This window comes from Spea bombifrons, chromosome 9, assembly GCF_027358695.1.
Source record: "Spea bombifrons isolate aSpeBom1 chromosome 9, aSpeBom1.2.pri, whole genome shotgun sequence".
In the NCBI taxonomy this organism is placed as follows: Eukaryota; Metazoa; Chordata; class Amphibia; order Anura; family Pelobatidae; genus Spea; species Spea bombifrons.
This window is the reverse complement of record NC_071095.1, coordinates 10,167,320-10,234,900: the sequence shown is the minus strand read 5'-3', so window position 1 is coordinate 10,234,900 and position 67,581 is coordinate 10,167,320. Positions and strand designations below refer to the sequence as shown.

At 42.3% G+C, this 67,581-nt stretch overlaps 1 protein-coding gene across 1 annotated transcript; it reads right to left on the bottom strand.

Annotated features, from left to right (window-relative positions):
* Positions 1-13,610: 13,610 nt before the first annotated feature.
* Positions 13,611-57,751, bottom strand: PRKCH (protein kinase C eta). Its single transcript, XM_053474881.1, has 14 exons — positions 56,799-57,751; positions 45,146-45,209; positions 44,775-44,925; positions 43,686-43,720; positions 42,686-42,774; positions 41,634-41,763; positions 39,940-40,067; positions 39,176-39,304; positions 37,623-37,796; positions 32,640-32,794; positions 18,876-19,014; positions 18,226-18,414; positions 14,934-15,077; positions 13,611-14,355 (listed from the first exon to the last, which is right to left on the bottom strand). The coding sequence occupies exons 1-14, from the start codon at positions 57,294-57,296 to the stop codon at positions 14,182-14,184; spliced, it is 2,199 nt and encodes a 732-aa protein (XP_053330856.1). The 5' UTR covers positions 57,297-57,751; the 3' UTR covers positions 13,611-14,181.
* Between the last annotated feature and the right edge of the window lie 9,830 nt (positions 57,752-67,581).

Here is a 67,581-nt window from a genome sequence, read left to right as displayed (position 1 = left end):
AGAGGGTAATACAGTGAGGTATTAAACATGCATGGGATAGGCATACGGCTCCTGAATCTAAGACGAGACCAATGACTGATTAAGGTTTGAGTCTTTACAGCAGGAGAAACGGGCGACTAGACGGGGGCCGGATGGGGCCGATCTGCCGGCAGCGTCTAGGTTTCAATGTCACAGGTGCTGTTGCGCCCTATTTTCTGTAGACTTGCCCCAGACATACAAGCGATTTGGTGGTTTTAGCGTTGAATCTGTAACATGATGTCTAATAGATGGTCTCCTTCCTACTGCTCAATCCCCAAACCCGTCCCAGAAACAATTATTCCGTTGTGTAAAAGTATGCCTTGTTCCGAACTTTTGCTGGGAACACTTATTTGTCATGTGACACAAAAACGGGTACTGAGGGGTTGTGGCCACAGATACTGAAAAAGCTGTGAACTGCCTCTTCCTCCATAGTCCTACAATTCTTCTCTCCGATTGGGTACTTGAAGCCGCCAATCAGTGGCAGGAAAGTGCCGCCATTGAAATCAACTCGAGCACTTTCTGCACATCCCAAGAGGGGTCGGCTGGCAGTGGGAAGGGGGTGGTAAGGGGCAAATGCATATTGGGGGACTTGGCAGAATCCCCCCATCTTTTTTTTTTAAATGGACACCATGAAAATGTAAAAGGTCCACGCGGCTATCATATGCATTAAAGCGAGTATGATAGCTGGAGAGTCCCTTTAAGCCGTGATTTGTGATTAAATAAATTCTGTTCACCCCCTTTGACCTCCAGACGAATAATCCGTTGGTCAGTAAAGCATCTGCTTCCAGGGATCTGCTGACCTTTTAAAGCTTATGATCCCAGCTGACGAGATGAAGCAGCTGTCCTTTTCGCAAAGGTGTCGAGAGGCCGGCCCCGAGAAAGAAAACACAACTACTAGGATTCCGACTTGGTCTGCTATACATTCCGAGTAAACCCGTCACAGCGTGATGTCTCTGATCCAAGAACATGAGATCGGATCACAAACGCTGCTGATAATATAAGTGCATGGAAAGTGTTAAAATAACCCATCTAAAATACCCTGGGGTGTCTTTTTTCCAAAAATATATGGTTCGATGGGAGTAAACTGAATTAGCCGGCTTCAAGGATGTCCCAAATGGGACATAGGTGCAGGATGGCCACATGTCAAAATTCCAAGTTGAAAAACTGAAATGCGCGCCTGAAATTAATTATTAAGTTTGTTTAAATAAAAATGTTATAATTTAATAAAATGTAATAATTTTTTTAACAAAATTTTAATTTAGTTTAATTAATATAAATTAATAATTTAATTGATTAAATAATTAAAAATAAATCACAGAAAAAATAAACACCTAATATGCTCCTGTTTTAAGAAAATATAGCTCCATCATATTCTACAGTGTTGTAATGCCACGGAAGGAAGTTTTACTTTGCTGAAAGGGTGGTAGTTTAGTGGAACATCTTCCCAGCGGACGTGGTAGAGGGTAATACAGTGAGGGTATTAAACATGCATGGGATAGACATATGCCCCCAGACTCTAAGGCGAGACCAACGACTGATTAAGGTTTCTCGTTATTCATTGTTTCCCCATTAATGATATCCATGAAACAGAGTAACGTTAGTACGTTTGCTTCTACTTGTTTTAATTACATCGAAGGCATTTTTATTGCCTGGGAAACTAATAATGAGGCAGGATTATCATTCCAGACATTTGAAATTACAGTTTATATGGAGATGTAGGAGCTGCTAAAACAGCCACAGAATAAAAAATCTATAATAAAAGCCAGAAACTGTGATTTCAGTGTTCCAAAGTCATAGGGCCACAGGGGGTACCGAGCCTTTGATGCCGGGCAATTTAAATTTAAGTGTTGGGTGAAACAATGCACAAAATGAAGGGTGGTAGGTGCGAATGGTGAGCTTACCAGTCCGTGCTCGTGAAGTTGAAAGGTGTACCCCCGCATGTCGAGGGCCAGGGGGGCCCATTGCATCCCTCTGTCTTCATAATGCCCACTGGACCTCGAGGACGGAGCTTTCCTTCTCAGGTACGCACTCGATCTTGGCCAAAATTGTGACGGTTACATTATATACATCATCGTTGTACCGTTACTCATACTAACTCCTGCAAGCTGAAAGGAAACAGAAGAAGCTTCCTGAAACAAATATAAATTTCATTTCATGTTTAGTAAAAGCCCAGTTTAATTTAGCTGAGCTGGATTTACATTCCTGATACACCCACGTTCTAGCAAATAAAAGTCTTTTATAGCTGAGGCTTAACTTTTCAAATATCCTTCAAAACCATACAAAACCCACAGGGTGGGTCAAGCTGCTTCCCCACCTAGAACCTGTCGGGACAGGGGTAGAGCTCGGGGGGCAGCGGAATTCAGAAACACGACCCTGCGGCCCCGACTTCATACTGCGCATGTCAGTCTGAGTGACACTCTACCTTCCTAGCTCCGCCCCCCGCCATCCCAAATCGCAGCGGGTATCTTGGCATGTATTATAACCACTATATATATATATATATATATATATATATATAATGAAGTCCCTTCCTCCATAGATTTTCATTAGTCAGGAAGTCTGGCTGAGTGATTAAGACTGAGCCATTCTATTATTCCCCACAGGCAGTATGAAAGGGATTCAGGGGTGTTTGTCTAGTAGATTGGGGATCAGATAACAGAGCGCGAACTCATACAAATGGCTGAAATGCAGCTGCTTGAAAACATTATATTACGGGGCAAAAAAATACAACTGGGGTAAGAATAAGTTTTCAAAAATATCATAATAATGCAAAAATAGGCTGAAACTTCTCTCTGACTTTTAAATAAGTAGCAACGAGCTGTCCTGGTTTTTTTAGCTAAAGGGCTGTAAGGGTCAGAAGTGCAGGAGCTCGAGGCGATCAGCTTTGGGAAGTTCCCGAGTCGAAGCCTACGCGGCCGTGTCCAGCAGCCTGGATTGCCGTCCCTGGTTTTAAGTTTCTCACCAAACTTGTTTTTAGCAACAAACATCTTAATAACGTTGCATGTCGTCCTCCGGTCAAAATCGGTGCAATTAAGATCCAGTAAAACCTTAATACTGTATTTCAGGGATGTGTGACAAAGTTCACCGCCTGCAAAGGTATCATTTACAGTCACGGAATAAGAACATATACAAGCAAGGCGGCAGTCAAGATGCTATATATATATATATATATATATATATATATATATATAAATTAGTATTATATATATATATATATATATACATTAGTATTATGTATTATATATATATATATATATATATAAATTAGTATTATGTATTATATATATATATATATATATATATAAATTAGTATTATGTATTATATATATATATATATATATATAAATTAGTATTATGTATTATATATATATATATATATAAATCAGTATTATGTATTATATATATATTTTAGTATATATTTTAGTATATATATTATATATATACATTAGTATTATGAATGTCCTGTCAATATTCATTCAGATATCTTCATTTTGAAACATAGAACGTGCTGGCAGATCCCCCATCTAGTCGCCCGTATCTCTGGACTTTATTGCAGGCCAACTTTTAAACTTCTCAGTTTATTCTTCAATCTTAATTCTAATTTTGAACCAGACCTAATTAGTATGACGGATTTGCTATAAAATTATAGCAGATCTGTCCTATTTTTTCCTATATTTTTACGATTTTGCACAATATCTGTGATTGTCTTTAATAAACTAAGTTATGTATATGTATTAAAAATCCAGCTTAATCGAATACCATTTCATACCGCCCAGGTGTCCCGTTTTTGTAGGGGACAGTCCTGCCAAGTGCTGTCCTGCTTTTGTATGGGTTTAATAATAATAAATGTATTATTATTATTATTAATTTATGTATTATTTATTTTTTATTATTTTTATTATTTTTTTATTTATTTATTATTATTTTTTTATTACTTTGGAAAAGACTTTGAGGTTAATCCAGACGAGGACGTGAAGCTGCCAGTAACATCTCGTGAAATATCGGCTGGCTTCTTGTATCTTGAACTCGTTTGCCTTTAATGGCGATCCTTCTGTTCTTTGTTTGAAGGGTTATAAATGTATCACTTGTTGCTCCGACGGGCTTTATACGGCAGGTAACTCCTGTAAACCCGACAGCCATTGTGCAATGTCCCGTTTGCTCAGCGGTTTACACGCAGACTAATTGCTTCTTCTATAGAGCCCACCACTTCCTGCTGTGTAATACCCCGGCTGCTAGAAACCCCTGATTCTAGGTGGAATTCTCTGGCCACTGGCCAGTGCCCTACACCTTAAATTACCCCGCACCAAATCCTCTTTGATCCTCTTATTTTATTTAAACAATATCATATTCCAGATTATGCCAAGCAGCCAGAATTGCCTTTCTTTTTTAAGGGGCACTCTGGCCATCGTATGCACTTTAATACATATTATAGCTACGGGGTCTTATAGGATTCTCTACATACACACATACAGCCTATTCTACACGTTTGTCCCCATGCATACATACAGGAACACAGGACAGTATATATACATGTATATACTTGCACTCACATGCTTTCATTCACACACTTTTACTCATTCAGGCGATGCATACACTCATGCATACACATCATGCTAACCACAGTCATCAAAACATGAAATCCTTCTATTAAGGGATAATATTTCCAAAGGTCTAGGTTCCTAATATACCCGGGTTAGACGGTTTATTCATCAATAAAATACAAATTAAAAAAAAAAAACAATTTTCTTTTAGATAAGTTTATTTTGCAAAGATTTATCCTGGAATCCTGCCAAGTTCAATGTTACTCGATGTTTTATTGCAACGTTACAATGTATTCAAGACAAAGAACAGAAAGGTGACTCAACGTGTGATATGTAAACTATCGTGTGTGCCCATCACGTAAAGCTTTAAACCTAACGTGTTCAAACATATACGTGTTGAAGATAAAGTTACAGTCTAGCCCCTGAACTATATTTTCAATTAATGACCATTTTGCATTGAAGTCAGAGCATTCATTCTTTAGTTACTAGAGGTAGAAAAGATCTCATTCCTCCCCTCCTTGTGTCGACTTCTACTGAAAGCGAGGCAGCATACTTAAGTACACTTCCTGCAAATGAGTTGGAGTACTCCATCTGACATCAATGGGCAAAGCAACAGCCAGTGACATGTATAGTTTACATACGTATATAAGGGGAATGCACCTTTTAGACTTAGTCCCCCTATCGTAGTCTCTTCATCTTTAAATGGAAACACAATTCGGATCATGTTGGGATTTAGACGGGGGGGGGCCTCCGAGAACCAGTGGACCTCCGACAGTCGCCCTGGAAACTGCCCCAATGTGTAGAAGCTGGTCTGGTACCGGGCAGGGGTATATAATAAAAGCGTGTACTGGCGCGTCGTGCCGTGGATGATATTCTGTCTAGGACCGGCCTTGGATTAGACAGACAAATGGCTCTGCTGACGTGTGGCGCTTGGAGGAGTTTCAGCCTAAGTGACCCGTGGTTTCAGGCTGACATTAAACCTTTGACTTGCGAGTGACTTAAAAGCTTGTTTGTTTTTTAAGATGAAACCGAGACTATTCACAATGAGCCCTGCCGGGGGACCCTGTATTTTAACTTCCTCAAGCCTTTTTCCTTTATTAGACCACAGCAGGGATCCTTCCCAGCTGAGTCAAATTAAGCTACTTGGACCACATTGGTCCAGCTACTTGGACAGCTACTTGGAGGACTGTCAGTAGCCTTCACATTCCCAGCCTATGTATTCAAGGCACAAACATCTCCATGTTATCTGCACGATTATTCCTCCCCATTATGTTATCTCTCCGCTTGTGTTAAGTTTGTGATGGCTGCATTAGATAATGCAACTTCTGCCACAGGCTGCCATCAATCTCAGCTTCAATCAGATTTCACAGACAACGAAGGCAGGGATTCTTTACAGTGAGGGCAATAAAGGTAGGGAATTCACTGCTATCAGATACAACGAATGCTTTCAAAAAAGGGCAAAAGCAGAACATTTGGGGCTATAACAGGAATATTTTAGAGAAATCTGATTGGTTTTGAAGCCAAGAAGGATTTTTTTTACCCCCTAAGTGGCAAAATTAGAAAAGAAATTGGATTAAAAGCAGGAAGGATCGCTAAAAGTGTTTTCAACCTAAATTACTATGTAACATACGGGAGACTTTTTATAGACAAACATACAACGGATACTTAAAAAACAAACACTTTTTTATTTATTATGCTAATTGTTTTTTTTTAAGAATGCATAAAGAAAAAAACCTTCAGGACCTCAAGCATTTTATGTTCATCTTCAAAGGACGGTAGACGGCAATATTCGCCAAGAACGCAGGAGAAAGCACCCGCCGGGACTGAAGTCAGGCAGACCACAGCGGCTACACGATGGAAATATCTTCATGTCTCCGCTCGCTCGCCTCCAGGGTTTGAGTCCTTCGGTTCGTGCGGACACTGGAACATGAATGTCATTCACGTGAATGAACAGGAGCTGAGTTATCAGTAGGAATACTGTTAAAAGGGACACAAAGGAGGCAAGGAATGAGCTCAGATAGAGGGTAATCGTCCTTAGAAAACGATGGGGTTTATTCAGTTAAGGGGCAGTTGTTTGCAGGAGAGTAATGCTCCAACTTCTTGACTTCACATGGTGGATCACCATATCTGGGAACACCCCGGACTTCACCTGAAGGGACTGATTAACAGGCCTCAGGTCAGTTTATATATCCTCCTTTGGTTCTGCCCAGTGCCTGCCAAGGGCTACCAACTTTTTTGCCACATCGGACCCTGATCCCAAACCCTCTGAGCCCCTTTCAATTCATTTTGGGGGGATAGCCCTGCTTCTACACATGTCTACATTGGTGTCGTCTGGCCTAGGTCGACAGGTCTACCGCAAAACAGGGAGCCCATCAGGCACCCTGTAGCCCAACTGTTTGAGTCGACATAGTCCTCCATAGTTGACTTCCTGGATATGACATCATATCCCGCCGCTCAGCGGTAAGGAAGGCAGCGCAGATGGGGAGGCTGATGGCCACCTCCCTGCCTCCTATAAAGAGCAGTAGCATGAGACTGGTCTGGGGGCAGCCGCGAGAAAATCCCCAGGTACGTGGATCTCAGAGATGGGTGCAAGCCCCACACGCTCAGTCCCTGGGGCATCTTTACTATTTGCCCCATTGCTAATCCACCCTTAGTTCTCCTAGACCCTTTGACAGCCTGGCCCAGCTGCATCCTCTCATTCAGGCTCTGCTAACGTCCCTGCCGCTGAAGCCCCGTGTAATCTGACTCTCCGCTCCATGTCCAAGCAGTCGGGCTGCTCTCTCACATGATTTCTGCGGAGAAGACTTTATTTCCTGTTTGTATCATTTTTTCATTGTTGCAAAAAAAAGAAACTTGAAACATAAGATCTCCAGACGGCGCGTCAGCCGGGAATTCTTATTTTGCCCAACGGATACAATAAAGACATGGATTTCCACACAACCAGTACCAGGGCAAACAAATCACACACGTGCCGCCAGTCCACAATGTTGCACATTTTATTTTCTCTTTCACCTAATGAGTGAAACATGAAATGATAACAATGTTACCTTCAAGCATCATCAGACGATAAGGGCAGCGGGGTCTGAGCCGGAGTCCTTACAGTCCCGCAATGAGATGGCACCATGGCCTTGAGGCCACCCAAATGGCAAACATGGAGGACACGAGGACATCATAATGACGCCCACACTGAAGGCTGCTTCCTGCCCCATCTCTTACCCCCGTCCCACGGATAATGGAAGTAAACGCTGTGTCTCAGTATGAATAGTAAATTGTTTGCTTTTTAATGGAATTAACCCTTTTGACAATTTTGGGCAGTATATCGGTAGGGCATAAGAGGGTTAATAGCGTGTATATATATATCTGGACAGAAACACAGTTAACTTCTGCATCTGACTGCACAATCTCAGGTCCCCAAACCTCTTGGACTACAACTCCCGGCAATCTCACACACTCAAGAGGTTTGAGCATTCCTGCCAATACAACACTTTAAGGATCCAGATGTCGCAGCTCCCAAACTTGGACCCACACCCTGGTAACGTACGCAAGAAGACTGCCGAGAAACACGAACGGCAGGAGTCTGCGATGTGTCGCAATGCAAGTTTTATGAATTTTTAAAGTTTGTTATTTCGGCAAAATGACTTTTATTGCTTCTGGAGCCCCCAAAAAATGAAGAAGTGAAGAAATCAGGATATGATACAACTGTTTGTGATATCTGCGGAACCCAAATAAACCTATTAACCCCTTTCCAAAGAAATTATTTGAAATTTAGCGGATGCCGCCCCTCTACCATGTTTCATATCGGTAGAACAGAACCTTTAATTGGTTAATGTTACAAATGATAAACATTTGTACCGAACAGATGGTAACAATGTAAAAATAATAACAATATTTCAACTTATTGTTGCCTTTCATTATAAATGAAAGCCGATATCAACGTCGGTACCCCTTTAATTTTAAAGCTGAAGTCCCACTGATATTTTTCTCCTTGACCATAAACCCCAAGACCGAGAACTGATTAAGGTTTGAGCCTTTACAGCAGGAAAAACGGGCAGACAAGACGGGGGCCGAACGGGGCCGATCCTGGGGCAGATTCTAAGTTTCTATCTTTAACATACGTCTGAAAACGATTTCAAGTGTTGTATCTAAAGCTGTTCTCATGCTGCTAATTTGGACCCGAGAAGATCCCCAAGAGACCCCGTCATGTTCTTGTCCAACCTTTACAGGAAACAACTCAAGAGCCTAAATTTTCCACTTCGTGCTGACCAAGGAATAATACGTTAGAAGAGACAATGGGCAAACGGCATCACGGAAAGTCTTCGTATTATAGAATTAAATGCGGGCGGCTGCCTATAAAAACATCTGCAGCTTTAATTAAAAGGTTTCGCGGAAATGCCCTTTTGTCGCAGACAGCTTATACTTATTTCGTTAGACAATGGGGTTTATTTCGAGTAGATAGGAGCATTAAAAAAATAGCAGATCCCGTTTCAGAAAACACATTATGCCCATCAGTGTGCCCAGCATATAATTTAATTTTTTTATTTTTATTTTTTTTAATGAAAATAAATACAATCTCTGCTTACTTTCTACGGTCGGCTGGAATAAAATAGGGAATTTCTATCAATGCAAAATAATATAAAAATTAATATTAATAAAAAATAATATTCACGCTGCTGCATTTTAAATGAATCAGGAATGTAATGGGCTTGGGGGGGCAGAAAGCCTTCAAATTTATTTTAAGCAGGTTTGAGAATACTTTATTCGACCGACGTGTCTTTTTTTTTTGAGATTATAGGTTTATGTTAAACGAGAGAGAAAAATTAAACAGAATTTATCAATTGCATTTTAACGTTGATAAATGTAAGGTAACGCAGTTGAAACGGAGACATCCAAAGGCTATGTATTATTTTTAAGGTGCAGCACTGACGATAATAATGTAGAAGTAGCCAAGCGATGCAGCAAATCAATGGAAGACACATGGAAGCCATACTAGGCAACTAAGTCTAAGTTTCTAGCCCCAATCTCAGGCTGAATAGTCAGGGTCACACAGTCCTTCATATTCTACTGGGATTTCGCAATATCGGAGAATCCCAAATGGGGCTTTTCTCCCTTTTTTGCATCACGGCTGCAATCCCTGCTTGAGTGCAGGTGACTTTATTCAGAATATCCTAAAAGGTCATGGTTTTCACGGTTGCCACCATTGGCGAGTCGCTGTAATAGTGATGGACTAGCAAAAAGAGTCCCAAGCTCTTGGAATGATCCAAACCCTTATTTTTAGGCAGGAAGCCAGCGGTCTTGTAACAAAATTGCCTATTCCTGCTTTGAATTTCACGTATTTTGTTTCCATGGCGACTACTGCAATTATCGCGCTTTTATAATGTTATCTGCATTAATAAACGCATGCCTCTGAACTTTCAAAACCATCCCAGAACCGTCTGAATACAAACTTTTTATATGTCTGGGCTTAAAGAAATCCGTAACTGAGTCACCTGTATTAACCGATGAGAAATAATGGAAAGACGCTAATTAAAGAGATTAAGTTTTAGCGAGTCCGTGTTCCATGCGATGGAGTCCGGTGCAAACCGCGAGACCCTCCACGGCTGTTAAATAAAACGTTTCACATGCGTTGTATCCGATAAAAGATTTGGTGGGGGCAAAGAAAAGTGATCCTGCGGATCGAACGATCCCATTGGCTGATATGGCGTCAAGATCACTTTTAAAACTTTGGAAAATAACTTTTTTTTTTTGCACCCCTGTGCCACGTTTAGGGGATAAATCCCAGCCATTTTGGGGAAAATAGAAATATGTTTTCCATACTTGGATTGCAAGCTCTTTGGGACAGGGACCGCTAATGTGTTCCCACCAGCTGTATACCGAACACATAATACCCCAAGATGTCTCTTCCTCAATCCTTTTTACTTCCTGATAGATTGCAAGCTCACAGGAGCAGGGCCCTCCTCGCCTTCTGTCCCATTCATGAGAACCAATGCAGCAAACCCAAAGAAGGACCTAGAACTTCCAGGCTCGATGACCAATGCTGGGTGCTTCCTTGGGCTGGTGGGCACTGAACAACGTCGTATGTATTCATGCGATCGTAGGACGGACAAACGTCTGGGGCAATAGAGGGCAACAAGGAAGATTCCCCAGCTCCTTTTATTGGCCGGCGTCCAAATTTACCTCCGAGCCCATCTAGAACGAGACACATTGTATATAACCCGATCTAGCGTTCTACCAAAAACATAGTATTTTTCTGACATTAAAAATGGAACGAGCCCCCGTATTCTTCATCGTGTTCCCGAGACCTTATTACTGTTTGTGTAACGGTTCATTCCGAAATACCCCCCCCCCCAGTCTTCTAGCCTCCTCCACCAACTCAACTCCTCTTTTAAACTCAATTATCCCTAAATTGACTTTAGGAATAAAATATAAAATCCTCCCATCCTATGTATCAACGTCGCACTTTGACAAAGTTCTGAAAGGAACAGGAAATTCCAGAGAAGGACAAAAAATGCGAGAGGCCCTTGGGAGAGGTCATGGAGAGAGAGGTCATGGAGCTGATCAGTCACTAAGACCAGGACAACATGGAGCGGCTATAGCCGGAGGATAGGAGGGTGGAACGAAGCCGGCTTGGACCGGTCATCTCCGGGCAAATGCCACAACGCTCCATATTCACCCAATCGGCCTCAACAAGTCTGGCTCTAGAACGGAATGTCCTGAACCTAGAACAGATACATTGTATATATTTCTATAATCAGTTTATACTAAGAGGTTCCTCAGATATATAGCGATTTTTGATAAAATTTTGATTTTTTTTTTAAAATACATAAGATATAAAATAGTTGTTGTTTTTTTGCCAGGCCTTTGGACCGTTAGGAGAAAAACACTGGCACGGAAATAACACGCAGAAGAGATAAGCAGATAAAGCCTGCTCAGGAAGCGTGGTCAGCTGCAGACAATCCGACGACGTCTTCCCTTTTCACATCTGAAACAATATACGAAAAAGTAATATTTTTGGGGGGCGAAGGAAACTGGTAAATACGGAATAAATGCACTTTTTTAACATTCTCAAACAATATTTCAATCAGAAACGGTTATATATCCTATATTATGCAATATGGCAGTTATAACGCTGGATTACATTTGTTTTTTAAATTTAAATTCTAGATAAAATGAATTCTTCCTCTTTATCACATAAAAAGTCTTGCCGAAGCCACGCCCCTAGCCACACCCCTAACCACACCCCCTAACAGGTTTATTATAAATGTTGGGAGGTATGTATTAGGCAGCTGGCTTCGGACCGTCCCGACAGCGTAGCTTATTAGAGCGCGGTACTAAACGTGAACGTATTTACTCCTGAAATGCCCTTGAACTTTGGTGTAATGTTTTACGGTGTTATTTAAAGCCGTAGTGCCACGTGTAACTCTATCACACGCAGAATGAGGTCTGGAATCTGGATAGTACACTTGCCCTGTGCAGGGTGTAACTAATGAGGATACATTGAATATTTTTTCTGCAGTGTTTCATACATTTTTTTGTACAATTAATGTGTTTTTTCACTTTCATTAGTCAGGGAGTCCAGCTAGGTGATTAAGACTGAGCCATTCTCTTGTTCCCCACAGGCAGTATGATAAGGAGTCGGGGTGTTTGTCTAGTAGATTGGGGCTCAGATAACAGAGCGAGAACTCATACAAACGGCTAATATACAGGTGCCTGAAAACATTATATTATGGCCTGAAAAGTCGAATTTGTTTAAAAAAAGAAAACAGCGCAATATTTTGTAAACATTTTTTAATAATTCATACTGAAGAATATATGGGGGAGGGGGACACAGATCTTCATTTCACTTGTCAGGTTAATATTACAGGGCATCCCAGATACAAAAATCTATGGTTACATTAGCTGAAACCGGACAAAATCTACCGAGATCACACATCCGAGATCACACATCTCGTGCTATTCTTTGATCGTCGATGATCTTCTGACTGCGGCTGCTGAAAAATGTTTTATTGCTTATCTAGAAAACAGCAATTATCAATAAATAAAAAAAAAATGTAAAACTGTCTGTACATCATTAACTATTATTATTATTACTCCATGTATAAAAAACAAAGGTATATCCGCTAGGCTACAGCTTGTTGGGAGTTGGTATCGGGTAATTCACTTATCAGCAAGTTTTGTCCATTTTTATTAATTTACTGAAATTATGTACAATTTTTGTTACATTTAACTCACTGTGATTATGAGTAACCTCAAAAAGCCGCCCACCAAATTTGTCCCGAATTCTGTTCCGAGTTCACTACTTTTCACGGGACAGTAAAAGAAAAATAATTAAATGATAAATCCTTTATTGTGAAATATTTTCCCCTTCATCCCACCTACATATGACATTTCTTAGAGAAAAGTCTTGTAGCCCCTTGGGTCCACCTCTTGGTCAGGATGTGGCAGGTCAACCATGGTCAACAATGTCCACCAGGATTTTTGACACCGTGACACTGCCATCGGAGCAGAGAGAGGGGACCGTGGGGACCTTCCTCTCAATTTATATGTTTTTTATAGCTTCATCCAGGACCGGACTGGCCATCTCTCATCTCTCTCAGCAAGCTAAGGCCCTGAGGATCACAAGAGTTACAGTAACTTGCCGTTCCAAGTGGTGATGTATGGCAGATACGATCCCGGTGAAGAAAATGCATGTTGAGGAACACGATTATCGGTCATTCTGAATCATTAAGCGAGGGATTGTATCAACTTCCTTTGTATGTGTCATTCTTGATATTGTTACTGTAGGGCTTATTTAACACCTTGAGTAAAAACATATCTAAGCGTGTTTTGCTACTAGTACTGCAAGCAAGATGGAAAACGCTGAAAATAGTCCATTGGCACCATGTTTGTGACATCACTGTGCAGCCCCATATGCAAATAAGGTTCTCCAATGCGAAATCAGTTGCATAGTAAATGGAAGAAAGAGAAACCGTAAACTGAAAAACTTTTCTCTCGTATATTTGCATGCGATTCTGCAAGCAAGCCTAGAGTAAACACAGTTATATAATGTTATGATTTTCATTCATTCGCTTTATTCCAAAAATAACCTGTTATGCGTTTCCAGAAGGTCCCATAAACATCTAATACATTTGGGATGGTGCCAGAAGGACACATTAACACCCAAAAGGTCATACTTTGCACTGCTGTAAATATCAACCATCAGAGGCACTTTGAATGAACGTTTTGCGAAGGTTCCCTTATTGATAAAATGTATCAAAGTTCCAGAATGCGGCATAACTGTGGTCAACAGCCACGTCCCTTCTGGGCTTGTCCTGGCTCATCTTCTAGAGAAGAATGAAGTTTATGCTGGAGAAAGCAAGGCCGTGTCGGATATAATCTGGCAAAAATCCCATCCATTCTTCAAACGAGCCTTTCACGCGTCTCAAGCAGAAAAGTTTATTCTTCCAAGATCATCCGAGGCTTACTCTCAAGACACGGAGATAGTGCCAGGGTTATAAATAATTAACCTCCTTGGCGTAGGAATGCACTAAGTCAACAAGACACACTAGCTAATGTTTTCTTCATTCTGTCCTCCGCTGTCGTGGTCTTTTGCTTAAATAGGAAGTCACGAGAGATGCGCGCTTGCTTACACCCTGGCATTGTCATGGTGGGAAAGGCTGGAATGCTCGGGGGCAGTGTACGAAAAGTTTCTGAACTCGCCCTGGTTAATCATGGGGACCAGCCTATCGTCGATGGGGGTTAATACTGCATCCTCCTTGATGAATTCTGGGTCGAAGTTGCTAACGTCTTCCTTAGTTTTCTATGAATAAAAAGAAAAACGTTAGGTTTTAAGAGGGGCATTGGAGCCATTCCTGAACTAAACAGAACATAGAATTTTATGGCGATTAGGAACCATTTTGGCCAATTTCCAACATGGTCAGCTGGTGTGTCAATGGTTAGCCACCTCCGGCCAATAGTTTTATAGCTGCTGAGGGGCAGCCATTGGCTTATAATTGGTTGGAAATAATTTATTTTCTAGCTGTCTTCTCATTGGCTCAAAAAGCACAAATAAACCAATCAGAGTTCAGCACCGATTGAAGACGCGTTGAGTTTCTTCCGTGCCGCTACGACACTCACACTACCTGCTTTCTCGAATGTGCAGGGCTTCTTGGACTCATTATCTGTCTGATATCTGGATATTGTTACCGAATACTAAAGTTCTAATGGTACATAGAACTAAAACGATAAACACCCAGCGCTTGGCTGGAAAAAGTTGGTACCATACAAGGTGTAACAACCACCAGCGTTCCATTCACCCGTTCTGAGGTCTTCATAACACGTGAAATGACTTATTTTTCATTGTGAAGGCGGAATAACATGTGCCGGGGTCATACTTACAATGCGGGGTCTGAACGGCGGTTCAATTTCTTTCCTGTTGAGTTGATCCCAGTTGATTTGTTTAAAGAACGGATGCATTTGAATCTCCCTCTCTCCACCCTGAGCCATACTTCCCAAACGCTTGTTGGGATTCTTCTTCATGAACTGTAAGTAGAGAAGAATCGATCAGCCGATAGATTAAATAACGCATCACTATCCTGAATAATTAAAAACAGAATATAATAATAACAACAATAATCATTATTATTATTATCATTATTTATAATTATTTTTAAAAATAAAATAATAATAATAATAATAAATAATAATATGTTCTACACATTCTATAATGCAGTACCCTCTTTTGGTTGCTGGAATAGGTTAACTGTTAATTTCCATCATTAGAAAAAGCAAAACTAATGGAGGAAGAAAGCATGCGCATAAACAGCCCTGGGACGCTACTTTTATTCGGTCTTCTAAAATAGACAAAAAAAGACATTTTTTCACTTTATAGGCAGTTGCCCATAGACATTCTTGTTTGGTTGGTTGACTTACAGAAACAACAAGGTGAGGAGGACCCTGCTCCAAAGAGCTTACAATCTAGATCAATAAACAGAACGTTAGGATTCAGGATAATAACGCTACAGTTTGTTCTCTTCTTTTGTAGAATTGTCTTTAGATAAAAGTCTGCTCACAACAGGCTCTTGGCTTTTTTGCCTAACACACCCCCCCCCTTTAAAAAAAAGAAATAAATATCGGTTCAGTAAAGCGATGCCTTAAATAAATTCTATTTATTTTCGGGAACTGCTTGTAAATGTGTCTTTTACCCCCCCCCCCACCTGCTGCGGCTGTAACAGAGCGCGTATTCATGGATTTTAGGAGGAATTCCGAATTCCGTAGCTTTTCCAAGAGAAACATTAAGGCCGTGAAGCAGACACGGAGCAGATGAATGAACAGGGTACTTGGGTTTCATGTGATTGTGAGGACACAAAAAACCTGCTTTTAATCCACGATGATCAGCAGACCCTGAGCTGAGTGTCTGTGGGACACCTAACTACCCCATCATTCAAAAGGTACCATCAATGATACTTTGTAACCTACGAGGCTGCCCAGAAGACATCTGCTAAGGGGTCCAGAACCTTCCTAACTGGCTCCTTTCATTAAAAAAAAACCCTAGTTTTTAGACAGTCCACTGAAGAACCAATGAGAAAAGAAACTTGATACTTGAACACAGGTGACATCAGAAGACATCAACTGTGGACTTTTCTTCACTGGCTTCATGGAGAAGAAAAGGTCACAGGAATACTTAAGTTTTCTGGCCAACTATGTAAATTACTGCATTTCTTCACTTGCATAAATGTTTTACAAGCAATAAACCAGCTGGAATAGGAAAAGTATTTTTCATTCATGTACCTTTTCGATAAAACCCACTAAAACGGCTTAAAAAAAGCCTGCGCCATTTCCGAAAAGGACCTTCTCATCTAAGGAAACTTAGTAAATCTTGTAAGTGTCTAAAACATTGCGGTATGTAGTCAGTTTTAAGACCTGGTACCGCTTTCCGGAGACCGGGTTAAGCTCGGATTCTGGATTTTTACAGCGCAAGAACTAGGGTCCAAAATTAGCCTGCGGGAGCCGTGGCATCTCCCGCAGGAAATCCTCGAGACTAAGTAACAGGATGGAACGTTACATACTTAGCACTGGAGGCTCGGGAGGAGTCCCAAAAACACCACGCTCAGAATTTCCGTTTTAAGTGGCAAATCATTTTTTTTTTTTTTTAAATATATATATATTTTTTTTAAGTCAAAAAAGGTAGAGAAGAAAAATTACAGGATATCAGGAAAAAAAAAAAAAAAAAAAAGATAAGGTGGGATCAATACCTTCGATCAAGCAACAATAATTCCCTGTAGAACACTCTTCCCTTTTTTTCATTAAAAAAAAAAAAAAATTAAGGAAACTTTAACTTTTAGGGAGGGTCCTCAATGTCCCCGTATATTTTTTTTAAAATTTAAAGTCAAACTTTTCAAGATCTGCGTCCAAGAACTGCTCATGGATTAAAAGAATAACGAGAGGATGGATTTCCTCGAAGTACAGATGACAACAATGTATCGCTGGTCTGAGCAGGTCGATTTCTTGTATCGTAGAGTAATTTAACCCCTTAAGGACAATGGGCGGTCCCTAAAGCCATTGAAAACAATGCATTTTGAGCTCGTACATGTACGGGCTTTGTCATTAAGGGGTTAAGTATCCAGTTACAGCCGGCACGCACCTAATTTTCCTAACAAGGTCTCTGAATGCAGCCAGCACGCTAGGTATGAAGACAAATATATGCTCTGATGCAAATCACGCGCGCGCCGGCAGGTGAGGAACCCCGTCCAAAGCATCTCCTAGGACACAACATCGACACAATGGCTGCAGCCAAATGCCTTGTCTACTCAATGCTTAGAAAAGGGGACAAGGTGTTCCAGCCTTGGCGTGCTCTCCTACCAAACCGGATAAGAAAATTTTAATAAACAGCATATAAGAGAGTCCTCCCTCCGACCTGTAATAATGAAGTGTAATATTAACCCTTTTTGCGACGGCAGCTTTCATGACGTGTTGGAGGATAAACGTTCACAGATATATCACGCGTCTTAAAATATCTCTAAGAGAATAAGCTTTCTGATGTATATGAAACAATAGGTAGCAATTTCTTCTATGACCACCTTATATTTATATAAATTAGACTTGTGGAAGAGGGACCCCAACAAAACGAAGCAATAAGCTCTGAATTTTCGTTTGAATTATGTTTTTTTTCACTAAATCTCACACTCTCTCTCTGTCTCCTTGCCTTGTCTGCCAATCACTTCGGAGTCCCTGTCTCCTTGCAGCACAGTTCTGCTTCTTCTCTTGCATCTTCTTGTTCTTCTGTCTTCTTTCTTCATCCGCTGCTCTTTGTGTCTTCTTTCTTCGTCCACCTCTCCATTGGATATGGCCTCCGGATGAACTTCACCAGAAGGGTGGAGCATCAGAGCTTACAATCTCCCCTTGGGGTGGCTGGAGATTGTGGCGTTTTGCGGAAGTTCACCAGGAGGCAATGTTTATGGAGAAGAGGACGAAAAAGAAGACACAAAGCGCAGCGGACGAAGACAGAAGAACAAGACCACGGATGTGGTTGGCAGAAAAGGTAGGGAGATATTGAAAGTGTGAGAGAGTGAATGAGAGAGTAAAAGAGGGTGAACATGAATGAGAGCGTGAAAAATTGGTCTGAATCGTTCTTGTGTGATATAAACACGCATTTCTTGGTACAAAGTACAACTCTGCAACTGAGACTTACAGCCTGCAGGATCGCGACGGCATCTTGTGAGAGCCAAGCGGGGTAGTTAACCTCATCGTTCAATATGGCTTCAAAAAGGTCGTCTTCATTTTCCGCCTCGAACGGTGCATGGCCGCAAAGCATCTCGTACAGGAGAACGCCCATGGCCCACCAGTCCACAAGAGGGCCGTACTGCATCTCCTGCAGAATCTACACCAAGACAAAACAGAACATTGACATGAGAGCTTGAGGACAGGTAGGGTGTAAGGCACCAAGTGATATTTGCCCCTGGGTTGTGTAACGTCAGGAATTGTGTATCTGTTGCCCCCCAAAGACTTATCAGCAATCGATCGTCTACGTGAAGGAAACCTATGCAACAGTCAGGATGGAATCTTTATCGATCGTCTTGGAACCAGATCATGTTTTGGATAAATTAACCCAGTATCCCTTTGCTTACAAACAGGACACAAGGAAAAAGAGGTATTTTGGGGATTTACTAGTCTCCTTTTCTACTGTTTTGTATCCTGTTCCTATTTTTTTCCTGAATTTAAGAATTTGGACAGATGCTATATCCCCAGAATGGAATGGGCGTAGTAGACCCAATTGTTAATTCATTGTTTCCATTCATTTCTGAGAGCGAGATGCATGAATGAGGCCGGTTGCCGCGCTACCTCCGGTGCGATGTAATCGGGGGTCCCGCAGAAGGTCGACGTCGTGCAGCCTTCCCGGATCCCCTCTTTGCACATCCCGAAGTCGGCCAGCTTACAGTGCCCCTCGTGGTCCAACAACACATTGTCCAGCTTCAGATCTCTGCATTGAGACAGACACAGAGACAATGACATTGCAGCCAAAGACGGGCAGGGGGTCAAACTCCTGCGGCTCTCTGGATTCTTTGAAGCTGCAGATAGACTTAGTTCCTCTCGTTCCATAAGTGCCTCGTAATCTATGCTATAAGGAGGATGTCAGCATCGGGTTGACCTCAGAGAGCAAGAGCAGACCCCGTCACTTTAAAGGGACATTATGGTCACAATTTCCGACCTGTCTGTGGAAGATGATACATTGTAGCACACACAGTATACAAACACTATCAACAAAGCATACAGTTATAATGTATACATAATTAAATATATTATGTGTAGTGCATTACTGCTGGCTCTATCCATACCATATATTTTTGTTCTACATATATCATATATATATATCTCACCGGGATGTACTGGGCAAACAATGGAAGTCATGAAACCAGTAGATAAGAGGTCAAAGAGATTATCTTAGATGCATAGATGTTGTAGCATGGGCAACGTTATTGCTAGTCCTGCCAACTGCCAAAAACACTTCCCGAAAAAAATAAACAGTCTAGTCCCCCAAAATTGTATTTCTTATTCTTATTCTATTTAATGTTACTTTATGTCTACGCACACACACACGCTATTATTCATGATAAACTCCAATCTCTCATTTAATTTTAGGCTCAAACTCGTGTAAAAGTTTTCATATTTCTTATTCTTCTATGCCGTGATTATTTTTTCCATATTTATTTTATTTCATTAGAAAAATTCCGATTTTTGCCATGCCGTTTGCAGGAAAAGGGTTAATAATCATTATTTCTGGGAAACTGGCGCTCAAGGAGTACATCTCCACTTTCCATTCTTCTGGATAAATGGGTCACAGTAGGCTTTTAGTTTTCGGTCCTGTGGTCACTGATATATTGGGCATCATTCCCAGACGTTAACCCGGGGCTCAGACTCCCAGACTGTAATTGGTCCGCTGGCCGGAGCTCGTCCCACGTACACTCCGTGGCACAAAGGATCCTTTTTCCCCAACTTGAGCTGCGTTCCAGGAAAAAATCTCTTTCACACCTCACCAGTTTCATCATTCCTTCCTTCAGTTCCATTAATCCCCCCTCTTTCAAACATACATATTTTAAGAAGAAAAAAAAAAAAAAAACTTAATAAAATTGCTGTTTCATGCACTGGAACTTCATTCCCATCAGCGGAAAAAAAAAAAAGTGCCAGTCATTAGAAAAGCAGTGCGTTTTAGAAATGAGAGTGAATCTTCATGGCATAAGGTATGTCCAGCTGCTGCGGATTACAATTCCCATTATCCATAGTCAGATATGGGAGTTGTAGTCCATTGGAGGCACACATGGGAGCTGTTAGGCTTTGGCTCCACATCTCTTGGTTGTTACCCCAATCTCTGGCTCTCGGGTGAATGGGCAGATTGTCAGGGTCGCCCAGCTGACTCATATATGAGCACCCCAATTGGTGCTAATTCACAGCTGAAATCCCTGCTTGAACACAGGTGACTGCTTTCAGAGTGTCTTTACCTCCTGGGTTTCATTAGGATCATTATTTGAATCATACAGTTGCCACGGTGAATAACTATGATGGAATCTTTGTGACATCTCAGGATCTTTTAACAAATTCTTATTATTAGTCTACATTCCATCTGCCATCCATTCATATAACTCAGATGTCTCCCTCGGCAGAGTAAGTCGTGTTGGACGCCATCACGTTTCTTCTCATGGATGTCAGACTTCCCTCTGGAACTCGAGTTCCATTATTAGAAGTCTCAATGCCTTAAAACTCTCATCTCAACTCCCACCCTAGGTCTTGTAGACAATGCATCTCATATACAACCATGACGGATTCCATTATCGATGGCCATGCAGTTCATTGAAGATGGAGGCTTCTCTCTCTCAATGAACACGGAAGGATTGGGAGGTGTGTAATAAAACAAGGTGCTCCCTTCCTGCAACCCAACAGCCAATCTCCAAGTTGAGAAGAAGAGTGACGCCGATGAGAGAGAGAATTACATTACTATGAGAACGATAATGATGCGTCCTCGTTTCTTCAATGATGGTGTGGTCTTAAAGAGGTTCTACAAACATAGGCAATAGATTGGGTAACAGCTACAGCTTTATCTTATTCTCACCACTACCTTGGAACAAGGCAGGTGTCACATTTAATTTACACACAGACTCGGTTTGTCTTCTGAGGAACCTACCACTAGATTGCAAACACGGATCCTAAATAGAGTGAGCGACACGTCCTCCGAGGTGAGAAAGCTGGAGTCATGTGGTTGGCTCTCCTATCTCTGGACACAAACTATCTATCCTTCCTGTGGTTAAACCATCTCACGGTGTGAACATCTCAGGTCACCGGCACGGTAATTCAAGAAGACCTGATCATTTTTAGGTGATAATTATAGTTACAGTTCACCTGGACCTGACTCGCCAACTGAGCACTCGGTTGAAGAGAACCTGAACCTGTGGTGACCTGGTATTGACCATTAGAGCATAAAAATCCTAGACTATGTTAACATTTTTCAAAACTGACCTGTGGTTTCTGGTATAATTTTATTTAGATAGTTCAGTAAAAGCTCACAAAGCCCCTTTATTTTTTTGTGTTAAAATTGTCATATATATATATATATATATATATATTATTATTATTATTATCATTATTAAATGTTATATATATATATATATATCTATATATATATATATAATCATTATTATTATCATTATTATATGTTATATATATATATATATATATCTCATTATTATTATTATTATTATTATTATATGTTATATATATATATATATATCTCATTATTATTATTATTATTATTATATGTTATATATATATATATATTTCTGATTATTGTAGGCATCATTCTGAGAAAATAACTTAAATTGCTTACATTTGGAATTATCTCATCGGAATTTTCAATGTTTATTGTGGACAAAAATGCAGATGATGTTAAAATTACGAATTACACTGAAACCACATTTTCCTAAACCGATTTTTTTTTTTTTTTTTACGGATTTCTTGATGAATCGTTCTAAAAATTCTCCCCCCCCCTGTTCCCTACAATAATCACTTAGAAAGCAATATATATATAACGTTTTGGATTTCTAGCTTGTTAAATATCCAAAATCAGAAATAGATCAGGACCCCAGACAGGACATCAATACAGGGACCCCCCTTACCTACACCCTGAGAATGAATTCCGGTGCTATAATAAATGCCAAGGGACTCCAGCTGTGATATAGCAGAGGGAAGAGTACCCCGGGACCCTGATCCTGGGGTAAATTCTGTGAGATTCAGGGCAAACCCTGCTTATGTATAGTATATAATAATAGACACAAAAGTGTTACATATCAAAAAATAAGGCAGAAAAAGAAATAATAAATGAAAGCCTGTACTGTCAGCGAGATGAAGTTTATGGCCTTTGCCTGCATCTGAACTCGCGTTACTCGTTAATTACCTTATATGGTCATAAAGTTATACTTTTATTTGACTTATCTGCTTATTGTCATTGCCGTGACATAAGGTTGGGCTCCCGTAACCTGTTTTGAAACAGCCGATTAAATATTTACTCAGACCTGTACGGCTGTAAGTGTTTTCTAAAATATATAAATATATATCAATTAAATTTGAAATAATAATAATTGTAACGGAGCTGGCTAGTCCGACCGACTACCTCCGCTGTCTTGTGCTCCCTTAGCCTGGGACAACACACTTTCCCCGGTTCCCCAGTCACTCGCCGAGACTCAGTGTAGGGTAAAACCAAACGAAGACTGATTTATTTCTCACACACAGAGCTGGATATATCCAGCAAAACACACATTTACATAAAACAAGATATTGGGACACAAACAACCCCCTTAATCTGCCTCCCAGAGACAACAGGGGCAGTAACGGGATTAACAATACAATAGGGGGGGGAGACGGATTTATACATTAGACTAAAACAATGGCGGTCACTCCCTGGTGGCAGACCCTGGCTGTCTGCTGGAGATAATCCCCTCAGCTAGTGATGAGATGATACTGCTGGGGGTAGCCACAGAAGTCTCTACAAACCCAGGGCCCATAGTCAATAGGGAGGAGGCTGGCAGTCAGGCTTCTCCAATGGCCCCAGTGATGGAGGCTTCCGTCACAATTCTTCCCCCTTCGAATTGGACTGACATAGGATGAGACCCCAAACGGGTTGACTCCGTAGTCAGTCAGTTTATTTGGCCCATTAATGCCCTCCCAAAATTGGTGCTCCTGCTGCTGCTGGGGAGATGGGCCGGCTGCGCCATCTCCCGTGTACCGCTGGGGAGGGATAACTCCTGCATCCCCTCCCGGGTGCTCCTGCTGCCGTTGAGGAGGGAGTTCAGGTTGATCCGGTAGCGGAATTAGGTTCTGCCGCTGGGGAGATGGACCGGCTATTCCACCTCCCTGCTTCAGCTGGGGATGCGGGTCGGCTGCTGGATCTCCCTGAATTCCTGCAGCTTTGGTAGGTGCTGGGCAGAGGCCAGTGATGCTTTGCCCTATTGCCAGCACTTCAGCTGGGGTTAGGGAATCTTCTGGGTCGGCCTGCCGCTGGGGAGGGAGAACCGGTTCCTCCGCTCCCGGACATGTGATCTGCCGCTGGGGAGAAGGGCCGGCTGCCGCATCTCCCTGGATCCCTGTAGCCATTGCAGGTGGGGGGCAGAAGCCAGCAGCGCTCTGCCCTGTTGCCAGCTCTTCAGCTGGGGCTAAGGGATCTGGGCAGACTGCCCAGCATTCTGAGGACTCAGGTGTGGAGACCGTAGTGTTATCCACCCCTCTTGGGTTAACATCCTCAGACAATAAATCAAATAAATCCCCAGTCTCTGGATCCGGTTGTGGAGCACAGTCGCACAGCTCCAGTATTGGATCTGGATTAGCTGCCCAGTATCCCTCTGACTCAGGGGTGGAGACCGCAGTCCCATCCACCCCGCCTGGGTCAACATCCTCAGCTGACCACTCAATCACATCCACAAAATCCACACAATCCCTGGACACTGGGGCATTCTGTTGAACGCATTCGAACAGTTTTTTATATGCCTTCTCCAGTTCCCACTCCTGTGTAATTAAAAAGTCTAAATCACCTTTAAGTCCTAGTGCATCTGGGAGGTCCCACTCCCTGAAATCCCGGATGTCCTCAATCCGCCACTCCGCTGTGCTGCCGAAGTCCGGATCCTCCTGAAGACTATCCCATAATAATCCCAGGCCACCGAAATCATAGCCCTCTGGAGAACAATCTTTCGCAGTTCCCCAATATGCTTGCTCTGAATACCACTGCAGAGCTCTATAGTGATCTTCCAGCTCCACCTCCTGTTGGACCAGCTTGTCCAATTCGGATACCCATTGCTCCTGGGGTTGCTGTCCCAGGAATGACATCCGTAGTTCCCGCTGGTCTCTAATCTTTTGTTCGGAGCTTGGAAGACACCGACCCCGGCATATAACAGCCCTCTGCCAAACTGACCGTCGAACCACTTGCCTCAGGTTCTGGTGTTGTTCTGTAGGCAGAGTAGTGGTGTAGCAGGAGAGGATGACCCGCAGCAGCCCCTGGAATTCTGATACCACATCCATGTCCTCGTCAAGGCGACCGAAGTCTGCCGTCCTGTCGGTCAATCCCGGTAGAAAGTAAGTGTCCCTCAGACTAAGAAGCAATCCCGCCGCTTGCCACCAATGTGACGGAGCTGGCTAGTCCGACCGACTACCTCCGCTGTCTTGTGCTCCCTTAGCCCGGGACACCACACTTTCCCCGGTCCCCCAGTCACTCGCCGAGACTCAGTGTAGGGTAAAACCAAACGAAGACTGATTTATTTCTCACACACAGAGCTGGATATATCCAGCAAAACACACATTTACATAAAACAAGATATTGGGACACAAACAACCCCCTTAATCTGCCTCCCAGAGACAACAGGGGCAGTAACGGGATTAACAATACAATAGGGGGGGAAGACGGATTTATACATTAGACTAAAACAATGGCGGTCACTCCCTGGTGGCAGACCCTGGCTGTCTGCTGGAGATAATCCCCTCAGCCAGTGATGAGATGATACTGCTGGGGGTAGCCACAGAAGTCTCTACAAACCCAGGGCCCATAGTCAATAGGGAGGAGGCTGGCAGTCAGGCTTCTCCAATGGCCCCAGTGATGGAGGCTTCCGTCACAATAATAATAATAATAATAATAATAATAATATAAGACTTGTCAGTATCGCATCGCTTTTTAATTTACGATTAATTTATGATAGAATTGGCATCCTCCATGAATAAAACTACATAAATATACTAATATGAAATAGAAAAAAACAAAACATCTGTATCCTGAGTGTGCCAGATACTAAATAATGTACAGCGCTACGGAATATGATGGCGCTATATAAAACAATAAATAATAAAAGTATATTTAAATAAAACGACTGGATCGTTAAAACCGTGCAATCCCATTGTAATACACAATAAAGAGGTTTTCCAAGCGTTACGGACGGACTGTGGATAGCGTCAGGCTGTACAGTAACAATTATTTAAATAGCTTTGCTGCTTTCCCCGGAATTCATTTACCGAGAAAAGCCACCGTGATAGAGTAATGGCGGGCTTCATAAAGAGCCGGGGAAAGGGACTATTTATACCAGTGTTGGTTGTAGGTGTCCCAGGAAACCGAGGATAAAATAGTACCCAGGTCTGGGGGGCTGTGCCATTTATCCACTACCCTCTCAGTAAAGCAAAAACGTCCATGCCTCTGACCCCGTGGTCCAACGTTATGACCTCTCGTTCCGTCCGACTCATGGACCGAGGGCTGACTTCATGACGCCGATAAGGAGGTGACCCGGAATTTGGAACATCTGTGAAGTTGGGCGCTTGTTACTTTTTATATTCATACTGTAGTCGTCCTTAGCGCTGTAATCACTACCTGAGGATTCCGTGGACTTTGGTGCAGAGCTCCGATGTACTAACAACAGAGTCTCCAAGGAGCTCCTTCCGAAGGGGCAAAGGTGGAAAGCGTCGGGGCGGACTTTGTACAGAATGCGTAGAATTTTCCCGTTTGTGTCAAAACAAGTTTTATTTTTTATTTTTTATTTTTTTTTCTGCTTCCCCTAATTTCTGGCAAAGACTTCATAACAAAGTCTGATTTCCAATAAGTGTTGCAAATGGTGTTTATCTTCGCAGCACAATAAACTTTACGAAACTTCCTTACCCTTTGTCAAACATCTCGGTGCCAACTCGATCTCGATGACGCAACTCGTCACCGCGCCAGGACTACTCACAAGACAGGGGAAGGGGGTGAATAAACTAGTAATGGTGCGCAGTCACCGCGTATCACTGCACGTTCTTACAAATACAGTTTATTGCATCAAAAGAATAATTAGCGCATTCACACTTTGTATCACACTGCCTGTGGGAAACACTGGAAAGCCTCGGTTTAAATTACCTAGTCGGACTCTCTGCAAAAAGGAAGCCTATGGAGGAACGGATTTCATTAGCGTTGCCATAAAGCATCAGCTCAGCGTGGTGCTTGAGACGAAAAAGTCACCCAAATTATCACATGACTGACAACAATGGCGGCCTCCAGGTCTGCAGATAAAGGGGGTTTATTGGAACGAAATGAGATAAAAACCAGGTTTTTACTGTATATTGGGGGGGGGGTTATATTACTGTATACAGTGTTGGGGGTTATATTACTGTATACAGCGCTGGGGGATTATATTACTGTATACAGCGCTGGGGGGTTATATTACTGTATACAGCGCTGGGGGTTATATTACTGTATACAGCGCTGGGGGTTATATTACTGTATACAGCGCTGGGGGTTATATTACTGTATACAGCGCTGGGGGGTTATATTACTGTATACAGCGCTGGGGGGTTATATTACTGTATACAGCACTGGGGGTTATATTACTGTATACAGCGCTGGGGGTATATTACTGTATACAGCGCTGGGGGGTTATATTACTGTATACAGCGCTGGGGGGTTATATTACTGTATACAGCGCTGGGGGGTTATATTACTGTATACAGCGCTGGGGGTTATATTACTGTATACAGTGCTGGGGGGTTATGTTACTGTATACAGCGCTGGGGGTTATATTACTGTATACAGCGCTGGGGGTTATATTACTGTATACAGCGCTGGGGTTATATTACTGTATACATTGCTGGGGGTTATATTACTGTATACAGCGCTGGGGGGTTATATTACTGTATACAGCGCTGGGGGGTTATATTACTGTATACAGCGCTGGGAGTTATATTACTGTATACAGCGCTGGGGGTTATATTACTGTATACAGCGCTGGGGTTATATTACTGTATACATTGCTGGGGGGTTATATTACTGTATACAGCGCTGGGGGGTTATATTACTGTATACAGCGCTGGGGGGTTATTTTTTTCACTTTATTAAGCAATGCGTTGAACATGTGAAGAATCGCGTTTGATTATAACATCATGATTCACAATTAACTATTTGTGCACCAAGAAACATTTCCATTGCATTTGCAGGGCATGATTCACTAAGCAGTGAAAATATTCTGAGTTCTCCTACAAGAAGGGGAAAGTTGTTCTTGGGTAATTTATGAAACATTTCTATCTCATCAGCAAATTACCGCTTAGTGACTGAAGCACAGAATTATGATTATATCTTTACACCGATGCATCTCATGGAGCGGAGGTGAATCCTATGTATCTGGTTTTCAAGCCGTGTCGGCACCTATGTCGATAGTTTATCAGGACAGTCAGAAGATAAGGAACCAGTGCCTTTTTGAAATGCCTCCCACGTTACCGGACGGCCGTCTGCGCTGCCTAAAACTGCTATAGGCACCCGGATGCACCGACGGCGAGGGAGCTGTGAGGCAGCGAAAGTGATTCACGCTGTCTAGACAGAGATCAAACAAACCATACGGTTGCTTTATTGACCTTAAAACAAACTCGTACATAATCGCTGACCTCTTCTATAACGTGCGAGGACATGAGAAGTCACAAAATTACAAAGAAAATTAAAAAAATAATAATAATTATTAAAAACGTATCCGTTTTTATCTCATTTTTCACTTCTGCCCCCTCTGCCCCTCTCATGTCCTTTTTTTGCCATTAAATAATGCAGAGCATCTGATCTCAGTATCCCCCCCACCTGTATTTGCAAGGGGGGGACACCGCAAACATTTAAAGGGACCTCTCAGATATTAAAGCGTAGGACGGCTGCAGCGCCCCTCCTAATTTATTTTTGCTGATTTTAGCTCAGTCTGTATTTTGTGATAATTCCGCGGGATGGGCGGAATGTCCCTTAGTCCGGTTCTTCCACCGATATACCGGAGAAACCAGCCCCACGCCCTATTCAAATACACATTGTCCAGGGCGTCCATTATCAACGCAGAAGCCCTGCCTAGAATTTTACCAGCCAAGTGACAGCGCCCTTTGCACCCCTCGCCAGATGCCCCTCGCACCCCTCGCACCCCTCGCCAGACGCCCCTCGCACCCCTAGCCAGATGCCCCTTTCACCCCTCGCCAGACACCCCTCGCACCCCTCGCCAGACACCCCTCGCACCCCTCACCAGGCGCCCCTCGCCAGACGCCCCTTTCACCCCTCGCCAGGGGCCCCTCGCACCCCTCGCCAGACGCCTCTCGCACCCCTCGCCAGACGCCCCTCGCACCCCTCGCCAGGCACCCCTCGCCAGGCACCCTTTGGCTTAATGGGCAAGTCACACAAAACTATTGGAATCCTTGGGGTCTTCATGTTTTTTTTTTTTTAATTCACAACCTAAATAGATTTAAATCTCACTCTACAAATGAAGTGATGGGCCAAACTCCTGTGCCGCTCACCCCGTCGATGCCCCTCTCTCCTCCCCCGATGCCCCTCTTTTCTACGAGGTCAGAATGTTTGCTGGGTATGAGGGGATCGCAGGGTTCTACAGCCCTAAACCCCCCGATAATGTGTATAGAAACAGCGGGAAACTCTGTATAAATGAAACGGGGTAAATAAACCCCATTATTATTCTTCTAAATGCCCCGCTCAGTAACACAAATACCCCGCAATACGGCACAAAGCCACAAAAGAAGTCTGGGCTTTCCACCGCTCTACCCACATCTTCTGAAAGTTATTGGGGTGAGATCTACTAAGCTATAATAACGACAAACGCCAAAAAAGAAAAGTCTGTTCCACCTTCAGAGATTCATTTTGATTCCGAGAAAGACATTGTAGCGCTTTTATCTTTTTCTCGTTACTTTGTTTTAAGCAGTAAGATTCCAGGGGGGTTATTGGGGTCAGTTGAGGTTATGAGAAGGTGGTCACATCAAAATATTCCATGACAACCTTCAAAAAAGCAAATCCGCAAGACATTTTTTTCCTTCCTCCAACTTTTTTTTTTTTACAAAAATGGCAAAAATAACCATTACTAGAAGAAAAAAAAAAGACACAATTATTTGGAAACTTTTCTTCTGTTAAACGCACGACCGCTCAATCTACCCCCCCCATAGAAAGTGGGGATCCAGTTCGGATAACAGGAGCCCCCGGAAAGACCTCCTATATGGACCGCCGGACCCGGATAGAGGTTGAAATATTAGTAAAAAATCTTAGAATGTTCTAAAGGGTCTTAAGTCGTCACACGGACCTTCCGGATCCCAGTTTAATATTAAGGTCTCTTTTATCACACGCGTAATAAAGCAAACGCACACAATGAGGACGCTGTGTTATAGCTGGACGCGTTTTACGATATCGATCACCATCTTTCACTTTATCGACAATCTTTCTCGTTAGGAAATTAGTCATTTCAGGTACGGCTCGTTTCCTTGGAAAATATCAGACTGGGCATGAAACGTAAATTCTCCATAAATTCCATTTCCTTATTCTCCATAAGTGGGCATTAGATATCGGGAAGGGTGGACCGATTGAGTTAATAAAGACTGTAATAGAGAGGGGGGATAGGAGAGAGACATTTAAATACAGAAAGTAAAGGAGAGAAGTTTATTCCAGAGGAGGAGAGAAGTTAGAACAGAGGGTCAGAGGCTTAAGTAGAATGTAAGGAAGGTTTACTTTATTGAGAGGTTGGTAGATACGTGGAACAGCCTCCCAGCAGAAGTGGTAGAGGGTGACACAGCGAGGGTATTAAACACGCATGGGATAGACATACGGCTCCTGAATCTAAGACGAGACCAACGGCTGATTAAGGTTTGAGCCTTTACAGCAGAAGAAACGGGCAGACTAGACGGGGGCCGGATGGGGCCGATCTGCCGGCGGGTTCTATGTTTCACGTGGCCATTCTAGGAAATCACAGCAGGGGATACTGTATTTAGAACCAATGACTTTATGAGTTTTGGACAGGGAGAAACAGATACAGAGAGGCCGATTGGGTTGACGGAACCTTCAAAGGTTCTTAAAGACCCCCCCCTTACCTGCGAAACAAATGCGCTCTACACCAATATGTAACCGTTTTTAATTCAACTTCTGTCCTTCAGACTTGACGCTTCTGAATGATATGCATCCCGTACATTAAAAAAAACCCTCCGGGGAACAGTTATATAAACCTTTAATTAAAAAAGCTGTTTGAGCGTGCAGTGCCGCCGAGCCTCGAATGCGTATTAAACGACGGCTGAGATCCTGGAAAAAAAAAAATGTGATTTTATACTCGGCGTCGGGATTAAAAATGTAATATTAAAGCGTTCTGGAGAGTTTCGCAAAGCAAAGCGATGATAGTCACGTTAACGTTTGAACTTTCGTGAACCATCATGCCAGGAAGCCCAGACAAAAGGAGAAGAATTATGGAACAAGCCACGGCAAAGTAGTATTAAGAACTCGGTCGCTTCTTAAACAACGAAGCTTAAGATGTAATGCCAGGTCCTGTCCTACAGAAGCTCAGCGGGGACTGAAGTCAAAAGCTCCTCGAAGGAGTATGAGAAGGTGGGGCAGATGGCTAACGCTCTGGTTGCATTCGTAGCTAGCTGCCTCCTGGCCAACCTCGGAGGTCTTCTTCTCGATGCCAGAATGACCTACCATGAAACCAAAAGACTTCTTCTGCGTGGAGTATCTGTTGCTCAATGGCATAGGTTTTGGGGTCAAAAGTGGTTGAGACTGAGGGTGGGAATAGACATTGACCTTTTTTCCTTAAAGTGGTGGAAAATGGCACTTTTCACCCCAAGGATACGTTAGTGGGGGACTTTGGTGGAAAGACCGTGTCCTCATGGCCAGTTCCATCCCGCGTGTCGTAACATCACGTCAAGACGTTTCAAGATCACGAAGTTCCGATGTGACGTTTTTATTAAACGGAATTCCGCAAGGGGAATTCACAGGACTCTACAGTCCCAAAGGGGGGGGGGCGTGCTATTCACTGCCGCTCTCAGGGGATATACAAGGGGGCAAAATCTTGCCCAACCATAGGTTGGATTCCATACGGAGAGTTAATTTCATTGTAAATCTCTAGATTGTAAGGGTCCTCCATGACTGTTGTTTCTGTAACTCAAATTGCTATGTTATATACTACTTGTTATATCCATTGTACAGCGCTACGGTATATGATGCCGCTATATAAACACAATAAATAATATTAATAAACGATTAACGCCACGTAGAAGACTTTCATGTGAACGTGAACCGCTCCACGAACGGATAGGACGCCCCAGACTGAATAAACACCCTCAAGGACAGGTCCGACGGTCAGGATTTAAGAGACTTATTCACCGAAAACCCTCCTTAAATAATTAAATTCAATTAAATCAGACATTTGGTTCTCCACTTGTAAAAAATATTAAAAATCCCAAGTCTAGCGTTAGTCAGCAGCTTTGAAGGAATGCATTGTCTGCCACCACAGCAGCTTGCGTATCGTTCTCAAGTGATGGGACCGTCATTAAAAAAAAAAAAAGCCGAGTTGTGAACCGGGATAACGAGACTCGCCCAACTCGTTTGCTCAGCTAATCCTTTTGAACTTTAGTGCAATTAAGTTTCTTTGCAAACTGTACACAGATTGTCACGAAACGCATCGGGTACCCCGCGGCACTAAAACATTTAAAAGAAAAAAAAAAAACCTGGAAAAATACAATCCACCAAAATTCCACACTCTTTAACAGCATTTACGGAAATATTCCACAAATTAAAAAAATAATAATAATAATAAAAATAATAAGGAATAAATAAAATTGTGTTTTGGGTGTGACAGCAGCACCTACGATGTGGGGGTTAATTTTTTTATTTTTTTTTTATTTAAATTATTATGTATGGGAATGCCCCACTTTCCATGATCCGCTTAGATCTACATTTTATTTTTTATTTTATTTTTTTTAATTTTTTTTATTTTTGGGTCATTGCAAAAAATACAATAAATTAACAAATAAAAAAGCAAGACTATGCTGTGATGTCATTTCAACGCGTCTTATGCTTCTCAACATTAAAAGTATTTTTTTTGGGCAAAGACCTAATTATTTAAAATACAGGGTACGGTAGATACCCGAGAACCCGAGTAATTATTACATATTACAAGAAATCTATTTTTTTTTTTTTTATTTATTTACTTTAAATGTTTGAAATATTCATACGCATCGCTGTTCCCCCTCAAATTTTAAGCTAAATTAATTTTGCCCTCAATAAATGCTCCGGAATGACGTATTATACGGTATTCTGCCCTGAGGCGCTTTAGAGCGTACCTGTAGATGACTCCGTTATCATGGAGGAACATGAGGGCCAGCGTGATTTCCGCGCTGTAGAAGCAGGCTCGGCTTTCGTCAAATCGCCGGGATTTCTGAATGTGGAACATCAGGTCGCCTCCGTTCACAAACTCCATGACGAAAAAAAGTCTGTCCTTTAAGGAGAAAAAGGTGTGGGGGAGGGGAGAGTTAAAAATATCAAATTCAACATAAGATCACAGTAACGGTAATATAACAGTGTATATTCCTCATATTATTTATTATATACTGTCCAGCCTGTATTTAAATGTATCAATGAAGCCTCTGTGGGGAGCGGATTCACCATCTTTACAGCTCTTACTGTAAAGAACCCTTTTCGCTGCTTTAAGTGAAAAATATTTTTTTTTGTTTATGTCTGAAGGACAGGCGCTTGTTCTTTACACAGTCCTATTAATAAAGAGGTCATCAGGGGGCAGCTGGTCTCATAAGGGGGGTTTGGGATTCTGTGTTATACAGGGTAGAAATCTAACAATGTGTGTTTTGGACGCCAAGGCTGAACCCCGGAAAACACGCGTTGCCTCCGTGAACACAGTAAGTTACATGTATAGTATAAGAGTTCACACAAGTTCATGCCAAACACCATCTGACTCAACATATAACATTTCAATCACCACCTTGCATTCCGAAGGTGTAAAAATACCCCCTCCTTCTGCCCCTGACCGGCCCAGGGAAACCCAGGAGTATTTATACATCAATATACTATGCAAACAATTGGGACAGAGCGCTAATAAAGCTATAAAACATGCAAAACAATATAAACGGAATGACTTCCCTATGTGTTCGCAGAGGAGGTTAGAAGGTGGCGTTCTTTACACTTGCAGGAATATTGGCACATGTATAGATTTCATTTTATTCCTTTAAAAGAAGAATTTGCCGTTTTTGCCCCAAAATGTTTTCAGGCAGCTGCATATCAGCCATTTGTATGAGTTTTCGTTCTGTGATTTTGGAATGTTTCACTTACGTTAAAGGCTTTTGATACAATGTGGCATAGCGAGAGATACAATATATATACCGTATTGGCTCGGATATAGGCCGCCCCCGTATATAGGCCGCACCCTAAAAGTTTGGTGCTTTTTTAAAGAAATTTTTTTTTTCTTTAAAAAAGCACCAAAAACATGCTGCCACTCTGTCCCCCCCCCGAGATCTGCTGCCACTCTGTCCCCCCCCCGAGATCTGCTGCCACTCTGTCCCCCCCCCGAGATCTGCTGCCACTCTGTCCTCTCCCCCTCCCCGAGATACGCTGCCACTCTGTCCTCCCCCCCCTCGAGATACGCTGCCACTCTGTCCTCCCCCCCCTCGAGATACGCTGCCACTCTGTCCTCCCCCCCCTCGAGATACGCTGCCACTCTGTCCCCCCCCCTCGAGATATGCTGCCACTCTGTCCCCCCCCCTCGAGATATGCTGCCACTCTGTCCCCCCCCCCCCGACTTACCAGAGCAGACTCCCGGGTGTCTTACGGGGCCGGAGGGGGACATCTATGCACATCGTGTATACAACTCCCGGTGCCGGCACTCAGCGGAAGTGCCGGTACCGGAAGTTGTATACGCGTATTGCGTAGATGTCTTCCGCCGGCCCTGCAAGACCCGGGAGTCTGCCCTGGTAAGTCGGGGGGGTTAGAATGCATCGTGCGCACGTTCACCGGCAACAGCGCATCGCCGCTGCCGGTGAACGTCCGTGCGATGCGCTTAGACAACCTCCCGTGCCGGTACTCCCCCCCGTGGGAAGTGCTGGCAGGGGAGGCTGTCTGAGCGTATCGGACAGTAGGATACAGGTCCCCTGCACCGCTGCGGGGGATCTGTATCCTGACCCCGCTGCCTGCCCGGCGCCCGGGACTGCATGTCCCGAGCGTCGGGCGCTAGACCCCGAATATAGGCCGCACCCCCACTTTAAAGACTTAAAGTGGGGGAAAAAAGTGCGGCCTATATTCGGGCCAATACGGTATATATATATATATACACGCATTTATACACACACACATTTATACACACACACACACGCATTTATACACACACACACACATTTATACACACACATACATTTATACACACACACACGCATTTATACACACATTTATACACACACACACATTTATACACACACATTTATACATACACACATTTATACATACACACATTCATTTTAGGTTGGAAAAATACAGCAACCGTCATATAAATGAATTGAAGCTTCTATCTGATGAAGTTTTACGTCGTTGTGTTATTGAAGCCCGGAAATACGTATTTTTTTTCACTTTCTCGGCTGTGCAGACAGGAATCGGATGAATCAACAGGAAATCTGATTTCACGAGACGTTTCACAGAAAGCCCCACATGCGTAATTCCTTTTCTGTAATCTACGGAGCCCCAAACCACCGAGCCAACATCTTCACAAGTAACCCGAGAAATGACTAAAGCTATTATAGGGTTAAACCAGTGCAGGTGGCCGTCCATTGGCTTCTGGGTAAATGTATGCCCAAATACTTATACATCATACATTTAAAATCCTGGAGAGTTAATTACTAAGAGGAAGAAAAAGAACGTCAAAGGGGCAACGTACTCCGCTCTCCATTTTCAGGCATGAGGGTAAAAATTCCAGATTAAAAATAAGTAAAAAAAAGAAGTTGTAGTATACAGCGCTGGAGGGGGGTGGGTTATATTACTGTATACAGCGCTGGAGGGGGGGGGTTATATTACTGTATACAGCGCTGGAGGGGGGGGTTATATTACTGTATACAGCGCTGGAGGGGGGGGTAATATTACTGTATACAGCGCTGGAGGGGGGGTTATATTACTGTATACAGCGCTGGAGGGGGGGGTTATATTACTGTATACAGCGCTGGAGGGGGGGTTATATTACTGTATACAGCGCTGGAGGGGGGGGGTAATATTACTGTATACAGCGCTGGGGGTTATATTACTGTATACAGCGCTGGGGGTTATATTACTGTATACAGCGCTGGGGGTTATATTACTGTATACAGCGCTGGAGGGGGGGTTATATTACTGTATACAGCGCTGGAGGGGGGTTATATTACTGTATACAGCGCTGGGGGGTTATATTACTGTATACAGCGCTGGAAGGGGGTTATATTACTGTATACAGCGCTGGGGGTTATATTACTGTATACAGCGCTGGGGGGGTTATATTACTGTATACAGCGCTGGAGGGGGGGTTATATTACTGTATACAGCGCTGGGGGGTTATATTACTGTATACAGCGCTGGAAGGGGGTTATATTACTGTATACAGCGCTGGGGGTTATTACTGTATACAGCGCTGGGGGGTTATATTACTGTATACAGTGCTGGGGGTTATATTACTGTATACAGCGCTGGGGGGTTATATTACTGTATACAGCGCTGGGGGGTTATATTACTGTATACAGCGCTGGGGGGTTATATTACTGTATACAGCACTGGGGGTTATATTACTGTATACAGTGCTGGGGGTATATTACTGTATACAGCGCTGGGGGGTTATATTACTGTATACAGCGCTGGGGGGTTATATTACTGTATACAGCACTGGGGGTTATATTACTGTATACAGTGCTGGGAGTTATATTACTGTATACAGTGCTGGGGGTATATTACTGTATACAGCGCTGGGGGGTTATATTACTGTATACAGCGCTGGGGGTTATATTACTGTATACAGTGCTGGGGGTTATATTACTGTATACAGCGCTGGGGGGTTATATTACTGTATACAGCACTGGAGGTTATATTACTGTATACAGCGCTGGGGTTATATTACTGTATACAGCACTGGGGTTCGCACGCGGTTTGTCTTTTTAACATATTACGCCAGACAAAGATCGCGCCTTTAAAATACGTCATCGCTAAACAGGGCTGACATGAAACCAGTTTAGGAGCCGAGAAGAGCTCTCGGTTTCACACAACGCTAAATATATTCCATAACCATGTTAAGGGGTGGCCTTAGATGACCTTTTGTAGGGATCGATGCACGTTCTGGGTCCGAGGTCAATGTGTTTAATGTCAAAAGGTACCAAGGAGGTCAACGTTTGAAATCCGAAGCACGGCAAACATTACTGGCAGGGCTCCGGCTCGCATGTGGCTCCCGGCCCCGTATGATACATTGTAATCACACGCCGAGCGCAGAACACAGAGAACTCTCCTGCGGAGGCAAAGAATGCGTCGGGAAAGCGGAGAGAGGTCACTCGTGGAAAGGGCGCACCGGTCGTGGTATATAATTACTCCGTAAAGACTCCGCAACAAGCGAGGGAGCGGGGGGGTGAAACGCTACGCGCTAAATCTGGCACTCGAGGGTGTTTTGTAGAGCAGAGTTCAGATCGCAGAATGCGCATCTAGTCTTTCACTGGCTGAGGGTGGTGAGAGCTGTAGTTAAAGGGACACGCCAGCCATCACATGCACTTAAAATGTTGGCGGTGCCCCCCCTTGCGAACTTCGCAGAATCTGCCCCTGCCAGATGCATTTGCCCCTTTCCCTGCCCCAAGCCATTTTGCAGCGCAGTAGATGTGGTCTCCCTGCACACAATGAAAGGGCCGGCTCGACAAACGTCCCCGCCGGTGGAGACCCTTTAAAGACCTCAGGTTTGGTTAGTGGGGTCCCAATTAGGAGATCAGACATTCTGCATGGGGTTCCTTTTATACATTTTTAATCATACTTGAGTTTGTTTAAACTTTACTTGCGGTTTCCTGACATTCAAAATCATCTTACTGCCCCCTGCTGGACAATCACAAGAATGCACTCCTATCAATGATCTCATTGTTACAGAAACCAGTGACATCATCAAGGCCATTGAGGTCATGTGTATATTTCCCTCTCTGACTCTGTTTTAACAGCTGTTGTGCTCAGTAAAGCGGAAAGGAACCGTTTTTCACGAGCTTTGCCCCAAACCATGGATTTGTACGACCATAAAGTGTGTAAAAAATTCAGTCTCTATCAACGATTCTCCTCGGCCTCACCTGAGTTTGGAAGCAGCAGAACAGCTGGGTGAGGAACGGATGGTTACAAGCCAAGGAGAGGATGCGCTTCTCGGTCATCGTACACTCAACATCGTCGTCCTGGAGAATCACGTCCTTCTTGAGCACTTTCACGGCGTACAGATTGTCCGTGTCCCTCGATCTGGCCAGCAAGACCTAAAAAAACAAACAAAACACAAAAAAAATCGTCAGGTCTGTAAGAGCGAGAAGAGACTCTGTAGTGAGGCAGACTTTGCCGACTTTCCGTGTTTTAAGCCTTTCTACGCAAGGAACAGGGGAAATGCCCGGCCGTCTCCAACCTGGCCCACGCTGACCTCACTGGTGTTGAGCAGACAACTTAATGAGAACGTTGTATCTACCTGTTGGTTTATGAAATGAATGCTAGTTTATATCCCCTTGGTCTGAGCTCTTCCAGATAAAATAAGGCAACTCAAATGATGGAAGGGTATGATGTCATGGACAAAAAGGTGACCCAAGATGTCCAGCAAGGACTCCGCGATGAGAATTATGAAAGCTGGAGCAGAGAATAGGATTTATCATCCAAAAGAAGACCAGCAAGAACCGTCGAAAAAACCAATGCACCTGTAAGAGTCCTATAACTACGCAGATGGCTGTCTGCTTTTGAAACATTAGTAACGTAAAGCCGGGGTTTCGCTATTCTGCGTTCTCAGTTTTGTTTAATTCAAAGCGTTCCTCCGACATCTGCTACGCTCAGTGGAGATCCTGAAGAAGAGCCTCGCGTTTGGAATGGACCTCATGAGCCTTCTGGGCTTTGGCAGCTCGTGGTCGCATATGTAACAGACGAGCTTCCAAAAGACGAGCAGCGTTACAAGAAGAGGACTCCGCATTCCGGGCGCGAGGTCTCCGCTTATTCTAACATCTAATTCAGACTAAAGCTTTGTGCGTTAACCTCTCAATATTACCCAACAGGAACTGAAACGGGGTCAATTAATGCTAATTACCTGCAAAATATATATAATATTTTGTTTGGCACCAAACACTCCGAAGCTATTATACTTTATACTTGCGGTTCGGAAAATTTCATGGTAAACGGACAATTTTTTTTCAATTTCTTAACCCCTTAAGGACAATGGGCGGCCCCAAAACCCATTGAAAACCATGCATTTTGAGCCCGCAATGTACGGGCTTTGCCATTAAGGGGTTAAAAGGCGACGCTGGTTCCTTGGCATTTCATGAACGATAAGATGAAATCGAGGACGTGAAAATACACAAAAGAAACAAGAAATCAGATAACTTAAAGAACTGAATTATTACGCGGTGGGTTAATGAAATAAAAATGATAAATAAACTGCTTGACTAGCTTCCGATTGGCCAATCTCTGTTGGAGGATTATGGGAATTGTAGTTCCACAATAAAAGGAAGAGCGATCTGTTGGCTTACAAGGTATATGCCTCTGTTAAACATATAGAAATATAAATAAGGAGACTATATATTAATATATAGTTTTACCCCCCCCCGGTTCCAAACACCTATTGAATGTTTTGTTTAAAGAAAAAAAATAGGAATATACAAACTTTTCCAAAGCTGCCTTTCCCCAGAACACGAAGAAACGTGAAGTCATCAAATCCAAATTTAAAATGGGACGACAAGTTTGATTGAGTGTCGCTGTCGCAGTCCGATCTCGTCGAGGTGGAGTCCGAATGCTTTGAAGAAGAAATTAGAAATGTTAATGCACAACTTTGTGTTAACTAGAAAAAGAAACAGGCGCTCTCTTTCCAGGTCTTACGGTTGGATATAATCATATAGGGCTAGAGGGGGACATATCCGAACATGCGCTTGCACCTGCCAATTATTCTAAAACCGATACGTAGGCGATTCGGAAGCGTGAAAGAGAGCGCCATCTGGTGGGGAAACAAGGGAACTACACTTACGCTACATGAGCCAAAGTGTCCCAAAAACAAGCTCGGGAGCTTCAAAAACTAACAATATTAACACACTATATAAAAATGATAAGGTATTTGGGATAAAAGTATATTATTATGTTCATATTGATATGTTTGGGTGTTTAGCTAAAACCCCCATATCGCCCAACATGTATGTTGTTGCATTATTGGGTCTTTTAGGGATGTTCAATCCTGTGATACCCTCAAAAGCCAGCAAGGGCCGCATCAGGCGACAAAAGAGGAGCATCGGGGGGGATTAAGAGCCAAAAATAGGGACGCTCGGCAGGTGGACTATCCGGTAGTCATGTACCGGAGTCACGATAGATCGACTGTTGGCTACTATATGGGCAAAAGAGCTTTAATCTGGGCAAGGAGATCTGTGCTGGACGTCGTACCGGATTAAAGGCGAAATTCGCAGGCTGAAGGCCCATCCCGGCCAAGGCGTTTGCCAGTTCCACGGAATTCACGCCACAGTTGTGGGCCACGCTTGCTTTACATCGCTTATGCACATTCATTTTGCACACTAAAAAAAAAACATAAACAACAAAATAATAAATTTACTTAAACTCAACAATTTCAATTTTGTTATATATATTTATTATTATTATTATTATTTTAGTAAGTTGAATATTGTTTTCATTGTCAGACATTTAATATTTAACAACAACATTGTGTCTACCACAATCTGGCTTCGAATCTTTAAATTCGCCCACCACTTCGCCCCTTCCTTCCTGCGTGAATTTCCACCCACGACGGTAAAGCGTTAGCGAAAGCTGGATTTAAAGTGACACCAGCCAGCACGCCGTCCAATCAGATGTCTGCAAACTTTTAGGATCGTCGAGCCCTCCCAAGAGCAGGGATCTTTTCTTCTCCGGCCCCGGTGTGTCTGACACGTTCTCACAATATTGGTAACTTTGGATATTTCTAACGTTATCGGTAACTTTGTATCTTCCCAGATCGTAATCGTTCTACAAAACTACTGCGCCGATATTGGCAAAGTCATTATTTTAATTCATTTATATAAAATAATACTTTTTCCTCAAACATGACCAAGATGGCGTCGCGATAAATTGTGTATGAATGAACGTTCAATGGATTGAACCGAATGATAAAATGGTTTGTATTAAAAACAAAACAAAAACAAAAAAATTTGCATCGTAGGCTAGGATTACATAACTAATCATGACTCAGGTCTGTAAAACATTTTAAAAACATACACTAAGCGGACAGCTATGTAAACGGCTCAATATTATGCGTTTTAAAGAGAATAATCACTTTAAAGGAATTTTATAATTGCAAAAATAAAGAAATCAATGCTCAGTTGAGCATACTGACTATAAATAATAATACTTAAAAATGTGTTTTTCATAGAGCGCTTAAATCACGTAACCCGCCTCTTCGTTTAGATCATCGTATAATCCCATCATCCACTTAAACGCCTCTTTATTATTTACTGTATTTTATAGCGCCATCATATTCCGCAGCGCTGTACAATGGGTAACCAGGACATGACGTGCAGTGTATAACATAACAATCTGACTTACAGGAACAAGGTTTCTTTTTTAGATTTTTGGCCCAAAAAAACAAAAAAGAGAAATGCACACTTTAGAAAACTGCCTATAACAGGATGTAATATGTGAGAAAAGGTGGCTTTTAGGTATGGAAACCACCGAAGCTAAATCAGTTTTAACTTAAAAAGACGATGTGAAAGAGGAAGGATCACCCTAGCTCGACTTTTAAATTATTTATTTTTTGCAGCGTTCCCTCCCGCTGGTTCTGGCGGGACTCCTCTGCTGCTGCGTCCTTCTGGACTCTGGAACACAATAAAATTCTCCCGCAGGCTGGCTGGCCCCTGGGGGCCGGGGGGGGGATTGCTACCCCCGGCTGCTCCTGCTTTCATAAAAAAGGTCAGATCCGACCTGGATCGTCTCACCCACAAAAGGCAGAAATGCAGCGGGGGGGTCACGCAATGCAACGTTACCTGACCCCACGGTGACCGAGCCGCCGCTCATAGACAATGAAATACCGGAAACTAACAAAAAAAAAATACTTTGGCCCGAGAGCATTCGCCTGTTCAGCAGAATCTTACTTTTACACTGCAGTCCCTGCTTCACCAGCCCCCACAGCAAAGACCCGCAGTGATCGCAGAACGTCGGGACCTTGTAATTGTGATCACGGAATTTGTGCGGTAAGTTGATCCCGAACCTCTGTTCGTATATCTGAAAGATAAAAAAAAACAAAAAACACATACGATGAATACAGAAGCCTAAACATAATACCTGGTCTGCACGCAAGAAAGCCTCCCATTGGTGGGTTTTGGGTACGCTTAGTATAGCACAACCTCATTGGCTGCTGAGCTTCCAGTTATCTATCAGGCAGTATAATTAATGACAGTAAAATGTGGTTTTAGGTTTAATTTAACCCCTTAAGGACAATGGGCGGTCCCTAAACCCATTGAAAACAATGCATTTTGAGCCCGTACATGTACGGGCATTGTCATTAAGGGGTTAACGTTTCTTTCTTAAATATGATTCTTTTCATCGCAGGGTCACCAAGATACGATCCACCACTTATTCCATGTCTTCCTGTCGCCTCTCCGTCATCCCAAGACGTTATTTGTTAGTTAGTTCCCCATTGGTCTGCATGAGGGAGCCGCCATCTTGCTGCCCCATCGCCCTGAGTTACAGAGGGACCTGGAAACAATCTCTAACGCTAAAGGCTCATGCGCCGTCCGTTAAAACAACGCGGGGAGAGAACAGAAAGTGGCTTCCAACTTCCTGCTTGGGCCGACCAATGGGATTCCGATGCCGTCTGCACCGAGGGATCATGGGAAATGGAGGCAAATTTGCATGATGCCTTTTGTCGATATCAGGGCTGGGAATATACGATCTAATAGCGATGATTTTGAGTGCTGGCCGGATTAAGTTATGGTTTATAGTAACACCGCGAGGGGGACAGATTCTGTTAAAGAGAGCGGATGTACGATAACGGATCCAGTGCTGAGAACTGGGCTTCTGTGAACGCCGCTCGTATTTTAAGCCAGCGCCAGGATGTGGTATTGGGGGCGAAATTTTCCCCGACAAACAAAGCTAACACAGAAAAAGACCACAAGACGCTGAAACACAAACCGTCGTACGTCACCTTGGCTTCCACTTTGGCCTGGCTGTTCGTGCACGTGCAGGCGGTGACGATCAGCTGATGGCAGCGCTTGTGGACCACGCACGTGCAGACTAAGGGTTAAAACAAATGACAAGTCTGTACATGTCTGCGATTAACACACGCAATGACAGTATTGTTAACGCGTTCGCTGCAGGAAGGAAACGGTTAACAGTTTTTAATTCAATTTTTTTCCTTGAAATGCTAATATCTGTCTCCCTGGGGCTTGAATACTCAATAATTATATTATTTACCCAAAACACGGAAAAATAAAGTCTTTGTGAGCTTTTTAAGTGGACTGATATAACATTCGCACGAAACGCATTAAACAAAAATGTTAATTTATTTAATAATTCTCAAAGCGACTATATCTATAAGAAAGAACTTCTGAAATAACCAACTACGGTCAAAAAAGGGAGTTATTATAATCAGGTAAAATATTGGATATCTTAGAAGGAAGAACGATACAAAGAAGTCGAAAGGTCGATGTGTAATGATAGCAATACTCAAAAAGTAATACATTTGGTAAAATCAAAAATAGGAATTTACTTTAAATTGGTTTTAGCGCAGTTCAGACTGTATTTAATAGCTAAGCAGTATGGTAAATCAGGGTAATGCCATGAAGGGTTAATTGCTGTTAGCGATTTTTGCCCCCACACAAAAATTATTTCTAGAAAAATAAATCAAAAATGTATATTTTATATAAAACATTATATATATATATAAAAAAATATATAAATATATATTATTGTTATATTTTATATTAATATTAATTATGTTTTATATTTTTAAGGCTGTTTATTCTATATAGTCACAGTTTGTATAAATACAATTTAATTTTATTTTTTTTAATACTAAGTGCAAAAGTTAAAGGGATTTGTGATGTTTAACTAGAAATTATTCATTTTTATAAGGTGGATACTTTGCGCATGAAATTACATATTGATACAAAACAAACCAAAAATCAGATCTTGTGTTGCATTACCTTGGCACTGGTACCCCTGCTTTCCGAATACTCCCCTGTTAAAAAAATAAATAAATAAATAAAAAGGTAAAAATATACTAAAAGCTCTTAAAATTTCTGGATTCTGGACTGGAAGAAAGTCCTGGTTTTGACACGATGTATTTTTACTATTTTTTTTATTTTTATTATTATTTGTACCAGAGCTGCCCCTTAAAGAGTAAAAGCTTCAGAACAAACCTCTGCTTCCCTTTTTTAACCTCAATGAAGTTTAACGCTAGTGCAACAGTTTCAATAATAAGTGGATACCACTAAAAACACGCGCTGGGGGGGGGGCTTTACTTCACGAGTCGGCGGTTGTGCGGGCCAACTGATGGCGCCTAAAACAGGAAGCAGATGTAAGAAATGCAAAATTATTTTTAAAAAAATACCCAAAAAAATCCCACTAATTTAATTCTGTTTCATGAAAGATTGGTTCATGGGAAAAAAAAAAACAAAATTAATTCAGAATTCTGGTCTAGGTTTTCTCCAGTATTCTGTTGCTCCGTCTTTGCTTCTCCATCTGCCTCCTCTTCTGAGCATTTCCACAAGAGGGTGGAGCCTCGGCGCACTCATTCGCCCAATCAGAGGAGAGGTTTTCCGTTGTGTACGCAGAGGCTCCGCCCTGGTCGCGGAAGCACTTTAAAAGAGGAGTAAAGAATGCAGATGGAGAAGCGGATGAAAAGGAGAAGCGGAATCAGAGAGGAGGAGCGGAGAGGGTAGAAAAAGAGAGTGAGGAAAAAACAATAAACCAACAAAAATTGGGTTTTCTTATAAAAATCTTAGGGCTGCTTCTCAGTTGAAGGTTCACTCTGTGTCCGCAGGGTTCCATTAAGGTGATCATCTTGAGGCTCAGGTCACATGAACAACGGACAAGCAACAAGGACCTCGCGTGCTCCACTTAGTCAACTCATACCGAAGGCACTAAGTTTCTTTGATACTTTGTAGCTCTCCTTAGGTGTTAGAACACAAAGGACACTGTTTATAGAGAGAAGTCACCACCCTGATGTCACACAGTCCCCATCTCCATGAATTAAGTTCCAGATGAGGAGCGACGCGCATCATTTCACTTACCAGATGAAGTCCTTGCAGTGAGAACAATATGTGGGCTGCCGGAGATACGTGGCCATGAACTTGTGACCGTTGACTTGGTGAACCCTTCTTCTCATGGCCCTTTGGCGCTTCCGGGTGAAATGTTTTATGAGCCTTCCATCCTGTAACATACCTAAAAACCCAAAGGACATGGAGACACAATGAGACGTCTCTCCATCTTAACTCTGTGTCCATGAGCGTTCTCAAGATACATTGAGGCACTTAGAGCTCTAATTGTTAAACCTAGGAGTTCTTGGGAGAGTTGAATGCTCCATAAGTCACATAAGCTTTCGGGACCTCAGAGGTCTCTTCTTCAGATGGTAATACATAATGATATAAAATACAAATCTCACCTTCTGTTATACTGCCGATGAGGGTAATGGCAACGAACACTTTGCCTTCGGGCTCTAAATCAATCTGGAAGAAAAACAGACACAGAGCTAACGCGTTGGTCAGAGTTGATCGGTGGATCCCTAGTTTGGTGATCAATCCCGCCGAGGAAAATGGATTCAGCCGTATCGTATCTCAAAAGTGCCCTGTGTTTCTCAAGCCAGGCCTGTTGGTGAGCGGAAAAATCCGCATGAGATCCATTGCGACTCCCATGATGCAGCTGGGCACCACGCGGGGGCGCATGGAGTATAGTGGGCAGGAGGTACCGGTCTTGCTCCTCGTGGGCTTGGCCATTACCCCACTCGGATTTAGTCCCACCTTTTTTTCTGCCTCTAGCCACACCCCCAGACAGGCATTGGAAACTGAGCACATAAAATGTTGGAGTCTTTAGTAGAACTTGATACCTTTTATTAGGCCAAGGTAGACGAATATAGCGAGTCACGCAAGCTTTCGGGACCTCTGAGGTCTCCTATTCAGATCCTGATCAGAGGGGAACCCTGGGCTTTCCTGCCCTTTCGATAAAAATGTATAACAACCTGTTGAGTTACTTTCACATCTTCATTCCTCACGTTGAGATCGCGCAGGTTACACATTCTTTCGAGAATAATGCCAAATATTCACAACGTCCTTTTCTTTAACTGTTTAAGTTGCCGAGCCGAGGTAAACACCGACAACTTTCAAGCCATAACCGCACTCCAAATCGTACATGGTGGCGGACGGGGAGAATAATAAGATACTTTGTTTTAAAGTTGCATCACAGACCAATTCAGCGGTGAGAGGGAGGGAAGCTGGACAATCATTGGCTTTATAAATTAAACGGTGTAAATAAAACCCAATATTCTTCTCCTAAATACCCCACTCAGTTACACAAATACCCAGAAACAGGGCGCACAGCCACATAAAAAGTCTGGTTAGTGCTCCGCCCCAAGCCACGCCTCCAGCCACACCCCTTTTTGGGAATTTGGAATGTTAGGGGGGTGCAGCGGATACAAATGGGGATCCGCCATTAACCTTATGGCATTTTAGGTGATTTCCTCTCCGCCCCAAAGAAGCACAACACCAGAACGCTCACTCTTATACCAGAGCTGGAATCCCTGCTTGAATACAGGTGAACAAATTCAGAATATGTTTACTTTCTGACAAGTCATGGGTTTCATAAGAACCGTTATTAGAATCATTTGTGTTACAGGACAGGTCTTCAGGATGTCGGCCTCAATCATCCAGGAAGAAAACACGGAATCTGGTAGGGTTCCAATTTCCCGCATTATTACCCAAATACTTGTTCAATACTTGTTTCCGATACCATTTTCTAGAACGTTCTTGATTTCATTTTTTATTCAATTATCTCCAAAGAATCAGACAAAATGTCTAATTACACAACATTCTATACCCAAAATCTCGATGTTTATGACCCATTCTCTGTGTCGTTTAATCTCCCTTAAAGTATTCAGAATTATATTGCGTCTCCTCGTTGAAAGTCTTTTAAAATAGCCGTCTTGTGACGACCGCGAAACCTGCGCAGCCACCCCGTGATAACACTACTAGCGCTCGACACGTCGGCTAAAAGAAGCCGTCTTTATCACTTCCACATCTATATTTGAAGCTACTCCAACGCGACGCGTTAAAGGAACTGTTAAAAATCACCTTCACGCAGCTTGTATTTGTGCGATCACGGCAGACAATCTAGGAATAGCTGTCTGAAGACGACTAAGAGGAGAACGGGTCGTCACCCATATCAAAAATAATCCGGATCCGTGATTTTTAACTATTTTTATCTATTTATTTATTTATTTAGAGTGGTCCGTTTTAGCAGTTAAGACACAGGGTTTCATTCTGTATCCTTTATAAAACAAACAAAATACCACATACAATGTTTCACCAATGAAACTTGGTATGGTCCATCTTTGCTCCTCAACGGCCCGAGCCTTAACCGTAGAGCTGTCGATTCTCATCCTAACGAAACCCATCCAGTAGGGTTATTCATTAAAGTGGCTCTAAAAGCAGAAGGCAAACCGGTAAAATAAAAAAAGGGGGTTACCAAAAGCGGGGTGGAGGTGACAACCCAAGTCCCCCCAACCCAACCCTAACAGTTTTTCAATGGCCACCAGGATTGACAAGCGTGAGACGGTTGCGTCCCGACACTGAACTCCCGCTGGTGTTTGGCTTTTATTTATGTTTCTTAACCGAGAGGATTTAACGCAATACCCGTCTTACGAGTTCGTGTGTCATCTGGGTGTAGGGCTGGAAACCATCGACTCCCTTCAGAACGTCTCCTGAAGGCCAGCGGAGCGTGATTCACCGCGCGGCCGGTTTCTATGGTTAGCAAACCAACAAGAGCATTTCCTTTCACTCTTCTCGGCCTGACCTGCATCAAGCAGAGGAGTTGCTGCCCGTCCATGTCCAGGCTTGTCTTCTCCTGTGAGAAGACGGCACGTGAAGCTAAACTCCCACACGATACGCAAACACAGTTTACAAAACAAATAATAACCTCTCGGCGTGCAGCTCTCCGAGCCACGGGGCTGTACGCTTAATATCATAAGCCTCATTTTTCATTTATTTGGTAAAATAATGACCCCTTCGCTGGGAGGTAGAGCATTAAGGGGACCCTGCAGTAACTCGGGGACAAGCAATGCTTATAAAAGTAAAAAGTGGGGGAAAAAAAACAAAAAAGTGCTCAACTTATGGAGAAGCTGCAGATCCAGAGCTGCAGCAGCTTCCCACTTCTTCCGTGGTCCGACGGTTTGCTCTGCTGATTGGCTCTTTGAAGTAGCCAATCAGTGGCAGGAAAGCACTCCCATATAAAACAATGAGAGCGCCTTCTGTGCCTGCACACTGGGTGCAAGAGGTTACTAATTCTCTTTCAAAAGCATCCCCATTATTTTTTGGGGATATTGGATTTTCGGCCATTAACTTTGCCTTCGGTCCCCTACATCAGGAAGCGGATCCCTGTGTAACTCCGTTGGTTGGAGTTATGTAACCCGGATTATAGTTTCTGTGTCTCTCTGAAGCGCTCATTCCTGCACTAACATTCATTACTTCCTGCAATCAGAATGAGAGCAAATTCCATCACCTTTACCTACATATCTGAACCTCTCCCGCGATGAAAGGTGAAGTCACTGATAATAAATACAACGTAACCTACATGTCACAGAAACATAGAACCCGCCGGCAGATCGGCCCCATTCGGCCCCCGTCTAGTCGCCTGTTTCTCCTGCTGTAAAGACTCAAACCTTAATCAGTCGTTGGTCTCGTCTTAGATTCAGGAGCCGTATGCCTCCCGCGCATGTTTAACTTCCAGAACTTAATTTTTCCCTCTGCCATGTCTATATTTTTATGGAGATTTTCACTTCCTTATGGCCCTTAAGTATGCGAAACCAGCTAAAGCTCAAAGGTTTTTGCAATCCATCTCATGGAATCCCCATCGTCAACGACAAACGTTAACTAATATTGAAAAATAAATAAATAAAATGTTGTTAACATTTTTGTTTACTAAATTAAGACATTAATAATAGATCCCAGACCTAAGTAGTTGAGAAATACGATGGGAAAAATTCTAAACCTTTTTTTTTTAGGAGACAGGAAGCTAGGTGTATGGTGGGAAAGAATCTGAATATTAACAATATATTTATGTAAGCAACCTATAGATTAAATATATGCACTGTTGAGTTTTGTTAAACATAAAAATTTTAAGTATTCGTGGTGACGCATATCCGTAAAAAATAAAGAAATTAACCAATAATGCCAAGCAGATTAAAAAAAAAAAAAGCTTTTATTTAATGGATATTGTAATTAAATGTTTTACTTACTGTTTTTATTAATTCAACATAATTTCAAGATATAGTTGTAGAAAAATTTAATATCCTGCAAATGTTAGATTGCTGTGTAAATTGGTGTAATATGCACCCAGGGACGATATATTCTAGAATTAAATGAAAATTTATTATATGCAAGATTTTTTCTATATTATATTAAACACCTGAATTAGTTTTGACACTTTTCTCTTGAAAGATAAATTTTTTAAAAATATATATTTTACATAAAAATATATTATAAAAAATATATGTTTTATTATGGCAATCGAGGACCGGAACGAATTGATACAATCATGTACTCAGGTGTGTTCTTTTTTTCCAGCCCATAATTACCTTGACTTTCAGGTAAATGGGAGGATAAAGCCGCCTTTGCCTGTTATTTAAACGTAGGCTGAACCAAAACAGCTCAGGAAGTTAATCACGTCTGCTGAACATGCAGCATCATTTATATGTAATGCAAGGAAGTTTTAGTTTACTGAGAGAGTGGTAAGTAAGTGGGAACAGCCTCCCAGCAGAAGTGGTAGAGGTCAATGCAGTGAGGGAATTTACATGGGATGGGCATACGGCTCCTGTCTGCTGGTAGGTTCTAGGTTTCCGTGTCTCTAGTTGGGGCAGCAGTTATCTGGTTCGCTTATTACTGTTGCAAGAAGCCGTGCATTGTACAGAAAGCAGGTGATGTTCGATTGTGACAGAGGCACTGAAGAAAATGAAAGGGTTAACACCAAAGCTGAATTCTGATTGGCCACTTGATGATTTCAATGATAAAGGCAACTCTAACTACCCAGGCACCGGTGTAACTTCAGGGCCTCTAGGGGACCCGATGCGACCCCTTATTCCTGTCTGCCCATGCCGGTTCAAAATGTGAACATGAGTGTGTGATTGTGCGTGTGTGAACATGAATGTGTGATTGTGTGTGTGAACATTAATGTGTGATTGTGTGTGCGTGTGAGCATGAATGTGTGATTGTGTGTGCGTGTGAGCATGAGTGTGTGTGCGTGTGAGCATGAATGTGTGAGCATGAATGTGTGATTGTGTGAGCATGAATGTGTGATTGTGTGTGCGTGTGAACATGAATGTGTGATCAGATCAGCTGTTACAGTTGAGGGTCCCTAGGGCAATTTTCACACCAGGGCCCTGTGGTTTCTAGTTACGCCCCTGTCACCAGGACCAGAAAATGCAAAAAACACTTAATTATTTTAAACAAATGATTTCCTTGATAACGCACAACTTATTTGACAATGAAGACTAGCGACTGATTAACGTTTGAGCCTTTACAGCAGGAAAAAGAGTAGACGGGGGCCGAATGGGGCCGATCTGCTGGCAAATTCTGGGTTTCTATAAAGGATGTGATTTTTTTTGATGATTACCAAGGCAATTTTATGAAAAATCCTTTATTTATAGATTGTTGCTATTTGCAAAAAAAGTCACATTTTATGTATATTATAAGGCACCAAGTTAAACAAGTTTCCAGTGTGGTTGGTGGGTTTTAACCTCGGGGGGGGTAACTTGAAAGTTCTCAGTTCCTGTGGAAAGTCTCCACTTCTTATTATTATGTTTTTTTAACTCAAATAAGACGTAACCTACATTGTAGCGACTCTGGTCATGCGCGTATCTGCTGCCTTTTATTGTATTAGTGTTAACGCTGTGGAGCGACCCGAAGCAGACAGATAATAAGATTAAGCGTTCATTACAAGCTTTTTAATGCCAGATGGATTTTAAATCCTACCATTAGGTTTGGTCTACTTGTCCTGGGTTCAGACCAGTCTGTTCCAGTCTCTCCCAGTCCAATTAACAGATCATCGCTAGCTCTGAAGATCTATTACCACCAGCTATTAACAAAAAAAGATCGACATTTATAAAGGATACACAGGGGTCTCGGAAAAAGAGCGAGAGAAACGGTAAAACATTGTTAACAAAAATGTTAACCAAAAAAGCGAAATATTTCAAGTATATATTTCTGTATAGTGGAATGGTTCAAAAATGTTACAAAAGTCAACATTTTGATTAAAATTCAACATCTCTCAGTAGGATCCGCAGCTAGATCTGTGCGTTTGGTCATTTTTTCAAAGTTCAACAACGTTCCTTTTCTTAAATAGTTTTCTTAGAGTAGAGGAAAGAACATGGCTTCGTAACGTCCTAAACAAACCCGCATAGTGACATTTCTTGTCCCGAGCCATGATCATATAGAGGACCGGGTTACAGCTTCGCATGCCAAGAATGTTACAATGCCAAGCGCTACTATACGACAATTATATCCCACCATTTTCTGTAGACCACCTTGTATACCTCCCATGTGTGTCCCTGTTTCATTTGACTAGGTCCTCTTTGGACCTTAAGTCCTTGAGTCCCTCTTTCCTCCCACTCAGGCCCCCCTCTTTCCTCCCACTCAGGCCCCCCTCTTTTCTCCCACTTAGGCCCCCCTCTTTCCTCCCACTCGGGCCCCCCTCTTTCCTCCCACTCAGGCCCCCCTCTTTTCTCCCACTCAGGCCCCCCTCTGTCTTCCCACTCAGGCCCCCCTCTTTCTTCCCACTCAGGCCCCCTCTTTCTTCCCACTCAGGCCCCCTCTTTCTTCCCACTCAGGCCCCCCTCTTTCCTCCCACTCAGGCCCCTGTTTTTTTAGGAGCTCAGGATGCTGGGTATGAGGGTATCGCAGGGTTCTACAGCCCTGATAATGTGTATAGAAACAGCAGGGAATTGCTTTACAAATGAAGCTGTGTAAATAAAAGCCATTATTCTCGTGGTAAGATAAGAATTGCAAACCCAGGAACAGAGACCTTTGTCCTTCTGCTAAATTATATTCCGAAATGAAACGTTGCCACCATAAGAGGACATATCTGCTCACAATGACTGATGGGGGGGGGTAATGAATTCTATATCCTCACCACTTGGCAAGAATATATATATACACACACATATACACACACACATATACACACACACATATACACACACACACACACACAAGGGAAGGATTTATAAGGGGAAGGACTATATAAAATAACCATATTCTACCTGCAAAGCACTGCCATAAAGCAAATATGTATTCAATGGTTGAAAAAAGGACCAAAATATCCAAAAAGATACCAGTTGCAGGGATCACAAAAGCCCCCAAATTCCCTATACCAGGGCAGCATTGGTGATTTTTTGCAGAATATATTGAAATATTATTAAGAATTCTAAGAAATAGTAAAAAAATCAAAGCCGAGCGAAGGGGGAGAAAAGGAATTGTGGATTATTAGCCACTAACACCTTTAGCTCTCCACTTAGGTTTTCTGATCACAGTTTAGCTCTTTAGAGTTATCCTAATCCCACTTTAAACTGCGGGGCTTTTAAGCGGCCCGTATGAATTACTCTCGTGACATTAATCTGAAGCCTCTTAGCCCCAAACACTGGATCTCCGTAACCGCGGAGAGTCGTTCGCCCAAACTAAATAACCAAGAAGCTTTTAGATTCCGATGGAACCAGAAGCTCAGGAGGTGCCAAGTGCTTCAGCTTAGCGAAAGGGGAGAATGTCAGAGCAGGTCATTGATTGGGTAATGCTGGCTCTGCCACAGGCTGCCACCAGTTTCCAAAAACCAAGCTTTCAAACTAGATCCATCCCAACAAAAGTAATAGATTAACAAACAAATAAGATAGACTAGACTTAATGAATGATTTTATGATAAAGCGGAGACAGTTCCTTTAATGATGTCACCACGTTCTGAAGGAGACCCGGTTGCTTCCAAATTGATTCCTGTAATCATGAAACAGGGCTGGAATAAACCACAAACCCCTTAATTCCAGTAACGGGGGTCTTCTGAATGCAGGCAAACACCAATACCCCGTAACAAAAGAATTCTACGCACTTTACCGCCCAAGCTTTGCAGAAACCGTGTTCTAGTAAATGCAAAGAAGCTGGGCAGAAAAACACCATCTGTAAATCTTCTTCACACAGTCCTGTCTGTCTAATTACTTCTTTCCTTAATGCCAAAGCTCTCGCTCTCGTGCAGCAGGCCAACGAATGCAAGATGCTTCTCCGGCGGATTTATTATTCATGGAAAAATACAGCGGTCCCGGAAGTTCTACAATGGCCGACCTCGATACATTCCAGCCAGGTGCACAAAGACCATCATTTATTCCAGGATGACCACTCTCGCTCTCTCTCTCTCTCTCTCTCTCTTTCTCTCTTTCTCTCTCGCTCTCTCTCTCTCTCTCTCTCTCTTTCTCTCTTTCTCTCTCGCTCTCTCTCTGGATTTTCCTGTTTAAAGTTTTGTTTTTGTCCCAATAAACCCCCTTTATCCGCAGACCTGGAGCCGCCGTGGCTGTCAGTCATGTGATATTTTGGGTGACTTTCCCGGCTCAAACACCACGCTGAGCTGATGCTTTATGGCGACGCTAATGAAGTCCGTTCCTCCATAGACTTTCATTAGTCAGAGAGTCCAGATGGGTGATTAAGACTGAGCCATACTAACGTTTCCCATAGGCAGTATGATAAGGAGTTGGGGTGTTTGTCTAGTAGATCAGGCTTACAAATGGCTGATATGCAGCTGCCTGAAAACATATTATGAGGCAAAAGATAGTTCAACTTTCTAGCATGCGCGTCTGCATTCTATTGCTTTCTGCTGGTTCTCCAACATACCACAGCCCTAGAGGCAAGGCGATGATTACGGTCTCACCCCTAGATCCAAAACATCGAGACTTGTGTCTCAAGATCTGCTTGTAGGAGAGGCAAAAAAAGGCTTTGTATAAAAGCCGAATACCTTTAGCATTCTACACATGTTTCCTGATCTCAACAGAATTCCGCTCGCCACTCTTTAAAATGCAAACAATATCTTCTACAGGGTCAACAAAGAAAAAGAGATCGAATACTTTTTTGGAACCTCAGAGTCGCTACTTTAGAAGTAAACATGGTCTTCAGATGGGGATTCTTCCAAACACTTGGACTCCGCGTGTTTTTTTTTTTTTCTACGTTGACCCCAAAAAAACGGTGTCAGCTCCAACTTCAGACTTTGTCTTCTCTCGGACCTATTCAGTTATATCTATTTTCCATAATAATGGCTGTTCCAGCGGCCGCGGCCGTGCCATGATCGAACGTAGACCCGTAAAACCTACCACTCATCTTACTAATAGCAAACGAGTCAAAAAAAAAAAACAGGCCAATGAAATCACTTCTAGAATCTAAGTACTTAAAAATCTTGGCTTAACCCAAAATAAAAACCCTTTGAGGTTAATACCGGACTTGTGCATTCAGATTCGCGCACATTTTGTTAAAATTTGTTGATCCACACAAATGTCCAACAACGAGCGTGAGTGACGGGTAAGACTTGTTACCAAGTTTCATCCGAGCCGAACAGGCAGGAGAAAACCAACGGACCAAATAATCCAAATAAAACCATAAAAGTTGGAACGGTTTTCGGCATAAAAAGATTCCGGGGTTTCAAAATAAATTGTTGACACGGCTTTAGGAGATTACAGAAGATTGTATAATACGGTTATGTAACGGTTACCTAATAATCAAACACTCGGAGAGCTCTCTATTATCCTTTCCAAAACCCGGACAAAAAAAAATAAATAATAATAATAATAATAATAATAATAATAATAATCTTCTCAGATGGACTTGGGTTTCATTGACCTGAAAAAAAAAAGATTTTGTGCCGATGACCTTGTTGTAACGGCCTGTGACCGAGCAGGAACTTAATATAATATTTACGGAATACGAAATAAGGAACGAGGAAGAAAAACAACGAAAAAATGAAAAAGGAATGTACTTTAAAAAAAAACAACAAAAAAAAAACAATATCTGTGTGTTGTCTTAATAATTAACACAAACAGAGATGTATTTCGTGCTCTTAGTGATAAGGTAAGTGAATGCCTTCAAGGAGTCAGTTTAGTGTCCCAGGTAGGAAATGATTTATATTAACCCCTTAATGACAAAGCCCGTACATGTGCGTGCTCAAAATGCATCGTTTTTAATGGGTTTACGGGCCGCTCATTGTCCCTAAGGGGTTAAATACTTTAATATGTATTCTTTGTGTGTACAAGAAGAACATCCCCTTTGCGAGAAGCTGCAGCTTTGGAGTTCAAGTTCCCATTTCCAGCCAATGAGAGGCAGAAAAGAACTGCTATTAAAATCATGCGCACGGAGTCTATGAGCCGTACAATATCGTAAGCGCTGGAATTCTGGCTACGGGGCTATTATCATCATTATAGTTCATTTATAGAGCCCAAGCAGATCATGGAGCGCTATTACATTGAGGGGAGGGGTGTGATTAAAAGTCTAGTCCCCAAAATGTATTTTTTTTTTAATGCATATTGGACTCCAGTTTGAATTCAGACCGGTGCATTTTATTTTATCTAAGGCGGTGCAAGCATTCTATACTTAGTGGCGTTAGAAAACAGGACTTCTGTTCCTTTATAACAGAATCAGAGAACGGGGCTTGGTTTTTGCCAGTTTGAAGAGGAATGAGAAACGAGGCGAGGGAATGTGCATTGCCAAACGCAAATAAAGGGTTAAAGACCTTCTTGGGATACTAAGTCCTAGCAAATCAGACCCATTTTTTTCTGTAAAACTTAATCAATCAGTCGTTGGTCTCGTCTTAGATTCAGGAGCCGTATGCTTAATGTTTAATACCCTCGCTGTATTACCCTCTACCACTTCTGCTGGGAGGCTGTTCCACTTATCTACCACACTCTCAGTAAAGTAAACCTTTAGGATTATAGTCTCTTGTTGTAATGTTTGTCTTCTTTTGAAATAATCCTCCCTCCTGTCCGCTGTTAAATTCCTTCATGTATCAACAAACGTTACACAAAGGAAATGATTGTAACAAAGTAGCTTTTGGGATCAGGCAGAGCACATTGCGATAAATTAACGAGGTGGAATAATCATACTAATCACTAATTACAGATGATCCCAGTAAGCTGAACCTTTTTAAAGCGTCAGGCCCATTTTAAAACCAGAGGTCGTGCCCTTATTTTACTGATGAAATCTTGATGATAGCATCTTCTCATTTTCATTAGAAAAGATCTGTATCACGAAAGGCCAAAGAGGACCATAAATTAATAAATGCAAAATAATAAAAAGGAAATGTAAAAAAAGTAAAATAAACAACACTAAATATATAAATAAATATTTAGGTAACATACAGTCCAGACAAGAGAGTGGTGCGGAAAGGTGTGTATATAATATAATATATTATATATATATATTATATATATATTATATGTTTCAATGCAAACCTTTTGCTTTAAACTTATTTAAGTAACATGGAACTGAATCAGTCCTATCCAACTTTTCCATGAGCCGGTGGGGAAGCTGAGTCAGGCACTGATGAATGCTAACCAGGTTTTCATTACAGTCTGTTCTAAAGAGCTTACACTCTATTGAACCCAGTGGCCCTCAAAGGGCTCCAGTGGGATTTCCACCAGGTACATGATCCACAATTAGATCATTGTGACACTGCAGCTCATATGTCTTTTTGCTAAGGAGCATGGGCCATGCATGGGTTCCTTTGTTGTGGTTGAACCAAACTATGTACTTTGCTGGACTATTTAGGATACAGACTAAGAAGAACCTTGTAGTGTTTGAGCATGGGACACATGACTTCACAGCATCTCCATTAGCAAACACCTTCCTGAAATCTCTGAGCCATTGGGCAGGTGGAAAGTCCCATCTCTCTTAAATGGACAATTTCTCAGAAGAGAGGCATGGGCCACCCAAGAGGGAGGTCAACAGAACCAACATTGAGTATTGTGAGATGATGGCCAAAATATTTCCATCCACACCCAAAATTGTCCTATGTCCCACCACCCAAAGGGTACTCACCCAGCCTTCAAAGCAGTCAGAGGGTCCACAGCTCCTGAGAAGTTCATGGAAACTGAGGTTACAGTTGGCCACGAAGTTGTCATACCCAATGGAGGTCTCATGGAACACAGCCAGCTCCACTTTACTGCCATCAGACACAGTTACACCGAACTCCTCATTGTAGGTGGGCTTGTTGGTCTTGTGTTTGACGCTGGTCTGCCCGACTCTGCATTCATCCACATTGATGGTGATGTAGGGGTCCAATAAGTAGGAATCTTTCTTTAGGACTGAATGTCTCATGGACCACCTGGTGGGCTGCAGACCCACAGCTTCCCCAATCCTCAGCCTCAGCCTGCCATTAAATCTCATGGTCCCAGCCATGGACCCCGAGAAGACCTCAAAACCAGAGAAAGAATTAAGAAGCCACCAAGAGGAGTAGGAGTGCACTTCACCTGCTGATAACCCCCCTCTGGACGCAGCAGGATCACCACAAAGTCTGCTGGGAATATCCACCTGCATGGGCAGCTGCCAAAACTAAAGAGCTGCACTCCTCATGCAAGGTGGAATCAGGCTGGGCACTTAAGGCAAAGTTACTCACTTACCAGCCTGGAATGACACTAATGTCAGGAATGAGTGTTCACTCTCACTCTCTTCTGAGGGATCCCTACCGAGGGGGACCCAGGATAATATGCAGAGAGAGAGATCCAATGCAGTATTTAGATAGGAATCCAGTGAAATGTCAAGACAGGGATCCAGCGCAGCAAGTCCAATGGAGTGTCCAGAAAGGGATCCACTGCACTATGAAGGGAGGAATCCAGTGGAGTGCCCAGAAAGGGATCTACTGCAGTATGCTGAGAGAGAGAGATCCAGTAAAGTGTGTAAGAAAAAGCCCCCAGCGGAGAGTCCAGAAAGGGATCCAGTGCATTATACAGAGACAGATCCAGAAGGGGATCCAGTGGAGAGAGCAGTGAGGGACCCAGCGCAGTGTGCGGCTCCCAGCCGTCTGCCCCTGACCTGCTTGTAATCAGAGCCCAGTCTAAACCAGGAAGAAGCCTACGGAGACAGAGAGGAGAACACCGCCCCAAGTGGTAAGTCATGGGAACTGCAGGGCTATGTGTGAGAGAGAAGTAGATTTTCTGCAAAATACCTATTTTTCATTTGTTTAATGCTTTATCTATTCGTTTAAACTTTTTTCTTGTATTTGTAGTCCAGACATGTCACTTCCCTCCATGGTTTAGCTGAGGGTGATGAGAGCAATGGCCTGTGGGCATTTTGGGCACCCTGGTTCCAAGTTCCACAGGCAGTAGCAAGATGACACGTCCAGCATTAAAATAACAGATATTTTTACCTCAGGTAAAAACAGAAAGAGACATGCTTCATAATCATTATGTTTTTAGGTATAGAATTGTGAGATATTGAAATATAATAATGAAACATACATCATAGGGGTCCCTGTTTAGAGTCTCCTCCGGTTCTTTTCTTTCGTCTGTCTCTTTTTTCTCTCTTTTTATCTACCATGTGAGTCTGCCTTTTACATTTTTCATTCATTACGCTCATTCATGCACACACACATATACTGTACATACACAAATACATGGGACAGATAAGAGATTTGGACCTGTCAGAACACCGGGGCCTTGGAGCGATCGCTCTGTGTGCTCCGCCGTTAATCTGGCCCTGAGTGTGTGTTATGGTGAGTGTGTATGTGTGAGTGTTTATGTCAGTGTGAGTGCGTGTGTGCTAGTTGTGTATATTACATGTCGGGGAGGGAAATGGGCCAACTTAGCAACTTATCCAGGTTGATCACTCACCTTCAGGCCTCACTCCCACTCCAGTGGGTGCTATAGGCTTATCTATATGCTAAGTAGGTAATATAAGACATACGCAGCTTTGGTAAATACATTTCATGTTGCTGACGGCACGTGCATGCGCCAGGTTTACATTAAGTGTTTCGGTTTTACCCAATTTGTTCTTCCGGTGATTGTGATAATAGTTGTGTAAATAGTGAACACCAAAACTGGATCTCCCTCGGGGCTCAGCAATTACCAGCTCTGCCTGCGCAACCTACCTGCCGTGACAAAGTCAAATAACAATTACAAAAGCAGTGATACTGGGAAGGGATCGCTGCCGGAAAGGCGGATGGGATGCGTCAAACTGAAAGAGTCTCGTAAAAAGGGCTGGACTGGGAATAAAAAATGCCCCGGAAATAATTGAATATTTTCCTCGTCATACCCCAACATCTTCTTATTCTAGATTATTCTAGAGAGCGTGCCCGTAGATTGGCTGGCCGACCGACTCCTTATAGGAGGCAGGAAGTGGGTGTGGCTGTGATAGGGGGCGGGGCTGGCTGTGTATAAAGGTGCGTCTTGCCTCGGCTAGACTGGAAAGTGGGTGGAAAATAGGCTTAGGCCGAGGGCAGCTCTAACGATTAATCATCGGGCAGCTTGCCATTTGGCTGATGGCCAGACGAGGCCTGGGGCAAATCTCTCACCTCCGCATATCCTACTTCTTACAGTTCAATTCACTAAACAAACCATAACTTCATTTATAAGAATGCCTGGGAACTTCCAGTCTCCGGCTCCCAGGAGCCTCTTCAGGTAGCCCCATGACTTTGGGCTGGGCCGACATCATTGGACGGGGCTGACACCATCAGTTGGTGAGGCCGTGACATCGTGGCCAATTTTAGCCCCAGTCGCTTCATGTTTTTTTATGGGGTGGGAGGGGGAAATGGCCGTGGGCGGGGAATGGGGCGTGTCTAAACTCCGCTCCCACGACCCGGGGATTCCTGGCCGTGACGGGGAGAAACGTCGCTTCACCCGAAGCCTCCGGGGCGAAACCACGGAGATTCCACAGGACGAGTCAAGAAGAACGAAGATCTCAGCTTCCCTGAGGGCAAATTTCCCCGCAATTTTAAACCAAATATTTTCTAAATAATCACATTCACTTAAAAAAAAAAAAAGCTAGTTTTAAAAAAAAATGAACCAATTATGCTAAAAGACCATGTAAAATAAAAAAGGGTTTTGAGCTAATCCCACTCCGCAAACACTCTCCATGTGCTTCTCGCTCCGCAATCCAATTATATCTCACTAAACACTTATTATTTTTAATGTTTTCCTATAATCTCTTAATTTAAACCAGACTTGCAGTTTGACCAAAAAATTGTACTTTTTACTTTATGTCTTCATTTTAAACATTTTTTTACCAAATACTGTTTTGACAGCATAATTTATCTTCCTGAAAAATGATGAACTGCAGGTATTTTCTGCGGTGACATCACAGCGTTGTCCACATATTTCATGTCACTCTGTACAAGGAAGTACATTTTGTATTTTTTTTTTTTTGGTATACGTAACTTTCATTTATTGGAGTTTTGTTATATAAAGTATAAAGGAAAGCTTTCGAGACTACGTAGGTCTCGTCTTCGGGCATAAAATAATAGGTGAAGACTTAGCTTGCGCAGGCACAAGGCCAGAACTGCTAAACGGCACCTGCGGAAAACTCTAAAGAATTTTTGTAAAAAAATATTTAAAAAAAAGTGTGACTGTTCCTTTTAATATATGGTCGGTTATTCTATACTTTTATATGTTTACAAACTGTAAACATTTCTGTAAACAATTTGTTGCAAAGCTTCCAAAACAGAGAATTAACATTGTATAGACTAAAAATAGAAAAGAAAGAAGAAAAGCCACGCAAGTTTTTCAGTGTCTAAATTATTTTTATTATTATTTATTGTTTTATATGACGCCATCATATTCCGTAGCGCTGTACAATGGGTAGATAGGACACAAGCGAGGAGGGCCCTGCTCACGGAAGCTTACAATCTAAAGGATTCATTCTGTGCAGAAAAACCATCAAATTATCTCCTAATCAGTGACGTTATTGGACACGCGACTCTAATTCACCTTCCAGAGTCCACGGAATTCCATAGCCCAGCGATGTCATAAGGGTTCTCTGTAATGGAACAACAACTACATTGTGCAATTAAAGCAAAACTGCAACATTTTTTAATTACTAGTAAATTTTCAGAATCTCGCTCTTTTTTGGTTTTCTACCCCAGTTTAGCCCCATAATATAATGTTTTTCAGCCATTTGTAGCCAGTTCTCGCTCTGTTAATTGACCCTCGATCTACTACACACCCTCTTTATCATACTGCCTGTGGGAGACAATAGAATGGCTCAGTCTTAATCACACAGCCGGACCCTCTGACTAATGAAAATAGCAGAAGGACCGCTTTGCAATGAACCAAATAAATAAAACATAATAATAACTAAGCCCAAGTCCAGACACTTACACACATTTTAAGGTCCCGGGACCACCAGTGGCCTCCATTCCCTACGTTGGGCTAACCAGACCACCAGAAATAAAGAGGAGACCAGAACGCTAGACTGCGTTAATCAGACCGGGTGTATGAATAACGGAGGGCCAACATAGGACGGGTCCCTGACCCTCATTCTACATAACAAAACGTTATCGTGATTCTTGTTAATTTCTTGCGACAGGGCGGAATACCCAATTTTTTCCATTTACATTTTGCATGAATCCAGCATCTGTCCGTCTTTCCGTGTAACGCGGAGCACGCACCTTCGAGAATTCCTCTTCGAAGTCTGGATAAATTATAGGAATTCCAAGGCCAGGGCGGCTGTGGGATTTTTTTTCCCTAGTAGGTCATAGCCATGTTTAAATATGAAACAATGTATACAGCGGCTGTGATTTGTTTATTCCTCAGTTGAAATAACATTTTGATTTGTTTCAGTTGTATTTCCCCAACCGCTTGGCAAAGGAAAAAACCCTGTATGTCGGAAATAGTCTGTAGTCATGTCTCCTGGAAAATGTGTGTGTGTGTGTGTGTATATATATATATATATATATATATATTTTTTTTTTTTCTTTTTTTTTATTATTATTATTTTTTTTTTATTATTATTTTTTTTTATTTATTTTTTATTTATTTTTTTTAAAAAAAAATTTTTAAAATAAAAGCAAAGTTTAGGTAATTTTTTCCAGTAAAACACACAGGATCCAAATGGAATGAATGAATGAATGAATAAATAAAAGTTTTCTGTATTCTCTGAAGACACATATCTCATATAATACATGACTCCTAAGTGTCCCTATTTAGTTTTTCCAGTCCCTCTTGGGCCCCAAATTTTTGTTCACGGTTCTACAGCCCTAAAACCCCTAGTAATATGTATACCTTATAAGCGTGGTACTTGTGATTGGAGGAAACACTTAATCCTCTGGCTTTAAGATTGAGGATAGAGGACCAAAAGGGGCTCCAGAGTCTCCAGATAGGCATAGAAAAAGTATGATTTCTTATAACACACTGGTGTCCTAACACAGCTAGAAATTGTCTTTGGGTTCCATTTTTTATTTAATCAATGTTGAAAAGAATCACATGTAAGATTTTTAATATCAAGATAATTATTTTGGCCACTAGGTGGCAGTATCAGTCCTTAAATGTTTATATAAATAAATATGTTTCACTGTTTGTGTTTGTTTTGGAAAGTAAAATTCTGGCCAATGAATGCATAATAGTAATAAATAATAATAGTAATAATAATAATAAATAATAATACATATTATTAATAAACCAAACCTTATAGAGATCATTGAACCCAGAGAAACCTTTGTAATAACATATAAAATTTAATGGCATTTAATATGTTTTTATTGCAAACAAATACTGCATTTTAGGAAAACAAAATGATTCTACTCCATAAATGTTTTGCAAAGAAAGTCTGGTTCTCTCCTTGCTGTGAAAAGTAAAAGTCTGGTGAATAATAAATCAAGCCTCATAGAGATAACTGATATATTTTTGATATTTTTAATAGCAAATGTTATTTCTAATTTCTAAAATTGTTTATGAACATAAAGGTGCGATCCAGCATTTTGAGAAGACAATATTATTTTGGCCACCAGGTGGCAGTCTTGGTCCATAAATGTTTTTACAAAAAGTACAATTTCTCTCCTTGCTCTGAAATGTAAAAATACGACCCATAAATGAGAGAATCAAAACTTACAGAAGTAATTGTTCCCAGAACAACCTTCATATTAATGCTGAAAAATAAGCGATGTAATATTTTTGCCGTGCAGTCCAACTGATTCAGCTCTTTGATAAGCAATATAGCCATGAAAAATTAGATAGGCCTTGGCAAACATGGGGTACTTTGACATAGTGGCGGGCGAAGCAATTTATGCCCATATTGTGTGACGGAATTCCCAAGATTTATGCTGCAGATAGGTGTTTTTTGGTATTTGCAGGGTATGCACTGAATTCTTGTTTTTTTTCTATACGTAATGGACATTATTATTCTGGCAGCAACCCGGGAATCTGAATGTGCATGCCTTTAATGCTTTTTAGCATGTGCTCTCTCCTAGTTGTGTATTTTTTGTGCTGTTGTTCTGACCAAACCTTAGGACTGAGCAGCCCCTCCTGCCGCACAGGTGCCTCATTAATGTCCAGCGAAGGCTTTAGCTTGTTAGAGAGTCTCATTTGGGTAAGAATGCAGAGCGGTCCTGCTGATTCAGCTCCTTGGTAAGTTAAATAACCATGAAATATTAGATAGCCAAACTTGGGCTACTTTGTTGTAGTGGGAATGCACTGAATTTTGACTTTGTTTTGTGTCTGTAGTGGCGGGCGAAGCATTATATGGCCATAAAGTGTGATGCGATCCCCAATATTTATGCCTTATGTGTCTTTTGAATGGTATTTGCTGGGTATGCACTGAATTGTTGCTTTGCTAACAACAAATATTCCTTCTAATGTCTAAAACTGTTGATCAAAAACAAGATCCTGTGTGTTTGGGAAAAAAAAAATCATTATTTTGGCCACCAGGTGGCAGTCTAACTCCATTAATGTTTCTACTGTGAAAAGTTAAACAAAACAAAAAAAGGCCAATAAATGCAAAAAAATCCAACCTGATAGAGAGCGTGTTTCAGTTTTATGAAGGCTTTTAAGAGGATTCTGTTTAGTTAAACCGGCACCGTCAGAAATCTGAGCAAACGGGAATACGGAGAACCCACAGAAACATCAAAAATCTAAAACAAAAAAACCCCAGAATCCTCTTAACTGTGAAGTTCTGGGGGTCAATGCTTTCAGGAATTAACCCCTTGTGTGCTCGAGAGCCGGCAATGGAATGTCAATGGCAATCGAAGGGTTGCGCCGACAAACTGACCATTGAACTGGATACTTGAATATTGTTTTGTTTGTTTCTTTACTTTGATACATTAAGGGAAGTGTAACCAAAGCTATGTTGTTGCAAAGATTTATTTATTTTTTAACCCTTGAAAATATGCTAAAGATATTAAGTCATTTCCCCCTGCTCACCTTGTGTTTTTTTTTATTTTTTTTTATATATATATTTTGTAAATTAGCACTAGGTGAAGTAAGAGAAATCACCTGCCCCCCCCTTGTATGGAATTTTTGCCCCCGGCCAATGGTATCCAATTCATTGATATCCAACATTGGGCATATCCCTTTGATTTAACAGCGGCCCCTCAAGTGGGCAAATTGTGCCAAGGTCTTTTCCGGAGTCATGGGGCATCGCCTTGAACAAAAAAAGGCAACAGGAACATCAGGACAGCTGCATATTACATAGACGGGAATCCCACTCACAGCACTCTCAGCAAAAGGAGATAAAAGGCTTTAGTGGGTTCCGACCACATTAAACATGGCCAACGTACAGAACTCCCTGTACAGCTGAATAAATCCGGGTCATTATCCTGAGCATTAGCATCTATTCTGGGTTTATATGCAGCCTTTTAAAAATAATGTCCGCAAATCCGAAGGAGAAATAAAAATAATTCGCTCGGTAACCGGATCCCCGAGCAAATGTTGTGCTTTCGCAATCCAATCTTTCAGCGATCCGGTATTTCTGATACTTTTGGTAATAAGCGGCACGTGAATACATCGCATTATCGGGGGGGGGGTTTGGTGATTAACCCCGAGTCGCTTGGTTTTTCAGAGGCTAAAAGCGTCTCCAAAGCAAAACTCCAACGCCATTCCTCTAAGATTTTTATTATTTTCTTGCGCCGTGGGTTGCGACCAACAGAGATAATGCCGGGTTTTGTATATCCATTTTCTCATGTCACGCCGCACATGACGACTCTAATTCCTGAAATGTATCAATGTGTTAACAGAATATAAACCTCGTTCTGCCAGGATGTGACTGGCCAAGGAAACTCGAGGCAAGAGTATATGTTTGTTTGAATGTAGCGGTTTTTGCCGTCTATAGTACATGCCTACTGTCGGAGAAGGGAGGCCTGGGCTAGCGGTCCTCCATTAACATAAGAAAACCTGCGAAGAAAATGACGAAATAATTTTTACTAACATGACATAACAAGCCGTGAGTGACATCACACGATGTCACACTCTGCAAGCCTAAAAGTCCAGGAACGGCAGAGAATGCGGTGATAAATTCTTTATGTAAAACGCATCATTCTTCTAGATATTTTACTCGGCTACATCAATAGCAGTCGGTAACAAAAACCGCATCAATAATCTCATTCTTCCTCTTAGCCCCTCCTCTAGCCACGCCCCTAACGCACAAGCGTCCCGCAAATATTGGGCGTTCTTTTCATGTTCATTGTGCGATAAGCGCGCTTTTTGCTTCCTATGCATTTCTATTGGTCCTTAGCATTTAAATGCTGCTGCGCATGATCCTATTCCGCATACATAAATAATAATAATAAAATATATATATATTTCTGTTAAACATGAGTCATTCCTGCCTTAGTTCTCGGCCCCTGTGACCTTTGCACTGTAAAGTTTTCGGACCCCCTCTCCGAAAGCCTGGGGAGGAATTAACACTGCAGCAATCAAAGCCCCCTGCCCTCCTACCGACAGCATAATAGTAATAGTAAGGGGGGGTCCGCTTTTACAGCAGAGGTTACTAAAACCATTAACCATTTGTTGCCCTTTACTGTTTTTGTCGAGGCTCCTATTAAAGGTATTTTCTGATCGTGGCGACTTTGTTGCGACGCGGCCGATCTGGATAATGTCCCCGCCGTACATGTGTTTTCTGTTTGTTCTTTTTTTTTTTTTTTTTTTATTTTTTTTTTTGCCATCCCGCACAATTATTGCTTTTTAATTAGCTTGCATTTGGCCAGGTAATTCGGCAGTAAATACAGAGCCTGACCCTATCACCAAAAGAACTTCCATCTGTTTCGCATACATCGTTTGAAACCACCCATTGTGCCTTAAACTACTCCATGCCCCTAGCAGGGCTCCCCGTTTATAGATCGCATTTTAAAAGAACTTTAAAAGATCTTTTAAAAGTTTTTTTTTTTTTTTTTTTTATGCTCCTTGATGGTTCAGGTTAACGAACCCAAGCCGCTGCCGCGTGAACGGGGTTGACGTCCAACGAGAGTCTAATCCCACGTCCCTCCGATTGGTAGATCACTCATTCGCGGTATTCGATGACAGCGGCTTCTAAAGAGTTAATTGAGAATTAGCTGGAAGCTCATTGGTCCCTGAAACCCGCCCGGTGTTAGGATTAGAATCAAACATTTATGGGAAATAAAAAAATATAAGGAGGCTTTAACCTTGTAAACGGCAACATTTCATAAATTCTTTTAGTTTCAAGGGTTTTTTGTTTTTGTGTTTTGTTTTTTAAATTGTCGCGAGATGTGTGTTTGTTTAAAAAAAAAAAAAAAAAAAAAAAAAAAAACTGAATCAACAATTAAAAGGTGGTTATTATTGGATGTAGTCGGTAAGACGACTATGTTGTCGGTCTGATGGCTTTTGGGAATTTTTGATATCAACCCACTTTACTGTAATGGTTTTAGATAAGGAGACCAGCCTCCCAGCAGAGGTGGCAGAGGGTAATACGGCAGGATTTAAACATGCATGGGATAGACATACGGCTCCTGAATCTAAGACGAGACCAACGACTGATTAAGGTTTGAGTCTTTACAGCAGGAGAAACGGGCGACTAGACGGGGGCCGGATGGGGCCGATCTGCCGGCGGGTTCTATGTTTCTATCATGAACTTTAAGCTGAATTATATCAGCGTTGAACTGGAATATCGAACATGCGCAAATCTATTGGGTTCTTCCCTCTCTCTGGTGGAATTTCCTCTTAGGGTTTTCTTATTATGGACTCCTCATCATCTTTACTGCCTCATAAAACTGGACGTTCCGGTCCAAAGAATGGATTACCGTCGTTCGTGTTACCGGGCGGAGCTCCCAGAGACTGGACGGTCTGGGACGTAAAGTTGGCCAACGGCTAGACTTGGACGCCGACGCCGCGTGTTGGGTAGAACCAGGTGGAAGATGGAATTATTTGTGGTGGAACTTCTTAAAACTTTGTGGTCCATCAGAAAGAAGCGTGATTGGAGGAGAAGAATCTGCTTGCCCCATCGCTGCAGACCACGAGGAACAGAGGAGCCGAGATGGACGTCCTTAAATCAACTTTGGTCTTCAAAAATAGACTTCCCAACCCTACAGTATGCAGGGTCCCGCTCCCCCCAAATTAAAGGAGTAATCCGGATACCCAAGGCTAAGCCCCCCCTCGCCCCCTCCCTTCTTTATTATGGGATGTTACAGTATTTTAAATACAGAGAAGCTCAAACATAAACGTCAGAACGTTCTAATAACCCTACCATCCTGTGGGATTTCCACGGCTCTTACTTATCCCGCCATAAACATCACCCGCTCCCCATAATTGCAGTTTTAACCCCATTTTGTCACCACATGATTTACATTCTGCTTAATATATATTAACCGCCGAACGCTTTGGCGGAGAATTAATTAGGTGGCGGCGCAGCCTCCGGCAACATTCCCTGGCAGCGCCTGCGCCTGGCC

Coding starts and splice junctions, on each gene's coding strand:
- PRKCH (XM_053474881.1), bottom strand. CDS start 57,296: ATGCAGGTGGATATTCCCAGCAGACTTTGTGGTGATCCTGCTGCGTCC. Junction 42,775..43,685: donor GCAGGGGTACCAGTGCCAAG/GTAATGCAACAC, acceptor TTTAACCCTTAG/TCTGCACGTGCGTGGTCCAC. Junction 19,015..32,639: donor GATAACGGAGTCATCTACAG/GTACGCTCTAAA, acceptor GTCTCAATGCAG/AGATCTGAAGCTGGACAATG.